Source organism: Rhineura floridana, chromosome 6 (assembly GCF_030035675.1).
Source record: "Rhineura floridana isolate rRhiFlo1 chromosome 6, rRhiFlo1.hap2, whole genome shotgun sequence".
NCBI lineage: Eukaryota > Metazoa > Chordata > Lepidosauria > Squamata > Rhineuridae > Rhineura > Rhineura floridana.
In genome coordinates, this window is record NC_084485.1 from 22,147,068 (window position 1) to 22,219,156 (window position 72,089).

General features: G+C 43.5%; 1 protein-coding gene across 1 annotated transcript; it reads left to right on the forward strand.

The window, feature by feature from the left end:
* The first annotated feature begins 16,561 nt into the window (after window positions 1-16,561).
* On the forward strand, window positions 16,562-53,065 carry CTCFL (CCCTC-binding factor like). The gene is made up of 10 exons (XM_061630165.1): window positions 16,562-17,095; window positions 18,875-19,127; window positions 22,935-23,102; window positions 24,941-25,074; window positions 27,216-27,336; window positions 28,657-28,806; window positions 36,568-36,728; window positions 46,659-46,841; window positions 49,119-49,236; window positions 52,929-53,065. The coding sequence occupies exons 1-10, from the start codon at window positions 16,562-16,564 to the stop codon at window positions 53,063-53,065; spliced, it is 1,959 nt and encodes a 652-aa protein (XP_061486149.1).
* The last annotated feature ends 19,024 nt before the right edge of the window (window positions 53,066-72,089 follow it).

A 72,089-nucleotide genomic window follows, 5' to 3' on the forward strand; every position in this document is an offset into this window, starting at 1 on the left:
CGGTGACTAAATGTGCTTAACAGAAGCACAACAATCTGGGCCAGTTTCTTCCATCCATAAACAAACTTGACATGTGCAGTGTGCATGGTTTGTGCACAGTGGCACCTGTTTCCCAGGTGATAGGGAAGTCCTGCAATTAAAAAATGAGTGGGCCCTTGGATAAGGCCCATCGCTCAGCACTCAACATTTTAACAGGCTTTGAGGGGTAACAATTCACAGCCTCATCTGCCATGGGTATGTGAGTTGGTGTGTGTGTGAGTGAGGTCACAGTACTACTGTCAAAGCATTGAGATTGAAACATAGGGGTACAACATTAATAAAATATAAATATAGTCCTGCTTGGACTAACTGGTTTTTTTTACAAAAAGAATTAGACACATTTATGGACCATAGCTTCATCAATAGCTATAAGCCCTGGCAGCTAAACAATCAAACAAGAAGGGATGTTAAATGGGCACTCAAAGGGCAATTGCAGTTTAATGTAAGTAAGTGCAAAATGATGTGACTGACCTGGCAATGGCTGACCAGGAAATGGAACTTGGGGTTATAGTGGATAGCTCAATGAAAATGCCGATCCAGTGTGTGGCACTATGAAAAAAGCAAACTCTATGCTAAGGAGCATTAGGAAAGGAATTGAAAATAAAATTGCCAATATCATAATGTCATCATAGAAATCTATGGTGTGGCTGCATTTGGAATGCTATGTACAGCTCTGGTCACCGCATCTCAAAAAGAAAATTGTAGAGCTGGAAAAGATCCAGAAAAGAGCAAACAGAATGATCAGGGGGATGGAGCAACTCTCCTATGAGGAAAGGTTGCAACACTGAAAATCTGATTCTTGTGTTATAGTAAGGCAACTTTCTCTATTTTGGTGCCCTCCAGACTTTGGGGGCTACAACTCCATCAAACATGGCTATTGGCCATGCTGGCTGTGGTGGATGGGAAATATAGTTCAATGACATCTAGAGGGCAGCCCTTTGGCAAAGTCTGTATAAAGGAAACCATTACAAAATTTCTTGAGATTGCTGGATATGAAAAATTAGACATGGTATACTAGAGAAATAGAGACTGCTTCTTCTGATATGTTTGGGAAATGCACTCCTTTTATAACATATTGTAATTTACATTGCAGTATTATAAAGTTGGATAAATATATTTCATCTAATGTTATTGAAAATAAAAAGCATAACAGTTCAGACCTCCAGCTTACTGATTTCACAAACAAGTATTCCAGCCTCATTCATACTATTGGGCAAGTTAAAACCCTGGTAATGTTTTTAAAGAAAGATCAGTGCCTTACCCCGTATCTCGGAAGTGTGTTTTTGTCTTCCTTTTAAATCCTTTTATTATATTTTCAAAAGTTAAGGATGAAACAGTGAAGCAATCTGATATGTCCTTCATGACACCAAGGCCAAACATACAAATGCAAGCCACGTAAAGCAGAAAGGGTAAAAGAAATTGCAGGTTGCTCTGTGAGGTTATTTGCATTGAAGAGAGGTCAAAACAAAGGCAATTTAACGTAGGGTGTCAGGTTTCCCACACTTTGGACTAACACACATATTAAAAACAACAGCAGGATGTGAATTAGAATAAACCAATGTTTGCACGATTAGGGGAGTCTTAGAATTCTGGAGAGCTCGTTTTCTGTCCTATAGGAATGGGGGAATCTGTGGTCATCCAGATGTTGCTGGACTCAAATTCCCATCAACCCCGCCAGCATGGCCAGTAGTCAGGAATGATGGGAGTCATAATCCAACAGCATCTGAAGGACCCCTGCTTTAGATTTATAGACCTCTACCACTGAGCCAGTGTGGTGTAGTGGTTAAGGTGTTGGACTACAACCTGGGAGACCAGGGTTCAAATCCCCACACAGCCATGAAGCTCCCTGGGTGACCTTGGGCCAATCACTGCCTCTCAGCCTCAGAGGGAGGCAATGGTACACCCCCACTGAATACTGCTTACCATGAAAACCCTATTTGTAGGGTCGCCATAAGTTGGAATCGACTTGAAGGCAGTCCATTTCATTTTTCACCACTGAGCAACGGCACTACCTCTAACCAGGCAGGTTGGAGGAATCTAGCATGGGGTAGTATATTTGTATCTTCTCTCTGCTCATGGTATGCTCCAGTCAGGATGAGGATTAGTGGGGAAGATAGCATATATTGGGAGGTTAAAGCAAATAGTGGAGATTGCTTAAGGCCTTTACAAACCTTTAGGTATGTTCTAGCCCCATAATTTTAGCTTGATTACTACTATCCAGGCTATCCAAAGCTTGGATATTGCTAAAGTTCTGCACTCTTGACAAGCAATAGCAATCAGCTTTGATCTTTGGCATGCCAGGGTGACTCGATGTAAACAGTCTTCCCGTTTGATTATACCATGTCCCTGGAGATCTCTTCTTATAAATCAGATTGCACAGTAATCCCCCAAAGAAACTGTGGAGCCAGCAGGGTGAATGCAACGCCATAAGCCCTTAGAAGAATCTGACTTGACCTCCTGGATAGCATTGTTTACTACTTTCTGGCTAATAAACTAGCTGGAAAGTAGTACACACTTCAAAAGGGAGCCCTGATCTTTTTACTTGCACCAAAGAGAAAAACACCATGTTTGCTGAGCACAAAGAAATAGAAACTCAAAAGGTTTGTGCAATAGCACCTCATTTGCTTACGGTGTAAAGAGCATTGGGTGGTGTTTACCCAAGTAAGTATCACCTATTTGGATTAAACAGGGCTTCTCCCAAGGAACAACACTAGGAATGGCTGACAACAGGCTTGCTGATAATTGTTTGGTGCTCAGTTTCAGCAATGCTGCATGGGCACACAATAATCCCCACTTTTGGTTCCCTTCCTGTGCACTTTGGTTAATAGGTAGACTGAATTCCTGGCATTTTAATCTGGCAGATGACATCATTAGCATCAGCAAGAGAAGGGCCGTAGCTCTGTGGTAGGCCATCTACCTTGCACCCAGGCAGTCCCAGCTTCAATTCCCTGCAACTCTAGCTAGGGCTGGGAAAGACTCCTACCTGAAACCCTGGAGAGCTGCCTGCCGGTCAGTGTAGACAATATTGAGCTAGATGGATCATTGGTTTGACCCAATATCAGGCAGCTTCCCGTGCTCTCCATGTTCCTATAGAGAAAGGGAGGAGAAACCCAGAGATCTTTCAAATTCAAAAGCATTTTCACTCAAATTTATTCCTAGTTCTAAACTTTGGGAGTATTAATGGGATTATAATGCATTACATTTAACAGCTGAATGCAAATCCTGATTTTTACTTTTTTATCAATTTTGTATGCTCATCTTCTCTGTCTTTCTTTTTGACACTTGAATGTGATGCTCATCAGTGTTTTCTTGGAAGCTGTCAAATTATTTAAATGAGTATGAATCTGACATTTTTCCCCCTCCCTACCTCCAGATAAGAGTGTTCAATAAGCACCTTAAAAGGAAGGTTTTCAGGGTGCCTGCTTTTGATGGACACCATTCAAGCTTTCAAAATAAAGGTTTTGAGCACTTCAGTTTAGGAGCTGATTTGCCGCAGCTCAATACTGGAGACAGGAAAATGCAGATGTGCTTTGTTTCGGGCAGGGTGGGGAAGGGGAAGGAAAGGAACTGTCAAAGAAAAAAAACTTTTAGACTTCATTACCAAAGGAATGAGAACAACAAAGCATCTCATGACATCTGAAAGTCACTGATGGTGGATAATGACTTATTTCTTACAGGCTGTTCTCCATTGTTCTTTGTGGTTCTAAATGTTCCAGGCATCATCACACGAAACAAAACAGCCAGTTTTGTGACACCACTTTGTTTTCAAAGAAAAAATGTCTTTAAACAAAAAAATATTTTGGGGATTAAGCTCTAGCTACATATTATTTTTCTCACAACATCTTTTTGTTGTTATTTACTGAGTGGAGATTGGAAGCTCCAGTGTCAGTTTGGCAGTGAATCCACTCCAGGGTTTAATCTGAATTTCAAGCAGCTGCCCAGTGTATTTACCATTATGGCAGTTGGTGGCCCATTAACCTATCAACCCCACAGACAGAGCTGGCCATTTATGCATTGTCAAAAGAGAGAGAGAGAGAGGAGGGACAAAAGAAGACATGGATCTGCATAACTTTGGCACATGCTAATTTATGAAATGGAAATGGACTGCCTTCAAGTCGATCCCAACTTATGGCAACCCTACAAATAGGGTTTTCATGGTAAGCAGTGTTCAGAGGGGGTTTACCATTGCCTTCCTCTGAGGCTGAGAGGCAGTGACTGGCCCAAGGTCACCAAGTGAGCTTCATGGCTGTGTGGGGATTCGAACCCTGGTCTCCCTGGTCGTAGTCCAACACTCAACCATTACACCACACTGGCTCAGATAAAAATGTAGACATATTTAGTACAATTTGAATGGAAATACATCTCGCCATAATGGGAAAGAGTGCGACCAGGTGACCTGTGTGCCTGTTCGGTCTGCTGTCCAGGTGCTAAGTGCCGATGGGTAACTTCAAGGTCGTAGCACAGTGCTTTGCATGCAGAAGGTCCCAGGTTCAATCCCCGGCCTCTCCAGGTAGGGCTGGGAGACACTCCCTGTCTGAAACCTCCAGGAGCCACTGCCAGTCAGTGTAGACTATACTGAGCTAGATGGGCCAATGGGTCTGACTCAGTAAAAGGCATCTTCCTGTGTTCCCAGAATTCCCTTCTGATGGTGTTTCGTGTTTAACTGGACTTGGGATGGAAAACCTTTCAAAAAGAAGCTGTCGTTTGACAGCCCTTCAAACAGGCTGCCCTTTGTCAAACAAGGCCCACAGCCACCCTACCCATAAATCTGACTCTTGTACAGGCCTGGTGGCAACATCCGGCATCCTTGGGAAGCTGACAGGAGCTGGTCCCTCCAGCCCTCCAGTGGTCCAGTCTTTATCAGCAGTATCTGTTATGGATATGCAGAGTAACTCAGCATTCCGAACTACGTGTCCCAGTGTGTTTATTCCCTAAGAAGCAGGCTTTTACCCTGCATTTAAATCACTGAGACTTAAGACTTAGTAAAATAAGAAAATGCTACTTTTTTTGGCAGAAATACATAATAGATAGGAAAGGCATACCTAGTTCTAACTACAGAACTAAGTTGGAGCCACAATGCCCAGACTTGGCTATTGCCCTCATGGCTCAGGAGAGAGAGCAAAGAGAAAGATGTCTCCTCTCTCCTCACATAGTCAAGAAAAAGACAAAGGAAGGAGGAGCAGGTCGGCTTCCCTGAGCATAACAGTTTACAACGGAAGGAAGTTAAGTAGAGAAGAGCACAGGTAAAAGTAGGCAAGTCTAGCCAGCTGGAGGACCCTAACTCTATCTTCCTTCTGGCATTCAAACAAAAGAACCCAAACAAGAGTTGCTCTTGCCCCACTTCCAACAGTCTCAGCTATGAAGCTGCCTTTTAAAAATGCCCACAATACCTTGGAGTAACACTCCATCAGGGTATTGTAGTTAAAATAGTGGGTGGCTCACAGCTGCCCAGTACTGTACAGGTAGCAGCACTGCTCTCTACATACTTGAGGAAAGGCTGGAGCTCAGTGGCAGAGCATCTTCTTTGCATGTAGAAGGTCCTACATTCAATCCCAGCATTTCCAGATAAAGATGGAAGAGATCCCTGCCTGAAATGTAGCGTCACCAATGGTGAGCTAGATGGACCAATGCTCTGACATGGGATTAGGCAACTTCCTATGTTCTTGTGCTGGCACCAATAAGCTTGCTGGGGAGGGAGATGGGCACTGATGCCAGAGGGAAGCCAGGAGGGCTCTGCAAAGAACACTTTCCAGGGGGCTTCTCACACCTGGAGTCACCTCTAGTGCTGTAGAAAAGGCTCAGAAGAGAACGTTTCTGCCCTACAAACGTGTACCATCTGAGGGGATGTAGGCATTATGGTTGCCAAGCAACCAGTATTTTACAAGTCTAACTAGTGAAATCATTTTCCAGGATTGCGAGCTGAAGAGTCTCTTCCCCTTCCACCCTATCAGCTTCTACTCCACCCATTTCTTCTGGCTCTTCCCTGGCTTGCACAGCTCTGTCAGGTGGACATAGGAAGCTGCCTTATCCTGAATCACCTCGTCCAGCATTGCCCACTCTGAGTGATGGTGGCTCTCTAGGATCTCTTGCAGACACCTTTCCCATCACCTGCTACTTGAGATCCTTTCAAGTGGGACCTTCTTTTTGCAAAACATGGACTTTACCACTGGGCTATGGCCCTTTCTCTAGCCCTAGCTCTGCTCCCCTGGTCTCAAGTAGGGGGCTACAATTTTAAAATAAAAAACTGGAAACCCAACCAATCTGTGGGAGCATCACTATGCTCCCTCTCCGTGGAGGCCGGGGCACGGAGGGCAGATTTGGCCTGCAGTTCAGCTATGTCCCAAGTGCAGCTTTTAATTTTGTTCCATAGGAGTGAACGGCCGGCATGCACCTGTACGGGAGGAAATGTACTCAGATATTGGTGGCGGAACCTTCCTTCTTGCTCTGACCCCAGCATCATATTTTCTATTTGCTAGGATAAGCAAGCTTGCATGGTTTTAATAGGGAGATGTCCCTTCTAGCCAGTATTTGGGGATACCTCTATGCTTTACTGTGATGTAACTTCCTGTTGACCAGGTAGATTTTTTCATTCTCTTCCTCTTTCTTTGTTAAAAGAGTTATTGTTCTCTTTTGCGTATCTTCCATTAAGCCACAGGCAGGAGTGTAGTGGTCCAGGATCTCAGGGGGTCTTAGACCCCTTACTTTTTTTGGAGCAGGGTCCCAATGTCTCCAGCATCCTATCAGCATGAAAGGGGAGTATATTAACATGCTTCCTTGTCCTTTCCTGCTGATTGGAACCAATCAGAGTGAAAGGAAGTGAGTTAGCCACTGAGAAGACTCTTTTCAGTAGCTAACACTCTCTCCTTTCATACTTACTGGTTCCTAGGGACATCTGTTATTGTGGGAGAAGGCATTAACAAGGATCTCATTCTCAACTCAGTAGCCAAAAAGGGTGTGTGTAGCTGTGACTATCATGAAGGGACCCTGCACTTCTGAATTTGCCATTACACTACTGGCCACAGGAGAAGCCTCCACAGGTTTCTCTCCCAAACGATCCCAATCATGGGCTAAAATCTACTACCTACTTCTATCTTTTCTCTCCAAGCTAGAGCCTATGTTTCCTGAACATATGAAAGGTTATGAGTAAACATTCTTACTACTTTTTACCAAAGACTGTCTGTGTTGCTTTTCTTCGGCTAGTCTGTATGAGGGGAAGGTGGGCTGGCTAATGCTCATTCCACTTTGCAAAATATACACTGCTAAGAGATAGTACTACCCAACTGTTTCTACCTCATTTAAACACAATACTATTCCCCACAGATCTTTAGAGGAGTCACTAAAAACTAAACCTGCTGTTATCTCCACAGCCCTTACTAGAACTAGGGTGGGGAGTCGTTTTCAGCCCAAGGGCAGCACTGCCTTCTGAAACTACAGAACTGGCCACTGGATTGGGCTGATGGGAGTTATAGTTCAAAAAAGTAACTTTGCCAAGCTCAGCTTCTAATCAACCTTCCGAGGGCCACTCATCAGTGGTGGGCGGAGCCAGAGGCAAAAATGGACAAAGCACTCTCTATCCTCCACCTGGACTAAGATGTATTATGAGAGTTCAAATACACATTCCACCTTAGCAAAAGCACCCAGGGGTGCAAAGCAAGACCAATGAGGAATGTGGGGTGGGAAAAGTTCAAAGGACCAGACAGAGATGTCTGAAGGGCCAAATTCAACTCTATGGCTTGAGGTTCCCCACCTCTGTGTCAGAATGTGACAAAGAGAATAAATCTGGGGACTGACTTTGTGTATGCCAGCTTTCGTTGTCATTTAGTGCAAATTTTAAGTCATTTTTGCCTGGTGTATGCAGTTGTCTCCAGCAAGTATGTAAAGCACATCTAGAGTGTCCAATACAAACAGCAGCGATGAACACTTGAGTTCCTTTTGGCAGGTAAGAAAGAGACACTGACTGGACTAAAATGGAAGCAAAGCAAATCTATAAAAGGGAAAGCAAACACTTTCACTGAGCAGCCTCTCTTGCCTCTGAGTGTTTGAACCTGACTGAGCAAGGCCAGCATCGGGAAACGCAGTTTGCTTGCCAACCCAATGTCCATTTGTTACAGCACCATCCCCGTGCATTAGCCATCCACTTCAAATGCACCCCCAACAAGGAGGGAGTAAGGAATGCCAACATTATAAAGGAAGACATAAGTAGCTTCCGTGATCCAAACTTGACAAAAGTCCTAGTTATGCAAATGTAAAGTGAGACAATGAGATCCTCAAGGCAAAACTCTGTGATTGACAGGACAAGCCTATGCATGTCTACTCAAAAGTAAGTCCCACTGATTTTAATAGGGCTTACTCCCAGATACGGGTGTATGGAGTTGAAGCCTTTTAGAGCAGGGGGTCCCAAACTGTGATCCATAAGCTTCATTCTGGTGGTCCACAATATGTCTGCAATAAATATCCATACAGACGTACCCCGCTATATGGACCTTCACTTTACGGACACTCTCGAGTACGGACATATTTTCCGTAAACCATTCTCATTTACGTACACTCGCTTCACAAGAATGGACACTTAACGGCATGACACCACTGCCCGATCAACGCCACCGCCAAACTACAAACTTGCGTCCTGTACAGTACGTACGCTTTTGCTGCCGTCAGCTTCTCTTCAAACACGTTTCGCTTCGCATCGCTTCATTTTGATTAAGTGATTGATTAACTTATATTTTACTGTTTTCATGTGATTTAATAACAGTAGATACTAAAAGTCTTAAGGCTGTTAGTTTACATTAGCGTGATTAGCTCTGTGATTAACCTAGGCCTAAGTGAATACGTACGTAGTATAGGCCTAACTTCTACGTAGTTTATGCACTGGTTTTGTTGTGATTAAAATAGAAAACTATTTAATACAGTACAGTACACTGTAGTACATAATGGCAGATAAAAGAAAAGAAGTAAATCTATTACCTTAGATATGAAGCTTAAAATAATTAAACTGTCTGATGAAGGTGTTTCTCAAGCTGAGATAGGCCGAAGGCTAGGCTTCACTCGGACTACAGTTAACACGGTCATGAAGAGTAAAGAAAAAATTCTTGCGGAAGTTAAAGAGTGCTATGCCAGTTAACACAACAACAATTAGAAAAAGGGATGGCGTTGTTGCAGACATGGAGAGACTCTTAATACTTTGGATAGAAAATCAGACTACATGCCATGTTCCTGTAAACCAGGCAATTATTCAAAATAAAGCCTTAAGCCTATTCAATGACCTGAAGGCTAAGAAAGGTAAGGCAGCGAAGGATGCCAAATTTGTTGCAAGCCGTGGATGGTTTGATAGGTTCAAGAAGAGGTCTAACCTACAGAACATCAAAGTGCAAGGAGAGGCAGCTGCTGCAGATACTGAGGCTGCAGAAAGCTATCCACGTGACCTTGCCAAAATTGTTGAAGACGGAGCCTACTCCAAGGATCAAATTTTTAATGTGGATGAGACTGGGCTGTTCTGGAGAAAGATGCCTGCAAGAACCTTCATCGCAAGAGAGGAGAAAACAATGCCAGGCTACAAGGCAGCTAAAGAAAGAATAACCCTTCTGTTAGGTGGCAATGCTTCTGGTACCTTAAAGCTAAAGCCTATGCTAATTTATCGTTGGGAAAACCCTAGAGCTTTGAAGAACTACGTTAAAACTAGACTTCCAGTGCATTGGAGGTCTAACAGAAAAGCATGGGTGACTGCAGCCCTTTTCGAAGAATTGTTTGACACCTGCTTTGTACCAGAGGTGAAAGCTTATGGAATTCTCGAAAGGCTACATCTTGGATTGCATCAAAACTATAAGAGATGCTTGGAATGACATAAAGGAAACAACAATGAAAGGGGCCTGGAAAAAATTATGCCCACAGTTAGTTGATGATTTTGAAGGCTTTGAAGATCCTGTAGCTAATGTTACTGAAAATATTGTAGAGATAGCAAGGCAGTTAGAGCTGGAAGTGGAGCCAGAACATGTTGCTGAACTTCTGGCGTCCCATACTGAGCCACTCAGCAATGAAGATCTTCTGGAACTTGAAGAGGAGACAGAAGAAGAAAATGTGCAGGATGAGGTTCAGACCACCAAACAGCCTGAAGGCCTAACTTCAAAAATTCTCTTGGAAGCTTTCCGTCGTCTTGATAGCGCCACGGCTCTTTTTGAAAAGCATGATAGGGACTTTGAAAGAAGTTCCAAAGTCAATGCTATCATTTCGGGGTGTTATGCCTGTTACAAAGAAATCGACAGGAAAAAGAAAAGAGCTACAGTTCAAACCTCCTTCGACACCTACTTTCGTAAAAGGCCAGCAGCACCCAGTCAATCTCCCAGACCATCAACATACACTGAAAGTCCATCTCTAACATCGAAATCAGCCCCAAGCCCTACTCCTATTATTGCTACTTCAAGTAGTCCATCCAAATCACCAGCAAGAAAGCATCTAGCCCTTGATGACTCAACTTACAAAACAGAAGATATGCCCTCTCCTTCATCCTTCCTACAATAAATTTTCTGCCAGCCCTAGTAAGAAAAATCAGTCGACATTAAAGGTAAGCTTACCCTTTTCTTAAAATAAGGCCTACTGTGTTTAAGTGGGGAATAAGGTAGTGCTTCACTTTAAGTACATTTTCAGTTTACATACTCGCTCTGGACCCATTGCATACGTTAATGCGGGGTATGCCTGTACTGAATTTTAATTGTATTTGTATTGCTTCTTTTGTTTCTCTTGTATTTTATCAGATTGCAATTTGGATTCTGTGGAATGCAAATTGTAATACAATAAAAAAAAAAGAATACAAACACCATTAAAAATCATACAGCATCTAGCACAGCGCATGACAATTGCTACAACAGGCAGAAAAATCATTTCAAGTGGTCCACCAAGCCCATCAGCAATTTTCAAGAGGCCCACAGGGACAAAAGTTTGGGACCTCCTGCCACAGAGCAATTCTGTGCAAGTGTATTCAGAAGATCCATTCTGAGTTCAATGAGACTTACTCCTAGGTGTGTCCAGGAGTGCGGCCTTATTTTCCTGTTTTCTATCATAGACACATAGGAAGTTGCTGTATAGCAAGTCAGACCTTTGGTCCATCTAGCTCAGTGGTGTCCGCACTGACTGGCAGCAGCTCTCTAGGATTCCAGATTACGGTCTCTCAAAGCCCTTAGAGACTGAATTGGGACCTTCTGCATGCAAAGCAGATGCCCATTCCCCTTCCTCATTTTCTTATTAATTACATTCCCATGCAACACTTTCAACCTGGCTCTGTCCCATTTGAATCAACGTGTAGGGAAAATACTTGCCTGTTCTTCACTCACTTCTAAGGAAAGTAATGAGTGTCATGCCCTGGTCCATGCAGCAGGTCTACCACGGCTTTACTGTATCCGCACCCAACCTGCATTTCCCTTGCCACCAGGTGAATTGTCATATCATTCAGCTCCTTGGTATTCACCAGATGGTACAGTTAGGTAGGAACAAAGGATGCTACCTTATACTGAGTCAGACCAGTAGTCCATCTAGCTCAGTTCTGCGTACACCAGAGTCATCCAACGTTGGTCCCCGGATGTTGTTGTTGGAATACTACTCCCATCATCCGCAACCAGCTTCCGCATTGGCGAGGGATGACTAGCACTGACTAGGAGTGGCTCTGCAGGGTTTCAGACAGGGAACATTCCCAGCCCTACTTGCAGATCCCGGGAATTGAACCTAGGACCTTTTGCATGAAAAGCACAGCCTCTGCCACTGAGGCATGGCTCTTCCCGTGACCTTTGGCCCTGGCCCTGGCCTTTGAATTCAACAAAACTTACTCACGGGTAAAACGTGTCTAAGATGGCATCCGAAAACAGGGGTGGCCACCTTCTCTGTTTTCGGGGCCCACACTTCTCCAGGTAGCTGCGTTCAAGTAAAGAAAAAGTTGTCGGGAAGTCCATTTATGGAGCTCTAGCATTATGCATAGTTTGACTCTCAGTGCAGACAGGCAAAGAGAGGAAAGAAGTCAGGGAGGGCAGAAAAGCAGATTAGAACGTGTGATAATTAGGGATAGGGAATAAATTGGATTCAGTGTCCATTTAAAATCAAATCTATCAAATTCACGCTTTCCAAAACAACATGAGAGCCTTCCTTCAAAATGCACACATATCTGAATGTTGTGATGCAGTTGTCCAATGAAACAATGTTTACAAAAATGTATATATTAGGGGATAGATAGTTAGTTAGTTAGTTAGTTAGTTAGTTAGATAGATAGATAGATAGATAGATAGATAGATAGATAGATAGATAGATAGATAGATAGATAGATAGATAGATAGATAGATAGATAGATAGATAGATAGCATAAAACATTCATTTTATCAGGGCCGGCTCCAAAAGGGTTGCCAGGATTGCTGCCACTGATAGCAGAGCGAGAGCTCTGGAGCCCCCGCCATTCCCTTGCTTCTTCAACCTACCTTTCTCAGCTGTTGTGTGGTTGCGCGCACAGCACTGCCCTTAACCAAGATGGCAGCCAAGTTTCCCTAAGGGGCTGAAGCCTCTGCCGCCATCTTGGCTGATGGCACGCAAGTATGCTACATGCATGCATCTCTGGGGATTTGGTAGGGCCCAAAGATCTCCAGTAAGCCACTTAGGTTGCATTTATTTCATTGTTACTGGATGCACATGAATTATGAAAAACTATTGGTTATTTAAATAACTACTGAATAATTATTGCTTAAAGGTGTGTTTTTAGAGAAAGGGCTCATCTACATGGGAACATTTCTTCATAGCAAATACACTTGTTTTACCTTCATAATAGATTTGCACCGTCCACAGTTCTGACATTCCACCAACCACTAAGAGTAGCAAGAGAACTGGACTAGTAATGTACTGAGTTGATTCATCCAACATTTTGAGTTACACGTGACTAGGCAATCTCCTAGATGTTTTGGCAGACTGTAAAACAATTCAACTTTAAAAATCAGTAGTGAGTGACAAGACTAGCAGAATATTGGCCAATTAATTTTTCTCTTCTATAAATCTCTCTCTCTCTCTCTCTCTCTCTGGGGAAATCTGCCACTGGGCCATTTCAGCAGGGCAGAAGCAACTTCAAACGGAAACACTTAGAAAACAGAGGCGAAGGTCAAAAAAATTGTGACATATTGGTTATTGCTGCCTCCAAAACATTGACTAATGGAGAATCACTAGGCTTTCACATATAACAGGGAAGAGGTTAGACAGCTCATCTGTTAGGAGTGCTATTAAAACAAGTGGGACTTGCAACAAAATGTTGCTGTTCAGAACGCTCATGTTCAAGGTTCTAGCCAGGATTAACTCCCATCATCCCTGACCATTGGCCATGCTGACTGGGGATGATGGGGGTTGGAGACAACATATGGAGGGCCATAGGTTTTCCCCCATCCCTGCAGTAAAATGAGAAATGGGTCGTTTCATGCAGGCATTCGTTACAAGGTCTTTAGGACACACATCTCCGTACCGCAGTGCAGCAATTCTCACAGTATCTGCCTTCAGAAACTGCCTTTCCCATAGATTTTTCCAATGAATCTCTGTGCGTAACGTTCCAGCTGCCTGGGGCTGATAGGAGATGCAGTCCAAAATTGCTGGAGGGCACCAGGTTGGTGAAGGTTGCTCCAAGTGCTCTTCTCCCCCCCCCCCCCCGCGGCCCCAGCCCTTACCTGCACTTCAAATCACCTATGACTGCCTGGAGCAAAATGAGAAAGGCAGTGCTGCTGAGGTAGCGATGGGCCCTTCTTGCAGCAGCGTGTATACCAGAGATGGGAACCCGTGACTCTCCAGAGGCTGTGGAACCCCAACTCCCATCAGCTCCGGCCAGCACGGTCAATGGTCTGGGACGCTGGGAGTTGCCGTCCAACAACCTCTGGAGGGCACCAAGCCCCCCCCCTCCGCTTTTTCACTGTGAACCTATCAAGGCTTCCTTGGAAGCGAAATCCCATGGATGCGAGATGCAATAAACCCGCGCTATGCATTGCTCAGCAAGCCCCCTTAACATTGCTCGCCGCCCAGTTAAGCTGAAGACTGTGTGTGAGTTGGGGAGTGAGCCTCACTGAAAGGCACCCGCAGAAAAAAAAATTCATAAGTAGGATCGCAGCCAGGCAGCCACGATCCTATGCATATGTTTCCCTCGAGGCCCTTCGTGTTCGCGGGGAGCGGTGAACCCTGCCTTGCGGGTTTGCAGCACGATCGGAGCATGTTTACTCGGAAGCACGCCCTGCAAAATTGAACGAGACGTACGCCTGGAATAGGGTTGCAACAACCCCGGGCTCGCACGTTGCAACGTTTGCTGCAGAAAGCAGCCGGGAGCATCCAGCCCGCTTCCCGCAGCAGACGCGCAGCCCGCCCCACTGGGTGAACGCGGGGAATTCAGGCGCTTCTGGGGGGTGAGAACGGAGCGGCCCTCTGCAGGCCCGAGGGGGGATTCGGGGTCCCATATGTAGAGGGCGATGGTTGATCATTACAAGGGGGAGGCTCGGGAGCGGGGGTGGGGAAGGGATATACAAATAAATTAGAGGAATAGGGCGGGGAGTTTGTGATTCTGCATGGAGGTTTGGGGCGGAGGAGGGAGAGGGAGATTTTTGGAGGGAATCTTGGAATCAGAGAATCACGAATAACAGGGAGGGGAGCCGATCAGGAAGATCTAGGCCGGGGCCCGATCCTCTGCATGCTTACTTGGAAGCAAGTCCCACGGCTTCTACCCAAAAAGGAAATGTGAACAAGGCCGTTAGGTATTTGAACTCGGTGGCATTTACTTCCGAGTAAAAAGCCTCATGCCCGTTTACTCAGAAGTCCCGCTGAGTTCATTGGGACATCCTGTTGGGTAAATGTGCAGAGGATCGCAGCCTGAATGCCCCAGCCTCAGACCTTTTGCTTTTGAGAATGCCCTACTGATTTCCATAGGAATGGATTTTGGAACCCATCGATTTAGAGCTGCTTTCCTACACAGAACAAGGCAGTTATGTGTATGAAGTACAGATGGGCCACTGGCCTGATCCAGCAGGCTCTTCTTATGTTCTTATGTTTATGTTAAGTAATGCAGACGTTCTGTGCATTGTGCTGGTTTATGTACACAGCAAACACAAACATGCGTGTGCAATTATCACTATGGACGACAGATTTTCTTACCGCTTCGGAAGTATATGCCCAGAGAGCATATATTGATGGGAGGCCTATACAAATGTAGTAAATAAATGAACGAATAAGTGGCCCTTGCTTCCAAGGAAAGGTCTTTACAAGCTGGGAGGGAATATTTGGGGGGGGCTTCAAGAGAGAAGTTATTAAAGCAAGGAGATTAGAGCAGCCGACCAAAAATGTACACAAAAGTTAAGCATTATGTTAGGATCTGTAACACTGAAGTGCATGGAATAAGTTTTATAAAATAAAAGAATGAAGGAACTACATTTCTTTTGATACACATTCACACAATTCCTGTCTATTCATCTCTGGGAGAGGTTTTTACTTACTCTAGGCAACCAAACAAGTGGCTTGGATGGATCAGAAAGTGAGCTTGAATCAGAAATCACCTTGCAGTTGAGAAGTTAGGGGCCTGCGTGAGTGAGTAAAAGAGGCTCGGAGTCAGGACTTGCAGTAAGAATGGTTTAGGGATAACTCGGGTTTGAATAAAAGGGTGTAAGTATGGCACATTGTGTTTGATGTGGACTATTAATTGGAATCTGGGCTCTAATTTGATACTAGAAACATTTTGGGTGAATCTGAGACGAAATGGTGAAGGATGAGAGAGATGGCAGAGGAAACTGGGATCTGGGGATTTTGAAAATATCTGAACCCCCTCCCCTTTATTTTTGGGACTGTAGACATATGCCCCAAATGATGTTATGGATTGAAGCTCCTAGGATGAACAAAGGAGGATTGGGGAAGTTTATCCTTTCCAGATATCTGCTTCTGTGTTTGTTTGGGGTGGGGGGAGTGTGCCCATTTAAATGCCTGCATATAGTTTACGATTATAAATACAAGCTGGCATTTTGATTGCATGCCGCAAAAAAAAAAAGATTTATTTATTTATTTTTAATGCTGTGATTTTAAGTTGTTTTTAATTATGTATTTTAAACTGTTATAGTCTGCCCTGGGACCTTAAGATGAAGACTGGGTAATATTATTGTTATTGTTGTTGTTGTTATTATTATTATTATTATTATTATTATTATTATACATTCAAGCCAGTTTTTAGGTTTTACTTTTGAAAGTGCAGGTGCATAAAATAGAGGGTGAAATGGCCTAAAACTGGGGAAGGGGCTAAGCCCCAAGGCTGTACTAGTTTTTGAGCAAAGGACACCTTTTGAAGTGGGTGAAAAATAGTGGGGCGGAGAGCTCCCCCCTGACTTGCACATGACCGGCCAGCCACTCCTTTTATTTCTCCCTCCAAACGCCCCTCTTTATCTCTGGGGTTGGCAGCTGGGGAGGACTGACTGCTTTGGCCCTGTGCATTTAGTGGCACTTCTCTAACCTAGAGACTTTGTTCCCTGGTAGCTGCTCTCTGCTCAACAAAACAATGGATAGCCAGGAGGACACAGAACTTGGTGAGCAATTCACAAAAATCAAAGCTTCCACAAGAGTCCAGAACAAAGCCAGAGAAGAGTACAGTGTTTCCCAGGAGAAAATAGGGAGCTGTGATTATGGCAAGGAGGAGGCCGAAGTCCTATGCCCTGTCTCATTTGATAGACTGCTGGAAGGAGGAGTAGATAGCCAGCTGTCCCCATCTTCAGGAGAGGGAGGAAATCGCCTCATTTTGCTGAAGACAGTGCATTTGAAAATAGAGGAAGATGATTTTGAGGGGGTTTGCCCTTATCAGCAGGGTGAGCTGCATGCCTTGATGCAAAGAGAGGCAAACATCTTGCAACCTTTGGAGGTGGTGCCACAGAGCGTAGGTGTGGAAGACGAAGGCTTGACAATAAGTTTACCAGAAGGTTTTTATACAATCCATGAAATGGAAGTGATGCACATCAAAGGTCTGAAAGAAGCGCAACCGTTAAATAATGAAGACAGAAGGTCAACTGAGAAGGCGCCGGACGTCCTTGGGATTGAGGTAGCTGTGTTTCTTGATTAAGGTAGCTGTGTAATTGGTAAGGCAGCTGTGCTTGAAGGTAGCTGCATGAGAACTTGCATATAAATTACTTCAAACCTTTTTGAAATAAGTGGGATTACATTGGCTTTCTTTTCGGGGTGAGTTGATTTAAATCAAGGCAATTAAAATCAATTCTTTAAATCATGACTGAAATTGGCAAGAAAAAAAGTCAGTTTAAATAATTTAAATCAAGTTCCCCATTGATATTTCCAACATATATTTCTTAAAAACAATGGTGCGGATCTGGCCACTAAACCATGTTCATTACAGCTAAATAGAATATTATTTATACTTATTCATTCTTACTACCACACTTTGCATCTCTTTGTCACACTGTATATACAGTTTGCATACTTACTTAACTTGAGAGGAATACTACAGGTATATGTATGGAGATTAACAGCAGGACAACAAAAGTGGGTTTTGGCAAGCCCTTATGGTTGCTGAGAGACTTATACTTTGAGCCTGGAAGGATAAACACCCACCGTCTATCACACAATGGTCTGAGGACCTCACTGCCCTTTGCTACATTTGAACATATTTTATATAGACATCAATTTTGTGTGGATACTATTTGGACATCTGTATATGTTTAAGATGGATGTACGGATGGTTATGGTATCCTAAATGTGAGCTGATGGTTTTATATATATATATATATGGGCTTACATATATCTCTTTAAAATATTTCCGTATAGCCAATGGAATATGCAACCACAGCCATGACAGTTTGTGAGGTTCACAGTACAATCCTATACGTTTTTATTCAGGAGACAGCCCCTGTTGTTTGGCTAGTTACAAATATGGTTCACGCCATAGATAAAGAAACCTTATTAGATACTCTTAAAATCTCACACTTGACCCTTACAGAGATACTTAGGATTGTTAGGCTTTCCAGATTTGATCGTACGGACTCCTGTTTCAGATCAAATCCCAACGAGTTGTGAAATATGCACAAGAGCAATCAGAACCCCCTTGGTGCTAGGCTGGGAGAAGGTTGGGTTGGGTTGGGTGGAGATGTTCCTCTGCCCAGCCCTGCCAACCTGCACTGGCACGGAGTTCCTCCTTCCACCCACTGATCATTCTAGAGCATGAGAGAGAGGGACTGAGCCATTTCAGGATCTGTTGGATCCCAAGCCAGTTCCCTGCAGCCACCATCCAGGCCCAATCACTGGGCTAACTCCATGCTGGCACAGCAATCCACCTCCACCATCACCACCTTCCTCCCCAGACAGCAGGGCTGCAGATGCAGCAGCGGCCCCCAACTCTCCGTTAAGCCCCTCTGGGCAGCAGCCAGGGTTAGGATTGCAGTCTCATTGAGAAATTACTGGCCCAACAAGAATTCTAATACTGTCTTTAAATTTTTGCCTGGAAGGGTATTATCAGTCTGGAGTGGTGCCCCAAGTGTGTGTCAATGCTGAGATCATAGAATCATGGAATTGCAGAATAGTAGAGTTGGAAGGGGCCCATAAGGCCATCGAGTCCAATCCCCTGTTCAATGCAGAAATCCAACTTAAAGCATTCCCAACAGGTGGCTGTCCAGCTGTGTCTTGAACGCCTCCAGTATTGGAGAACCCACCACTTCCCTAGGTCATTGGTTCCATTGTTGTACTACTCTAACAGTTAGGAAGTTTCTCCTGAAATCTGATTTCCTGTAACTTGAGCCCATTATCCCATGTCCTGCTTGGTTCAGCTCAGTTCAAGTTAGATTTTTTTTCCTCCTTTTTGTTTTAAAAGCAGATTGATAGAAGTAAAGATATAATTGCAGATGATGGCAAGGACCAGCAGCTTTTGGGAGCTGAAGAAGACAGAATCAGCCATTCCCTGGTGGTTGAGGCAGCAAAGTTTCTCAGCAGCAGAATGAAAGGAGATGCCTTCCTGTTCCACAGTTCTACAATTGAAGGCCAAAGCAACGTGGGTACATCACATACTGTCGTAACAAGCACTGACGCTACTTCAAAAGCCCATGAGAACATAGTCCAGAGGAAAGAAGGTATGAAGTCACTGGCACTATTTCGTACTTTCTATGTAAATATAGAATTATTGTAATGGGGGACTTCTTATTCTTTGAAGATGGCTAGGGTTTCGCTGGCTGTTGTTAGGAAATAGGATGCTGGAGTGGGTAGACCTTTGGCCAGATCCAGGCGAACAGTTATTTCGACATTCTCCTGGCACCCTTTTGGGGATATCGGTAACTTGCTATTCTTTTCTCTGTTTACGCATAGTTATTCATTTATGCAGAGTGCTTGGACACATGCTTTTGAGAATTGCTCAAAGCATGCTCATAAGCTAATTGTAGCCTTTGCAGTATGATCCCCAAATGGACAGTACATAGTGTGATCATTTTTGATTATTAAATTTGCATTCCCCCTTACTCAAAAGAGCAGAAGGCTGTGTACCCATTTTTTGCTTTTCCTGCCATCCTCACAACAACCCTGTGAGGTTGTTTAGGCTGAAAGAGATCAACTGTCTGTTATGCTCCAGGGGGTGTCCTCAGGGGCTAGGTTCTCAGTCCAAATGGGATAAAGCCTTTTACCAAAACACCTACCCAAGAGAGCAGGGTTCAAGGTCACATCCGCACTTTACATTTAAAGCACTTTAAACAGTCATGGCTTCTCCCAAAGGATCCTGGGAATTCTAGTTTGTTAAACATGCTGAGAGTTGTTAGGAGACCCCTATTCCCCTCGCAGAGCTGTGATTACCAGAGTGGTTTAATAATAATCAATCACTTTTCCCAGGGAACTCTGGGAACTGTAACTCTTTGGGGGAAGCCATGACTACTTAATGTGGTATAATACTGCTTTAAATGTATAGCACAGATGGGGTCATGGTCTCAACAAGCCAAGGAACAACGATCCAGAAACCTTTGTCAACCCTCTTCGGCCTGGACCCAAAGCTTTTTCCTCTGGTGCACTCAAGGGCTGAGGGGAGGCTCCTCTTCCTCCTCTGACAGTTCCAGGAGTTCTTCATCAGGTGTCAACCCAGGGGGGCCCTGATGGGGTTCCCCATCTTTGGGTTCAGGAGGCCCTGCTTGCTCTCCAAGGTCCTTGACCTGAAGGGTGTCTGGTTCATCTCCAAGGACTCAGCGTCTAGCACCTGGTCTGGGCTGGGCCAGTGAACTTAATTGCTGAGTAGAGATTTGAACCCAAGTCTCCCAAATACAAACCTGACACTCTAACCACTTTACAACATTGGGAGCGTGTGTGGAGGTGGGTACTGTGTTTCTCTCATCTCTATGCTAAGAGAGGTTGAGTGCTCTGCAGATGTTCTGTTTAAATTTGGGTTTATTTTTTCCTCACTTTTTTAATAAAAAGAAAGAAAAAGGCTGAGTGAGTAGGTTTCAGAGAAGGAAAACAGACTACGGGATTGTTCCTGTAGCAGATTAGTTCCTGGGCCTAGAAAATGAGTGATGAAAGATACGAAATTAATAAAGAAAAAATGTCTTTTAAGGACATCTAAAATGGGAAACCATTCAAAGAGACAGTAGGCTGCAGATACCGATAGGTGACAAAAGAGGTAAGGGATACAGCACACCAGAACAGTTGTTTTTTAGACAGTGCTTCTAAAGAACTATGCCAGATAGAGGCAACAAAAGACGAAGGTTTACAAGTGATGGACGACCATTTTTTTAAAAGTCATAAATCACCAGAGCTTGATGGCATTCATCTGAGTATTTGCAAATAATTTGCTTGTGAAATGGTTGGTCTTTCAGATAGAATCTGTTACTTTACTACATAAACTCAGCCTTGTTACCAAAGGATTAGAAGAGTGTTCCTCATTCTGATGCCCTTTAGATATTGTTGAACTCCAACTCCCATCAGCCCTGGCCAGCAAGGCTAAAGGTTAGGGAAGGCTGCACTAGACTGATTGACACAGTACTCACACGTGAGTACTTCCCCAAATCCCATGCCTTCCAGATGTTGGACAAAAACTCCCATCATCCCTGTCTGTTGGCCATGCCAGCTTGGGAAAAGATGGGAGTTTTAGTCCAATGACAGGTTGGGAAAGGCTGGATTAAAAGTGGAGACTAATTTTGCAAGAAGGACCATAGCTCATATCTGCTTTGCATGCAGAAGCCAGCAGGTTCATTCCCCAGAATCTCCAGGTTGAGCTAGGAGCGTCCCGTGCCTGAAACCCTGGAGAATCGTTGCCTGTCAATGTAGACAGTACTGAACTAGATGGACCAATGGCCTGACTTGATGTAAGGCTGCTTCTTGTGGACCCCAGCAACTGATGTTCAGCAATGCTCTTCCTTTGAACTCGGAGGTCCCACGTAGCCGTCATTACTAGTAGTCATTGACAGACTTGCCCTGCATGCATATGCCTAATCTCTGATTATTATTGTTTTATGTTTTTGGTTTTTTTAGAAGTGAAATGTGAATGGAAAGGAAAACAATAGTAATACATTAAAAGAGATACATAATGCAAGGGGACCAGTAATTAGCAGCCATCCCCCATAGGGATGGAAACTAACTTTGGGGCAATTCACCACTAATCCCCCAGCTTTGATGCAGGCCCTGCAAACAGGAAAGTTTTAATTAACATTGAAAAGGACCTTTGCTGAATAAACTTGGGACTTTGCTGAATAAACATTCCAGAACAGTCTAAATACAAGTACTGTATTTGGGATGGAGCATGGAAACACCCTTTTATTATTATTATTGTTGTTGTTGTTGTTATTGTTATTGTTATTAATCTTTGATGCTTACTACTAAAACTAGTCTGAAGGTGACTTACAGTATAAAAGTACTATAAAATATATTATATGTTGTATGCTTTAATTTGGATTCCTGCACTGCGCAGGGGGTTGGACTCAGTGGCCTTACACGTCCCTTCCAACTCTATGATTCTATGTACTTCCCAGTGGGATAAACATTCACAGCAAGGCTACTTATTATATACACTTGAGGTGTGTCTTTCTGGCATCAGCCAAGACACAGGCAAATTGAGCATATATTACCTCCAGGATCAGGACTAGCATGCCTCTGGATATCAGTCACTGGGGAGCATCTGTGGCAGAGGGCTGTTGGCCTCATGTCTTCCTTGGGGGTTTCTCAGAGGCCACTGTGAGAGACAGGAAGAGCTGTAGCTCAGTGGCAGAGCATCTGCTTTGCATGCAGAAGGTCCCAGGCTCAATCCCCACATCTCCAGATAGGGGCTGGGAGTGACCCTGCCAGAAATCCTGGAGAGCAAGTGCCAGTCAACACTGAGCTAGGTGGACCAATGGTCTGGCTCAGTATAAGGGCAGCTTCCTCTGTTCCTAAGATGCTGGACTGAATAGGCCTGTTTTCTGATCCAGCAGGACTCTTCTTATGTTACGAGGAATGCTGCATTCACCCTGAGGGGGAAGGTGGCGCTATTCAAGTGCCTTCGGCCTGTGTCTTGTTGCTGACCCCCCACCCTTGCTCAGTTCATAATATGCCCCCTGCCCACCAGGGTTGTTGTTACTGTTTTCATATTGAATGGTATTAAGGCAAAATGAAGTTAGTGGGGGAGGAAAGTGAAATTGCACTAGTTTTATCCTGTTTGGATGTCACTTTTGTGTTTCCAAATGCAGGAAATGTCCTTGGTCAGTGTAAATTGAAAGCTAGTGAAATATTATTTGTGTGGCTGTGAATCACTGATGAATAAGGCATCAAGAATATTGCAGGAAAGATTTGTAGGCTGAATCATGAAAAGACGGTCACAAAAAGAGGCAACTGCCCTTGCGAGAGCAGAAATAATGATGGTGGAAGACCATCAGGGATGTAGAGAGCCTTTTTATGGCTTATTTGACCTAAAACCAACTGTGTTCTCCTAGGGGATATGCTGCAACATTGCAATTTGTGCAGATTCACCTCTTTCAGCGTGTCAAGCCTAAATCGTCATGTAAAAAAACACTTGGAGGAAAAGCCCCACGTATGCCACATATGCCTTAAGTCTTTCCGGACCGTCTCCCTCTTGCGCAACCATGTGAACACACATACAGGTATGGGCTGGGGTGCATTTGCTTTGCTTGGTGCCTTCCAAATTTATCCAGCAAATCAGAACATTTTTGTCAAGTCGCCTTGAGACTTTTTTATTGTGTAAAGCGACTGATAAATGAAAAAGAAGTAGAAGAAGATCACAGCCATGTTTATGACAACTCTTATAAACGTGAATCTCATAAAATGTGAAATCTCTTAATTTACCATTTCAGGAGATTTGCACATGTTGGTTTTATGAATGTGTTGATATGTGCAGGAGTCCATCATTTTTTGTGTCCCTTGTTAGCCAAGCCAAAAATTGTGGTCTCTAGGATCTGCTTTGGTCCTGCACAGCAATACCGCGTCAACCTTCCCTGTATGACAGTGATTCTCAAATTCTGGGCCGGGACTCACCTGTGGGCCTTGGACCACTTTTGGATGGGCCTCATTGCCACAGACTGCCCAGTGCCTCGTCACATGTCTGTCTCACCTCCAAGCTGTGGCATAGTCATTTGGTTAGACAAATACTAGCACCAGCAATTCCTTGCATGCTGAGTAAAAGTGGCCAGAAGACTGTGGCCGCATCCACTCTATCTATCTATCTATCTATCTATCTATCTATCTATCTATCTATCTATCTATCTATCTATCTATCTATCTATCTATCTATCTAATCTCCCAGTAGGAGCCCAGGGCAGCTCCTACCATGACACCACTTTTAACAGTCATAGCTGCCCCCAAAGAATCCTGGGAACTGTAGTTTGTTAAGGATGCAGAGAGTTGTTGGGAGACCCCAATTCCCCTCACAGAGGTACGGTTCCCAGAGTTCCCTGGAAGAAGGGTTAATTATTAAACCACTGTGGAAATTGTAGCTCTGTGAGGGGAATGGGTTCCCCCCCCCCCAAAAAAAAAAAACCCAACAGAAGAAAACTAGGTGTCACAGAGAAGGACGCTAGGTCAGTGTATGTGAAGGGTAGTTTTTGTATGGAGGAGCATTTAGGCCTGTGGGCTCCCATGTGCCACCTGACATGGTAACCTGGAGACAGGTTTAGTACCTCATTGAAAAGTAGCCTTGAGTGTGTTCCAGCCCTGCCTGCAGTTCTGTATCTTTCTAAACATTTCAAGATGCTGGTTGCTTCTGTGGAAGGGTTGTGGCTGTAATCTTGAAAATGCTTTTTATCAGACTGTATTTTGTCTCTTGCTTTTAATTCAGACATTCATCATGTTTTTTTAAAGTCAGACATAACTCCTGGGCCATCAAACCGAACCATATCAGGCAGTGTCTTGTGGGAACCACATGTATGCTGCCTTGAGTTCCTTGATGAAAGAAAGGCGTGACATAAATGCAAGAAAATAAAAATAAACAGTGTGATTTATTTCTTGGAGTCAAATGAGACATGCCACCTGTGGATGCTTCCTTCCCAATACAAATAGGAAGCTACCCAGAAGGGGGCTTTCATCACGACCACAGCAGCGGGGGAAAGGTTAAAAACTCCCCATGTCTGCAGTCCCAATGCTGCTTCCACCCCACCCCACCCTTGTTGTTTGCAATTTTTATTAAGTGCACATAAAATGCACTCATGCAGTGATGTTTTTGTGCTCCTAAAACAGGTAGATCTAAAACCAGCAGATCCGTCATTAAGAAAATTTAGTTTCTCAGCCTTTTAAATTAACAAGAGCGTCCCTTTAACATGGGAACGGGGAGCCTTTTTCAGCAAAGGGGAACATTTCATCCTTGGCAATCTTACAGGGGCCACATGCCAGTGGTGGGCAGGGCCTGAGGCAAAAGTGATCCCTGGGGCCGAGGTTCCCCATCCCTGCTTTAATGCAACTTGCATTCAAGACAGATTTCTTCTGACAGGGACCAAGCCTTACAAGTGCAGTGAATGCGATATGGCCTTTGTGACTAGTGGTGAGCTTTCACGGCATCGGCGGTACAAGCATACTCTTGAGAAGCCCTTTAAGTGCTCATTCTGTAACTATTGTAGTGTGGAGGTAAGTATGCCGTTCACAGAAGAATCACTTTTAATATTATACTTGTGGGTGGGTGGATAAAGAGGGTATGATATTTTTTTCTCCCAGAGAGATGGATGTTCTCTGAAAGAGGCATTGGTCTTCGCAGTGTGCATGCTCATTTTTATTTATTTATTTGCAGCATTTCCTTTTTATCTGCAGCGTGTAGCTTCATCTGAAGCTCTCAGAGTGGCTTATGTGTAGGGGAACAATAAGATATCTAACAATTAAATTCACTAATAGGCAAAAAACCATGCAATTTAAGAATGTATCTATAGGCAACAGATATTTCTATCAAACTTTAGAAAGCAGGGAAATTGGGCAGCTATAGTGAATGCACCAGGGGAGCAGGAGACTTGACCTCCTCTCTGAGATATTGGACTGCCCTACAAATTTGTCAAAATGCAAACACCATTTGGGTTGGTCTTTCACAGTTCAATCCACTTCCTGTGTATCTTGGAAGAATTTAGTAACATGTGCCTTTGAGCTGGACAAATAAAAAAGGATCTTATCTGTTGCTTAAAAGAAAAGAAAGCTGATGCCAGGTGAACCTCCCTGGGGAGGGAATGCCATAGGCAGGGTGCTACAACTGAACAGATACTGTCTTTGGTGTCCACCCACCTTTCTTCAAATGGTGGAAGTGCTTAGAGCTGGGCCTCAGAGCTGATCTTAAGAACATAACGAAAGAACAAAAAAGAGCCCTATGAAAAAGAGCACTATGCTCCTAGGCCTCGTTCCTGGTCAGTCACCACCAGTTTGGACCCTATCAGTGTCATACCATAGATTTCTATAATGGCGTTATGATGTTGACAATTTTATTTTCAGTCCCTTTCCCAACGATCCCTAGCTTGGCTTTCACAGCTGCCACATACTGGGTCAATGTCTTCTTCAAGCTATCTAGTAAGACTCTAAAGCCTCTTTCCCAGTTGGACAGTCACCACCAATTCAAACTACATGAATATATATTTGAAATTAAGATCCCCCCATGCGTATCACTGACTTGCTTACATTGAGTTTGCCATTTGACCCCTTGTTCACTCAGTTTGGGGAGGTCCTTTTGGAGCTCTTCACAAACTTTTTCTTTTAACGACTATCAACAATTTGGTATCATCAGCACATTTGGCTACCTCTGCTCACCTTTAAAGCAATTTACAAAATTAAAAAGTACAGGTCCCAATACCAATCCTTGGGGGACTCACCTTTCTACACTCCTCCAATGGGAGAACTGACCATTTATTGTGTCCTGTTTCTTAACCAGTTATTGATCCACACAATGACTTCTCTTGTTCCATTATTGCTTAGGGCAAAGGAGGAGAATGGCATACAGGTTTAAGGTTCAATGGCCAGGAATGTTAAATAACTGAACATGTTCCATTTTTCTAACCAGCAATAATATGCAAATTTGAAAATTGATAACAAAAGAAATCAGGTTAACATTTTGTAATCTAAAATGTTACAGTCTGATCCACTTTATTTCCAGCTCAGGGCAAAATTAGGCATGGTGTTAATACTTTGCATTTAAGGTGTAGGTTTTTAAAAATGTAAGTTGCATCAACTCTTTGGGGGGGCGCAGGGGAATTGATAATTAACAGGACAGAGCAGGCATGTGGGGATTTAACCCTTTCCTGCCCTGTTGCAATCTTAAGGAATGTCCCTCTTCTGAAACTTATGTGTTCTTGGTGATGATGATGCATCCCCCAATAAGACTGCAGCAGAGGAGTAAAGAGTTAAATTCATTCTCCAAGCCTATTCTGATCCCATTAATTATTGGTCCCACTCCTGCAGTTAATGCAATTTGCGTTTTTAAAAACCATTTATACTGTGTGTGCTAAACCAGTTCATGACGATAAGTAATTTCTCCCTCCCCCCCCAAGTGTTAGAACCCTTCCAGATACACTCAGCTACTTTCCCTGTTGCTGTGAGATGTGTACTGCATTAACACAGGGGAGCAGGAGAACTGTTTTAGAAGGAAGGAAATTTGGAAGTTGCAACCATTTGTCAGGATAACAAACACTGGGAGTTAACACCACTTGTAGTAGTGAACTTAATTAAAAAAAATGAATTGTTTTAGCAAGATCCCTGGCGCTATTGTAATTTGATTTCTTTTTCATTCATAACTGTAGGCCAGCAAATTGAAGCGCCACATTCGCTCACATACAGGAGAGCGCCCGTACAACTGTACTCTCTGTACCTATGCTAGCAGGGACACCTATAAGCTGAAAAGACATATGGTAACTCACTCAGGTAAGAATTAGAAATGTATCAGTTGCCACTGAAATATTTCACTTAATGAGTGATGTGAGGCCTGCTGCTATGACATTCTTCCAAAGGAGGAAGCATAGATTGTTGGGAAAGAGCAAGAAAGAACCGTTGGTAAACAGTCAGAGGGAAAGTAGACTGAACTAGCATCATTCATCATTCCCTCTAATAGCAAATTCAGTTGGTCAGTGCCAACAAGATTGGAGTCAGTGTAGGGCCACTGAAAAGCAAGAGGGAGGTATCAGTGTGCTCAGTGGAACCCTGAGATTCCTAAAAGTACAAAAACACACCCAATGAGAACTGAGCATGCTCAGTACCCATGGAACATTGAGTGTCAGTTGAAAGAGCAAAAAGGGGGAGTGGAATGCCCTGTTCAGAGGGAATGGCTGGCTGAAACCCTGAATGGGAACACTGCTGCTAGGAAGAAGGATGCGCTGCAACATTTTATTTCAGGTCCTACTTGTTTCAAAACAGGGCCCACCCAAAAAAAGAAGGTAGCATTTTCTTTTTACACACTTGGATGATGCCATAGGGGTACAGAGGTATACATGTTTTTTAATTAAAAGAAAAAGTAAACATAAATGGAAAAAAAACACCCAGTCTAATGAGGGCTGAGCATGTTCAGTGCTCTCCAGGAGTCAGAATGTTGCATGTCAGTTGGAAAAGAGCAATGGAAAATGAGGGTGAGAAGGGGGCAATGGGCCTGCTTGAGATGTGGGGAATGTTTGACCCTCCAGATGTTGCCAAATTACAACTCCCATCAGCCCCAGGAAGCATGGCTAGTGGCCAGGGATGGTAGGAGTTGTAGTTCAGAGACATCTGGAGGGCCACAGGTTCCCCTCCCCTGGCTTATTGTATTCTGGAAGAAGGGGTGGGCATGGCTGGCTGGCACCCGAAGCAGGAACACTATGTGAGTGGTTGAGCAGGATGTACTGCAACATTTTGTTGCAGATCCCACTTGTGCTATATGACTAAGTTGCAGGTCCAGCTCTCCCACATTCCTTTGCCATGAATAAATACAATATGAACGATGCTGAATTTGAAAATGTAGTGGATGGCAAAGTAGCAAGGGCAAACTGCATAGTTTTCTGCCTTACCGTGAGATGAATCATGCAGACAAACCAAAAATAGTGAAATCTCAATGGATTTAATACATGTTGAGAGGAGAAATATGTACCTGACATTTATAACAGCAGGACAATCAGGAATAAAACGAAGAAAAAGATGTGTGCGTCTAAACATCCCTGCAGTTCTCAGCTGTGGTGTTTTGCTTACTAATTTGAATCGTTATCTTTTTACTTCTAGGTGAAAAACCCTTTGAGTGTCTGATTTGTAAGGCCAGGTTCACTCAGGCAGGAACTCTGAAGTTTCATATGTTGCACAAACATGGGAAAAATGTGCCAAAATACCAGTGTCCACACTGCAACACATCTGTCGCCAGAAAGGGTGATTTAAGTAAGTTTCATGATGCCTTTTTAAAAAAGCATTGTGTGAAATCAATGGAGAATTAGGGTTGGCATCATTTATCTAATTTTGCAGTAAGAAACTGCTGTCCCAAATGTATTATAACCTGGCTTGTTCCAAACCAATAACTAGCTTGAAATCTTTGCAGGAAATAAACCATGATTTCTCAGATACGGGTAGCATGAAGGATTGTTAATATGGCCAGCTAGAGCTCTTCCTATGCCCCATACAAATCAGTTGAGTTTGAGATGCTTATGAAATTCTGCCTATCAAAATTTATCCGGAAGTTTGCAGGTTCCAAACTTACCTAGTTTCACTTCTGGAGGAGCACCAACGCCAGTCTTCCATTGCTGATTTCTTGACTGTGTTCAGGCTAGGGATGGAGAAGATATTCAATTCAGTTCACATTTAAAAGTAATCTTTACAAATTCATGCTTTCCAAATCGATATTCAAAGGGAAACACAGCCATCTTTCAAACTTTGCAGTTTCTCCAGATTTTGTAGCGCAGTTCTCTAGCCAAGTAATGTGTACACAAATCCATATACTAGGTTAAAACGTGCATAAAAATATATGTATTAGTGAAAATAACATGCAAAAATGCATTATGTTAGGGGAAAATGCTTTACAAATGAATGTGTATATTAAGCAAAATTGAATACAAAAAGTGTATATTAGAAGAAATTCACACTAAACTGTTGATGAATTTTCATGAGAGAAACCGAAATTGACAGATCCACCCATCCCTAGTTCAGACCACTGTGTTTTGTTCTGTCAATATCTTTTCCCCCTCTTCCTACAGATTACCAATGTGTACCAGTGCATGCACATTGATTGAATCACAGGGCAAAATTTCCAATCACATCAATGAGATTCTTCATTGTGTGTTTAATTTCCCCACTGTGCATATGCCCTGATATGCATCGGTAACAGTTTAAGGAGAGGGGGAAGGAGCAAACTGAGAACCGCAACAAATTGTGTATGCTTCAGTACAGAAACTAATTTTAGAAATCCTCCCAATTAAACTGGAGATCAGACAGGGTGGAACTGGGAGGGGTGAGCTTGCAGAACAGCGACAGAGCGGTATGAAGGAAGGGCCATCGCTCAGTGGCAGAGTGTCTGCTTTGCATACAGACGGTCCCAGGTTCAGCCTCCAGGTGCAGCAGGGAAAGTCTCACTATCTGAAACCTTGGAGAGCCACTGCAAGTCAGTGTAGACAGCACTGAGTTAGATGGACCAATGGTTTGTCTCAGTGTAAAGCAGCTTCCCATGTTCTTAAATCCATGCTAAAGCTGCATGCAGTTGCTCCACTGTCTTGAATGAAACCAGAGAAGACGATGTGGTGAGCAAAATCGGGCAGGGAGGGGGAGCATGGAATTGCTGCTCTGCTCTACACCACTGGCTATCCCAAGGGTCTGGAGTGCAGTGGCAGGTGGCTCCCCCAGTGGTTTTCGTGGTTGGGGTCCATTTAATTGCTGCACACAGTGAAGCAAGTGCACTGCATTGACTTGTGTGGGGCAATTAAGAAACCCGCAAGCAGAAAAAACTACTGCGGGGAGGTAGTTTCATGAGGCTGACAGGCAGTGACTGGCCCAAGGTCACCCAGTGAGCTTCATGGCTGTGTGGGGATTTGAACCCTGGTCTCGTAGTCCAACACTCTAACCACTATGCCACACTGGCCCTCATAAGAGGAGGGTGGGGGGACTGAAATGTCAAGCAACGTCTCTGCAGCCAGACCTGGAGCAGCTTCTAAGGTCCAGCAGAAAGCCACTCTGCGGAAGGGCCCCAGCTCATGGTAGAATACCTGATGCGCATGCAGAAGGTCCCAAATTCAATCCCTGACATCTCCAGGTGGGATTGGGAGAGAATTCTGCCTGGAATCCAGGAGAATCATTGACAGTCAGTGTAGACAACAACAAGCTATGGTCTGACTAGCAACCTATGTTCCATTGGAAGAAATGCTTTAGTTTATTGCAAGAGACAAATTCTTAAAGGCATCACGAGAAGTCCACTGAGCACTGATGCGGTGTAGCTTCCGTTCCTTCCAAGGGAGCTTATGCAGGAGTTAGGAGATCTGTCCGCAAGCTTTTTTGACTGCACTTGCTGCCCTTGGTGAGAATAGGCAACTTTCTCAATTTCTGCTTGTAGCAAAGAGAGAGAGCACCACCTTGTGGCTGTTCTGAATTATGTGAACAGCAGGCCAGTCAATGAAAGCATCCCTTGGTATGAAGCCTGACTACAGGATGAGCAAGAATTTCTATTCAGTTCGTATTTCAAGCTGAATCGATCCGATTCGCACTTTCCGCAACAGTATGAGAACCGAAACCCAGCCGTCTTTCAGAATTCCCTCTCGCCTGAATTTTATGCTGCAGCTCCCCAACAAGAAAATGTTTTCAAAAATGCATATGTCAGGGGAATGTGTGCATAAAAATGAATCTATTCATGAAAATAACATACAAAATGCATTATATTCGGAGAAAGTGCTTGCAAAAATGTGTACATTACTCAAAACTGCCTACAAAACTGTGTTTATTAGGAGAAATCTGCACAAAAATACAAATGAGGATTTTTTAAAAAATCACAGATTGCTGCAGAATTGTGGAGAACTGAATTTGAATCTGGAAGGATGAGAAACCGAGAGTACCAAAATTGACACATCTTTCTATCCCTGAGCCTGACAAATGTTGCTAGTCTTAAAGAAGAACCATACAAAATCTTATTGGTGCTTCCCTCAAAATTACTCAAGTGGAGGAGCCACAGTGCTCTAGGTGATCTCCTATGCCAGCCTAGCAATATATGAAGCCTCTTCCTCTATATCAGTGGTGTCCAACCGTTTTTTCATACTTGCCAAAATTGTGGCAAACATGTTAACATTTTCACCACATGACAAAAAAAATTAACTGTTTTTGAGGGTCAAAAAATACACAACAATGTTTTGAATTGTTTATTGATAGAATTAATGAGAAATCTAACATACCTTTTCATTAAATAGTGCAGGGAAATGAGGCATAAAACTAATTTGACTTCAGTGAGATGTTCAGAAACGATGGCAGTGTGTAGACTCTGCCCACAGCACAAATGCATTTTGCAGCATATAGGATCCAAGGATGAATCTCTGATTGTTATGGGGGAAAGGTAGGCACTTTTTAAAAAACTGGTACATATACTGAGGTTATCCTACATTGGACACATCATGAGAAGACATGATTCACTAGAAAAGGCAATAGTGCTGGGAAAAACAGCAGGGAGTAGAAAAAGAGGAAGGCCAAAGAAGAGATGGATTGATTCCATAAAGGAAGCCACAGACCTGAACTTACAAGATCTGAACAGAGTGGTTTATAACAGATGCTCCTGGAGGTCGCTGATTCATAGGGTCACCATAAGTCAAAATCGACTTGAAGGCACATAACAACAACAACAAAAAAGAAGTAAAGCACCAATTTGCCACAGGCCAACAGCCATTTTGCCACATGTGGTGCACTGGACACTAGGGCTCTATATATATGCCCTCTGAAATGTTTCTAGTTTGAATGTTGTTTGTAGTTGTCTTTTGAAAGTACTTTAAGTTCATATTTTTTAAGGGAATTGTAAGCCACTATGGCAGGATATAATGTTGACACAAGGATCCATATGCATGTTGGAGCAATAATTGCTCCAATAATCCTATGACTCAACTAGGGATGGGTGAGAATTCAGCTGAATTCGTATTTAGCACAAGATTATTCAGTGGTCTGTATATTCTCCATCTTTGCAGAGCAATCCTGGTTGCTCTGAACTTTAGTTTTTTCCCTGACACTGAATTTCCCCCCCTTGAAAATATTGTTCTTTTAATTTTACTCACAACACAGCAGTCCATCTCTCTCTCTCTCTCTCTCTCTCTCTCTCTCACTCTCTCACTCTCACTCTCTCTCTCTGTGCCACCCCACCACTCAAATACTCCAAGCGGGGAGGATGCAAGATGAGCCTATAATAGTCTATAATAGCAGAGGACCAGGAGGACATGAAGCCGCTTTCCTTTCAAAGTATTGATAATTCCTTTCAAAATATTTATAGTTTCTTTCAAACTATCAATATAAATATTGATATTTGGGGAGGAGCAAAAAAATCAGACTGGTAAAAGCAATGGATAAAGGACAAAGAACAAACTTGAATTGATACTGCCTCTCGGGTCAGTGGAAAGCTTTTGAAGCTGCACCAGCCAACGGATCTCATCCCTAGTCTCAACTCTAGGCTTGGACTGGGTTTCAGAACAGCGCAACAGGAGTGGGGGAAACACCCCTAAATGATTTGCAATTTAATTGCATTCCCTGATTGTGTGCCCAAGAAATGGAAGATGATGTTTTACAGCATAGTTGGAGAATCTGTGGCCTCCGATTCCCATCAGCTCCAGCCAGTAAATATGGCCAATGGGTCAGGGATGGTGGTTGTAGTTGGCCAACATCTGAAGGGCCAAAGGTTTCCTATCTCTGCTTTAGAAATTTTGAGGCAGTGGGCAGAATTCAGAAGATACAGAACAAATGACTCCTGCAACAAGATACACTTCCATGAACCTTTGGCTTCCTCCACGTTATCCTCTTGTGTGTGGATGATGCTGTTTTGGCTACATAAATGCAAGAACTCCAAGAATTGTGGTCACTATTAGCATAGAAGGTTTGTATCCAATGTAGTGCTAAGTAACATTAGCACAAGGATTTACTCTTCTGCAATGAAACGCTCCCTTTCTCTGCCTCCCACATGGTCCCTAAATCTGTTCTGGGGGTTACCCCAACTCTCCAGAGCTGATTTGGGGAGGGTGTAGGGGGGAAACTTCTGTTGTACAATACTTGCACTAACAAAATAAGTGCATTGGATACCATTCTATGATTATTCTGTAGGCCTTTTCAGTGTGCAGAAAGGTTTGATTTGCTCAGCTGCAGATTGTATAAACTTGGGTTTCCCAACTGCTGCTTCTGTATTTGTTCTTGAATTTTTTTGGGGGGGGGCGTAGTTTTATTCATTCCTGTTTTTGCATCACTTAACACAAGTCCAGGGGGAGTTCAAAGAGGGCAGCAATCATGATGAAAATCAATTCAAAGAAGCCTTCCTTTGAAGTTATTTGGACTCTCTCCTTGGCCTTTTATTGTAGTGTGGGTCTAGCCCAGAGCGTCCATTAACATCTGAACTCTTGATTATATATTTTTAAGCCTAAGAGAGGCATAGTACATGCTACAGTGAAGGGATCTGTTGCAATAGCCAGGAAGGTTCAGGGAACAAAACACTGTATTTCAGACCCTTTTTTTTCTTTAAAGGTCAACGCTCCTCAAATTGCAAGGATTTTGTTTCTCTGCCATTTCTGCCATTTCAACTCCCACCTGATGAGTGTGCAAGTATTCAATACAATTGTCCACGTTTTGCACAGAAACATAGAATTGTAGAGTTGGAAGGGGCCTATAATGCCATTGAATCCAACCCCTGCTCAGTACAGGAATCTAAATGAAAGCATACCCAACAGGTGGTTGTCCAGCTGCCTCTTGATTGCCTCCAGTGTTGGAGAGCCCACCACCTCCCTACGTAATTGGTTCCATTGTCATGCCACTCTAACAGGAAGTTTTTCCTGATGTTCAGATGAAATCTGGCTTCCTGCAACTTAAGCCCATTATTATGTGTCCTACACTCTGGGACGATTGAGAAGAGATTCTGGCCCTCCTCTGACTTGTAGGACAACCTTTCATGTACTTGAAGAGTGCTATATCTCCCCTCAGTCTTCCCTCCTCAAGGCTAAACATGCACCGTTCTTTCAGTCTCTCCTCATACGGCTTTGTTTCCAGTCCCCTGATCATCCTTGTTCCCCTTCTCTGAACCTATTCCAGTTTGTCTGCATCCTTCTTAAACTGTGATGTCCAGGACTGGACGCAGTACTCAAGATGAGGCCTAACCAGTGCCGAATAGAGGGGAACTAGTACTTCCCGCGATTTGGAGACTATACTTCTGTTAATGCAGCGTAATATAGCGCTTGCCTTTTTTGCAGGCTAAAATAGCATTTGCCTTTTTTGCAGCCACATTACACTGTTCGTTTGTTTATTAACTTTATATCCCACCTTTCCTCTCAGGAGGAACCCAGGGCAGCAAACAGCAACACTAAAAGCACTCTAAAACATCTCAAAAACAAAAGACTTTAAAAACATACTAAAATAAACATCTTAAAAGCAGCTTTAAAAAATCACAAAAAGCAATTCCAACACAAACGCAGACTGGGATAAGGTCTCTACTTAAAAGTCTTGTTGAAAGAGGAAGGTCTTCAATAGGTGCCGAAAACATAACAGAAATTGTGCCTGTCTCATATTTAAGGGGAAGGAATTCCAAAGTGTCGGTGCCACAGTACTAAAGGTCCACTTCCTATGTTGTGCAGAATGGACCTCCTGATAAGATGAAATCTGCAGGAGGCCCTTACCTGCAGAGCACAGTTGTTGACTTGAATATGTAAGGGGTAGTGATCTTTCACTGTTGGCTTATATTCAGCTTGTGATCAAAAACAATTCCAAGATCCTTCTTGCATGTAGTATTGCTGAGCCAAGTATCCCCCATCTTATAACTATGCATTTGGTTTCTTTTTCCTAAGTGCAGAACTTTACACTTAACCCTATTAAATTTTATTCTGTTGTTTTCAGCCCAGTGCTCTAGCCCATCAAGATCACTTTGAATTTTGTTTCTGTCCTCCAGGGTGTTAGCTATCCCTCCCAATTTTGTATCATCTGCAAATTTGATCAGCGTTCCCTGCACCTCCTCATCCAAGTCATTAATAAAAATGTTGAAGAGCACAGGGCCCAGGATGGAGCCCTGCGGTACCTCACTCGTTACCTCCCCCCAGTTTGAGAAGGAACCATTGATAAGAACTCTTTGAGTATGATTCTATAGCCAACTGTGGATCCACCTGACAGTTGCTCAATCCAGCCCACATTTAGAAAAACATAGCCTTAAAAAACATTAGCTTTGCTAATCAGGGGACTTATTTGGGTACATGTAGTACACTAGGAAGGGAGTGGAACCTGTGGCCCTCCAGATGTTGCTGTGCTACATTTTGCACCTTTCTGTTGACCATATTGGCTGGGATGATGGGAGTTGAAGACCAAAAACATCTGGAGGGGCAAATGTTAGCCACCACCATGCATCCGTGGTTGACAATAAGCCCTATTCAGTTGTTCTTTGTGCAATTAACATCTTGTGGAGAAAGAGCGGGGCTATGCGTGCTGGCTCTGCTGTCACATCCCCAGATTGCTGTGTCCCATACTGTTCAAATGTTGGGGGTATGTTTGCAGAAGGGAAGCCTGAAGACTGCCTGTAAACTGTTAGGAACATAGGAAGCTGCCTTGTATTGTTTCATCTAGCTCCATATTGTATTCACTGTCTGGAAGCAGCTCCCCAGTATTTCAGGAAAGGTCATCTCCCAGCCCTCTCTGGAGATGCTGGGGATTGAACGTAGAACCTTCTGCATGCAAAGTAGGTAAATCCAGATTTGCCCCCATGGAATGTGTGGTCATTACAAGAATGGTGGTCGCGTGAATTCTGCATCTTCCTGGATCTGTTCCTGAATTGGAGAACAGGTAAAAAACGCTGGGTTTTGACATCCATATTTCTTCAACTACAATGGACCAATGCAGTGCATCTGCTCAGTACTCAGTGTCTGTAACCTCTTTGGGGAAATCTGTAGAAATACTAAAACATATTTTGCTCTGTGCCATCTTTCAAACAGAAAAATGAGTGTATGCTCTTTTTAGGTATCCACCTGCGAAACCTGCATTCCTATATTGAAGTGCCATTGAAATGTAATTACTGTGAAGGCGCCTTCCATGAACGCTATGCTTTCAGACAGCACAAGAAGACACACACAAATGAAAAGAGATTCAAATGCGATCAGTGCAATTATGCATGCAAGCAGGTATTTAAGATAGTCGAGGTCTGAATGCTGGTTTGATGGGATTAGTTTGGTGGGATGTATTTGCTTTGATCACCATGCAAATATTTATCGCTGCAGTCTGTAGCTAAATTCCTGTTCTTATGCACACACACACATTAAAAAAACAACAAAGGTTTGCTTGGATGATAAGGGAGTCAAAGGTGTACTAAAGAACGATAAGGAGATTGCAGAGAAGCTAAATGAATTCTTTGCATCTGTCTTCACAGTGGAAGATATAGGGCAGATCCCTGAACCTGAACTAACATTTGCAGGAAGGGATTCTGAGGAACTAAGACAAATAGTGGTAACGAGAGAGGAAGTTCTAAGCTTAATGGACAATATAAAAACTGACAAATCACCAGGCCCGGATGGCATCCACCCGAGAGTTCTCAAAGAACTCAAAGGTGAAATTGCTGATCTGCTAACTAAAATATGTAACTTGTCCCTCGGGTCCTCCTCCGTGCCTGAGGACTGGAAAGTGGCAAATGTAACGCCAATCTTCAAAAAGGGATCCAGAGGGGATCCCGGAAATTACAGGCCAGTTAGCTTAACTTCTGTCCCTGGAAAACTGGTAGAAAGTATTATTAAAGCTAGATTAACTAAGCACATAGAAGAACAAGCCTTGCTGAAGCAGAGCCAGCATGGCTTCTGCAAGGGAAAGTCCTGTCTCAGTAACCTATTAGAATTCTTTGAGAGTGTCAACAAGCATATAGATAGAGGTGATCCAGTGGACATAGTGTACTTAGACTTTCAAAAAGCGTTTGACAAGGTACCTCACCAAAGGCTTCTGAGGAAGCTTAGCAGTCATGGAATAAGAGGAGAGGTCCTCTTGTGGATCAGGAATTGGTTAAGAAGCAGAAAGCAGAGAGTAGGAATAAACGGACAGTTCTCCCAATGGAGGGCTGTAGAAAGTGGAGTCCCTCAAGGATCGGTATTGGGACCTGTACTTTTCAACTTGTTCATTAATGACCTAGAATTAGGAGTGAGCAGTGAAGTGGCCAAGTTTGCTGACGACACTAAATTGTTCAGGGTTGTTAAAACAAAAAGGGATTGCAAAGAGCTCCAAAAAGACCTCTCCAAACTGAGTGAATGGGCGGAAAAATGGCAAATGCAATTCAATATAAACAAGTGTAAAATTATGCATATTGGAGCAAAAAATCTTCATTTCACATATACGCTCATGGGGTCTGAACTGGTGGTGACCGACCAGGAGAGAGACCTCGGGGTTGTAGTGGACAGCACGATGAAAATGTCGACCCAGTGTGTGGCAGCTGTGAAAAAGGCAAATTCCATGCTAGCATTAATTAGGAAAGGTATTGAAAATAAAACAGCCGATATCATAATGCCGTTGTATAAATCTATGGTGCGGCCGCATTTGGAATACTGTGTACAGTTCTGGTCGCCTCATCTCAAAAAGGATATTATAGAGTTGGAAAAGGTTCAGAAGAGGGCAACCAGAATGATCAAGGGGATGGAGCGACTCCCTTACGAGGAAAGGTTGCAGCATTTGGGGCTTTTTAGTTTAGAGAAAAGGCGGGTCAGAGGAGACATGATAGAAGTGTATAAAATTATGCATGGCATTGAGAAAGTGGATAGAGAAAAGTTCTTCTCCCTCTCTCATAATACTAGAACTCGTGGACATTCAAAGAAGCTGAATGTTGGAAGATTCAGGACAGACAAAAGGAAGTACTTCTTTACTCAGCGCATAGTTAAACTATGGAATTTGCTCCCACAAGATGCAGTAATGGCCACCAGCTTAGATGGCTTTAAAAGAAGATTAGACAAATTCATGGAGGACAGGGCTATCAATGGCTACTAGCCATGATGGCTGTGCTCTGCCACCCTAGTCAGAGGCAGCATGCTTCTGAAAACCAGTTGCCGGAAGCCTCAGGAGGGGAGAGTGTTCTTGCACTCGGGTCCTGCTTGCGGGCTTCCCCCAGGCACCTGGTTGGCCACTGTGAGAACAGGATGCTGGACTAGATGGGCCACTGGCCTGATCCAGCAGGCTCTTCTTATGTTCTTATGGTACAAATGGCAGAAGTGGGAGAGGAGGAAAATCTATGTTAAGTATTGCAGAATTTGATTTACTTGTAAGAGCAGAGATGCTCACTGCCATTATGGTCGGAGGAGAAATTCTGTACTTGAATTCTGAAGCCACATCTCTCCACCATGTGCCAGAAATAATGCTTGGACCATGTGAATGAAAATGGATAAAATTATATTGGCATGTAATCAAAGCATAATTAATTTATTTCTGCCTTTAGTCAGAAAAAACGTTTTTTAAAAAAGCGTTGTTACTTTAGAAGGAGCTGTACCTCAATGGCAGAGCAAAATACTTGCCATCTGTAATAAATCACTTTGGCAAAGAGCCATAACTCATTGGTAGAACATCTGGTTTGCGTGCATAAGGTCCCAAGTTCAATTCCTGGCATCCACAGGTAAAGCTGGAAAGACTCCTTGTCTGACACCCTGGAGAGCCACTGCCAGTCAGTGTCGACAGTACTGAGCTTGATAGACCAGTGGTCTGACAGAATACAAGGCAGCTTCCTGTGTCCCTTTGAGAAGGGCTGTAGCTCAATGGTAGAGCATCTGCACCTCCAGGTACAGTTGGGAGAGCAGCCTTCCTGAAACCCTGGAGAACTGCTGCTGCTCAGTGTAAACAATAATGAGCTAGAGGGGCCAATGATATGGTTTGGTATAAGACAGTTTTCTGTGTTCTGTTAAAAATGAATTATACAGCCACAAGAGTGTATACTATAACCAGCATGGATTTTTCACATTCCGCAATGTTAAATTGAAAATACCCCCCATGCCATTCTGCTACTTCCCATAAGCGCATTTCAAAACAAAACCTTACAAAACTTATAGCCCTAAACTCAGAAACGCTTGCTTAACAACCCTGTAAGTTTTCACGGCAATACACAAAACACTGAGAGAGAATCAATGGTTCAAAGTGTAAAACTAGAGAGAGAGAGAAATCCAGACCTTTTGGTCTCATAATTTGTTGAAATTAATTAAAAATCAGACACATTCACAGAGTACCTGTAATCCTATTACTGACCTTGCCCTGTACTTTGACCTTCATATTCTGCAGTTTAAACATTTAAAAAAATGCATGGTTGATTTTTAATTAAGAAAATTAACATTAAAGTTTATGATAAGCATGGGCATGCTCAGTAGGAACCAGCTGTCAGTGTTCTAAAAGCCAGACTAACAGCTGTTTGGCTTGGCTAATCGGGGCCACTCGCACACCAGACATTTCATAGAATCATAGAAGTGTAGATTTGGAAGGGGCCTATAAGGCCATTGAGTCCAACCCCTGCTCTATGCAGAAATCCAAATTAAAGCATACCTAACAGGTGGCTGTCCAGCTGCCTCTTGAATCCCCGCAGTGTTAGAGGGCCCACTACCCCCCTAGGTCATTGGTTCCATTGTCGTATGGCTCTAATAGTTAGGATGTTTTTTCTGATGTTCAATTGAAATCTGGCTTCCTGCAACTTAAGACCATTATTCCGTGTCCTGCACTCTGGGATGATTGAGAAGAGATCCTGGCCCTCTGTGTGAGAACTTTTCAAGTACTCGAAGAGTGCTATCATATCTCCCCTCAGTTTTCTCAAGGCTAAACGTGCGCTGTTCTTTCAGTCTCTCCTCATAGGGCTTTGTTTCAAGTCCCCTGATCACCCTTGTTGCCCTCCTCTGAACCTGTTCCAGTTTGTCTGAATCCTTCTTAAATTGCGGTGTCCAAAACTGGATGCAGTGCTCAAGATGAGGTCTAACCAGTGCTGAATAGAGGGGAACTACTACTTCATGTGATTTGGAAACTGTATTTCTGTTAATGCAGCCTAAAATAGCATTTGTGTTTTTTGCAGCCACATTGCACTCTTAGCTTATATTCAGCTTTGATCAGCTACAATCACAAGATCCTTCTCGTGTATAGTATTGCTGATCCACGTATCCCCCATCTTATAACACTGGATTTGGTTTCTTTTTCCTAGGTGTAGAACTTTGCACTTACCCCTGTTAAATCATTCTGCTGTTTTCAGCCAAGTGCTCCATCCTATCCAGATTGCTTTGAATTTTGTTTCTGTCCTCCAGGGTATTACCTGTCCCTCTCAATTTTGTATCATCTGCAAATTTGATAAGATTCCCTGCACCTCCTCATCCAAGTCATTAATAAAAATGTTGAAGAGCACTGGGCCCAGGACCGAGCCCTGCAGTAGTTCACTTTAAACAGTCATGGCTTTCCCCAGAGAATCCTGGGAAGTGTAATTTGTGAAGGGTGCTGAAAGCTTTTAGGAGACTCATATTCCCTTGACAGAGTAGTTTAAGAGTCAGCCCTCTTCCCGGAGATTGGTGATTGTAGCTCTGTGAGGAGGAATAGGGTGTCTCCTAACAACTCTCAGTACTCTTCACAAACTGCACTTCCCAGGATTCTTTGCGGGAAGGCATGACTGTTTAAGGTGGAATAAAGGTTTGGTGTAGATGTGGCCAAGGACAGCTTTGGTTTAAATTTGGGTGGGAAACTACATGTGTTTGCTATAGAATAAAAAATTGGGAGAAACCCCCCAAAATAAGGATACTGTTAATAATGTTTTCCTTTTGGAAAGGAAAGGGGCTTTCCCTCTGCCCAGTGCCCACCCACCCAATCTCCTCTCCCCCTACTCCTCCCCTCCCCTCTCCCTTTCTCCCTCCCTGTCCCTCCCCCAGCTCAGTTTTACCTATTCTAAGCATGATTGCACAGGAGTAAATCCCACTGAACTCAATAAGCATGCAAATTGTCAAACCTGCCCTCTCCTCCTCCCTCCCATTGCCTCCCTCCTTTCCTTCCTCCTCTCTCCCTGTATCCCTTCCCCCTCTCCCTCTCCTCTACCCTCCTCCTCCCTTCCTCTTCCCCTTCCCCCATGCTCAGTTTCACCTATCCTAAGCATGATTGCATGGGAGTAAATCCCACTGAACTCAATAAGCATGCAAATGATCAGATCTGCCCTCCGGCTCTTATCCCCCCTCTCCCCTCCCTCCTCCCCCTCTTGTGGTCAGTTTCACCTATCCTAAGCATGATTACAAGGGAGTAAATCCTATTGAACTCAATAAGCAAATGATCAATCCATTCTCAGCAAACTTGCATAGGATCCCATTTCTTACCTCCCAGATTAAAAAGCAGAGAAATTCACCAATAGGCAAAAAAAACCCGTGTGGTTTGAGAATGTACCTGTAGCCAACAGATATTTATATCAAACTTTATAAAGCAGGGAAGTTGAGCAGCTATAGTGAATGCACCAGGGGAGCAAGAGACCTGACCTCCTGAGGTATTGTAATGCCCTACAGATTTGTAAAAATACAAACAATTTGAGTTGATCTTTCACAGTTCAATCCACTTCCTGTGCAGCTTGGAAGAATTTGGTAGCCTGTGCTTCTGAGCATATGGTGAGTGGTAGTAACACCTGCAATCAGGACTACAACTCCACAGATGAAGAATTACATTTTTTGTATGTTTGTTGGTCTTCTTATTTTGCTTCTTTCCCATGTTACTACTGTTTCTACAGAGAATCTAACCTAGAAAGTTATTCATCCTAGAAATCTGTTATTCATTATTCAATGGTGAGAAGAGTCCTGAACTTTCTTCTGGGAGGAATAAAGGACTCGCCAGAACCCCTCAATAAATTATAGAGGTTTCTGGAGCTCTGAGGGCCCATTGAGCCTAAGCAAAACCCTTATACTGAAAAGAAAACAGCGAGTGATCTTGCAAACACATTCTGGATTGGGGCTTTGTGGCTGCAGCTGTGCGGCTGCATTTTCTTCAAAATAAAAGTGACCCATTTATCCAAGATTTTTTTGAAAACATTAAGAACTCTGAGCTGCAGCCAGAGTGTTAACCGGGGCTGGTTACAGGGACCATACAACTCCCCTGTTACAACAGCTCCACTGGCTGCCAATTTGTTTCCGGTCACAATTCAAAGTGCTGGTTTTCACCTACAAAGCCCTATACGGCTCAGGTCCAGGCTATTTGACAGATCGTATCTCCCTACATGAACCTGTCCGGGATTTGAGATCTTCAGGTGAGGCCCTTCTTGTGCTCCCCACACCTTCGCAAGTACATATGACCCGGACACGAGATAGGGCCTTTTCGGTGGCCACCCCTAGGCTATGGAACTCCCTTCCGAGTGAGGTGCGATTAGCTCCCTCCTTGCCGTCTTTCCAGCGACAAGTAAAGACTGTTTTATTTCAACGGGCATTTGGGATAGAGAACGACCAAGATTAAATGTCATAGGATTGGTGACTACAGTATATGATTTTATTATTTTAAATTGTCTGCTGTTTTTAACGTATGTTTTATGGTTTTTAATTTTTCTCATAGTTTAATTTTATTTTAATTGTATATTTCTGTATGTTTTAATGGTGGTGTTTTTAGTTGTAAGCCGCACTGAGTCCTATTGGAAAAAGGGCGGGGTAGAAATAAAGTTTATTATTATTTATTATTTAACTCGACATGCCATTGGGCCCTCATCTCTGCTCCCATTAGGTTTTCCAGTCATATCTTCTTCAATCTCAATCTCATCCTTTCTTTTTAAAATAAATGAAGGCTGGGGGTGCACTTTTTTTTCCATTTCTTGGCTTAGGCGTATGCAGAAATGAACATTTACACTTCATCCTCTTGGCAGGCCTTTGGAACAGAGTTTGAATTAAAATGCTTACATTTAGTTGGGCCAGTTCTCCACGGTGTATTTATTTGTTTGCTTTGCTGCATTAGTAATCTCAGCATAACTCATTCTATTAAAAACTTATGTCTGTACTCCTGGCAGGCTCTGATAATGAGGTTGTTGTTGTGTATGTGTGTTGTAAGGGTTTATTTTTGAAATGAACTCGAACTAAAGCAGAAGCCTTTCACTCAGGCCCATTCTATTCTTGAGTAGCTGAAAACTGGCATTAAAACAGGGCTAGGCATCTGGGTAGCCAGCCCTGGATTCAGTCGCCAGCAGCTTTTCATCTGCCCCCTTCCTCACCATTGCATCCATGCGTCTAAGGACACTTCCTCGGATAAGGACCGTAACTCAGTCATAGAACATCTGCCTTGCATGCCGAAGGTCCCAGGTTCAATCCCCGCATCTCTAGGTAGAGCTGGGAAAGACTCCCTGTCTAAAACCCAGGAGAGCCACTGCCAGTCAGTGTAGACAGTACTGAGCTAGATGGACCAACGGTCTGACTTGGTATAATGCAGCTTCCTGTGCATTTGTTGTGCACCTCGGCCACTTTCTGCCACATGTGTTTTGACAGAGGCAAAGGCCCCTTCAGCTTTCTCCTGCCCATAGAGAACAGCAACAGAGGCTCTTTTCATTCAGAGGCCTCTCCTTATGCACGTCGGCTGCTCATTCTGACATATATGAAGTAAAACATGGCAAATAGCAGTGAATGGCCAATGTTGGAAGGGGAGACCTTTGCCCAGGCCTGTGCTGCTGTTTGCATAGGTGTTGAGAGGATTTAAACAGCCCTTTACCTGTATCCTTCTTCATGCAAGAATTAGTGGAGGAATTCAGTGTTGCTTGTCCTTCAAAATACAGTCCCTGTTGGCAACTAGTTGTTGATCAGGGCATAAAAGTGTGTTTCACATGAATTCTTTGTAAATGTATATCAGTCAGTCAAGGAAAGACACATTTTTGTGGCCAGACCTGGAACCTGAGGTCTCCTTGGAGGGGAAGCAAAATACCCCCCACCCCAGCCCATCGCCACACTGCCAGTGACCCTGAAGAGCTATAGCCAAAGGCCTGGAGATCCTCACGCCAGGTGCCTGGGTTCCTAGCCAGCTTTCAGGACTACCATCACCCTTTATCTTTCAAGCTCCAGCCTTTCCTGATGTGGGAGAAACAGACAAATATTAAAATGAAAAATAAACTTGTAGATTTTAATAAGAGCCCTTTTCACAAGAGCCACCCTTCTTTTCAGTGAATTGGGGGGAAAGGAGCTGCTCCTTCTGGACCCTTCCCCAGTAACAACATGACTGCTGCCTCTGCTCCTGACCTCCTTGTATTTGGGAGGTCTGAATGGAGAGTCTACGTACATTCAGCTGTGCACACATAGGATAACATCCACTGAACTCACTCCATTAGCTCAATAATGTACGCTTGCACAACAGAACTTTCCCCTCTCTCCTCACCCCACGTGTGCCTCACACTCTCTCCAGATCTGCTCCAAAGGGTTCAGGGAGCCCCCAGAGTGGATTTAGGGGGAGGGAGGTCTGTTGCACAAGTGTAAATCCTTGTGCTAATGGCACAAGTTACTTAGTGCTCCATATAAACCATAGCCTTCTCCATGTTATTGGGAACTCTGCACAACCCGGGTTCCCAATAGTGTGCGGTGGGGCTGCCAAATAGTTTATTTATTTATTTATTTGATTTATATCCCGCCCTTCCAGCAGGAGCCCAGCAGGATAGTTGTGCACATTGGTTCCCCATCAGGTTGGGAACTAGATAAGGGGCTCAGAAGGGCCCCTCACCACCCTGATCCATTTGCACCGCCTTTCCTCCTGGGCTACCAGACACCTGATTTAGTGGTAGGTGGACAGCAGTGCTGCATTTGAGTGGGAGCAGACTCCTATCCACGGTGACCTTCCTCCATCTTTACTTATCCAAAATGCAATGCCCCAGCCTAGATATCTATAGGCATTATATGCTAAGTGAATTAAGATGGTGGCTTGCCACTGCTGCCATGGGCCTCAAGCAGAACCTTTGGCAAGATTGGGAGGATAAAAAGGGGATTACAGATGTTGGGGTAGGGACTAGGAAATCCTGGAGGAGGCACTTCCAGAAGCCTTTGGCAACTCTGAATTTATTGAGGTTAATGTAGCCCATCAGTCCCCCTTGTCTCTGAAAATTGACAAGGTTTCCTTACTGGTATCCAGACCTTGCTTCTGAACACTTAATAAACAACCTGGAGTCTTCTAGAAAGAGGAAATTGAAAGCAGTCTGTCAGAGCCTGAGTTTATGCTTTCACCAAGATGAAGGAGATTAGAAAAGAGACAGCTTCAGAAAATGCTCTCTGCTTCTAGGAAAAGCCCAAGCCTTGCAGCAAAAGCAAGAAAGTACTAGAGAATGCTCAGACAAGTATGTGCCTGCCCACCTCTCTTATATTTAGGATGGGTGGATGAGATTAAGGCATAGCAACAACAGTTTGCCATTGCCTCTGCATACCTAGTTTATATCCGGAGATATGTGGTCTGCTGTTACTTTCACCCGCCTAGTTTGTATCTTGAGATTTGTCTAGCCTGTTTATGAGGGATGCCTAGCCCGCTTCTGAGATATGTCTAGTCTACTCCTCTTATGTATCCTGAATCATGCCTAGAATGCCTGATACTGCATTCCTACACTGATGTCTGGAATAAAGCTTTGTGTAAAACTCAGCCTTTGAGTCCTGAGTCTGCTTCTCTGGTCGGGAGCCAGGACAACTGTGAATGGGAGCTGAGTTTGGCTCCCATTCAAAAGCAGGAGCACTGCTTGTCCACCACTAAAATGCCAACCAGGGAGGGTGGTCAGCGGTGCTGCTGTTCGCATTACAGCAGCAGCAGCAGGAAAAAAAGCCATGCACTGTTGCAGCCATATCAGGGTGGGGGGGGTCATTGGAGGCACAGTGGCAAGGACCACCTCCCTGAGTATGGCGCCAGGCTTGTCCTCCATTCAGTCCCCCTGCCAAACATAGGGGTGTGGCCAGCAGGCACACTAAAGTTGGGAGGCAGGGTCAGTAGTCTTCAGGGAATGCATGGAGGGCTCTTGTGGAAAGCCCTAAGAAGTATGGCGATTTTGCTCCGCCCTCTAACACAAAGGATATTTAACTCTTTAGGGATAGGTCTGTACCTTTCCAGGTTGTTATTGAAATGGTTGGGTTTTATTTTAGTCAGTTCTTCTCCTTTCCCCCCCCCTCCAGGAACGCCATATGATTATGCACAAGCGGACACACACAGGCGAGAAACCCTTTGTTTGCATGTCTTGCAGCAAACGTTTTCGTCAGAAACAGCTTCTGACAGTTCACTTCAAGAAATACCATGACTCCAGTTTTCAGCCAAGAGTCTATGAATGTCCAAAATGCAGCAAGGGCTATTCACGCTGGGTAAGTCGACTTGCTTCATAAAGGAGCCACCTTGAAGGTGTCTGCAGTCAAATATATCCAGAACTGTGGGCTCTCCGTGGGTTCCATGCAAGTATAATAACAAAGATCTGGTACTGGCTGCAGAATTCAGCATTGTGACATTCTCATCCATTGTTGTGTTCTTTGCTTGGCATCAAGGCAGAGAGGGGTGCTCTCTGGAGAGGCATTGCCATTCAGACCAAATAATGCTGTGATAATCCAGGGGTTGCTAGCCTTTTTAGGCCTGTGGGCACATTTGGATTTTTAAGCGAGTGGCTGCTGTGGGCATTGCCCCCTCTGATCAGCACCCTGCCCCCGAGAGAGAGAGAGAGCACACAGACACGCTTAGCTTTTCCGAGGCATCTGGGTAAATGTCAGATCCCGCAGAATCAAACTAAGCCTTGAAAAGCACATAGAGCTGTAAGAGGAAGTGGAAGTGTACTTTTCAGGGGAGGAAAAGGTCACCACCACCACTCCGTAAAGAACCGGGCAGTGAGTTGGGGGCTCAGAGGCTTTGTAGGCCCCACAGGAAGACCTCAAGGGTCCCATTATGCCCACGGGCGTCATGTTGACGACACCCATTCTAAACAGACAAATAGAACTGAGCTGGTACGAGGCTTGCAAAATACCAAGTTTTGGTCCCTGCTTCAATGCCATAGGTGTCACTGCTCCCCTTACTGAAAAATTTCTGAGCCACTAGAATTTGAATTCAGAGTTCTCCCATCTTTTCCAAGGATGCCGCTGTCTGTTCCTAGAGTGCCCGTCCCATCCGCCACACCAGAGCAGCATAATGCCAATGGCAAGCTAGCATAAAACCCATGGCCTGCGGCTCCAAACGTTGACTTGAGACAGATCGACCAACGGCATCAAGAGAGGTGGGACAAGTAATAAGGGCAGATGCTGAAGAGATGGCCAGAGTGAGGCGGTCAGAGGTGAAGGTAGTGCTCAGGGCTGTGGCTCAGAAGGAGAGCAACTTGCATGCAGAAGGTCCTACATTTCATTCCTGGCATCGCTGGAGCTGGGAGACCCTCTGTCCTGAAACCCAGGAGAGCCTCTGACGGTCGGTATAGGCAGTGCTAAGCTAGATGGACCAATGATCTGACCCAATATAAGGCAGGTTCATGTTTCCCTGTGTAGCTGCAACTGCACCCTGCGAACTATAAACATCCTAGGATCTGCAGGAGGAGTGTGGAGCCGCCTTTGGCCTTCCAGAAGGTGCTGGACTATGATTCCTATCATCCCTGACCATTTTAATGCAATAATGCATTATTATCATCAATCATCATCATCTACTCAATATATTTGAAAATGTTTTTAGATGTTCTTCATGTTTTAACTCTTTTTACTTAATTTGTTTTTAATGGTGCTGTTTTTCAGCTTCGTCGTTTGCCACCCTGAGAGGAAGGGTGGGATAGAAACTTAAATAAAATAAAATAAAATATGCACGATCCTAAAGCTGTTTGCATAAAACACAACAAAATAAGAAGCCATTGTTAATTGCTTCATAGAATTTATGTATAACTTAATATGCAAGCTCCATAAGTGGTTTATATTAAAAAAAATTATAAGAAATCTGTGTGACAGCATTGTAACCAAAAAGTCAAAGAAATATATCAATAAAAACAAAAAAAAATCCATCCATAAAACAAGAACAGTGTAATGAATCTTACGATTATATTATGAGTGAATGAATACATGATGTTTATATCTATCACATATTTTTTAAGACATTACGCTGTCATGATGTCACTCAGCGTGATGTCAAGGCATGATTTGTACATTAAATATTAGACAGGCACCATCTCTGTTATCTTTTCGGCACCTACTGAAGACATTCCTCTTTCAGCAAGCCTTTTAAGTGGAGGCCTTATCCCAGTCTGCTTCTGTGTTGGAATTGCTTATTACAATGTTTTTAAAGCTTTTTTAAGAGAGATATTTTGAGAGATGTTTTGTTTAAAGATGTTTTGTTTTAATGTATTTTCAAGTCTGTTTTTATGATGTTTTAGATTGTTTTTAGTTATTTTGTTTGCTGCCCTGGGCTCCTACTGGGAGGAAGGGCGGGATAGAAATTTGATAATCAAATAAATAAATAAATAAATAAATAAATAAATTTCCACCACAAGCCTCAATGAGTTCATGTTGGTCCTAAGTACTATGCTTGCTTGGATTTCTGACTGTAACCTCTATGTCAGACAGATAGATACTGGGCATAATTTACCAGATTAGTAAATCTTGCTTTTGATCCTTTATGCCGGGCAGAATAATATGCGTAAGCATGCCGAAAACTGTGGAGAGTTGAGGACTGTTCAGCCCAGAAAGGGAAGCAAGAGCAAAAAGAAAGAAAACAACGGCTTGACCCATGACACTAAAGGAGAAGGTAAGAACTGAGATGATTTCAGGCGTTCAGGTGCCCCGATTGCACAGAGCTGCTGCTTGTGACCATGGGCTCTCATTGAGCTTTTTGCTCACATAGCCATGCACAACATGTGATTTTGGGGGGGGAGGGGACAGAGATGTGACACCAGGGGAGGGGGCTGAAAGCACGGACTTCCTATATACCCAAGGTGGGGGGGGATACCTTCTTCAGCCCAAGGGCCACATTGTTTCATAAGCAACCTTCCAGGATCTGTGTGCCACTAGTGGGCGGGGCCAAAGGCAAAAGTGGGTGGAGCAACAGCTGTGTCTCTTACCTTTGCACAGTTGGCAACATTCCAGCCATGCACGTGTCAAAGGTCCCTACGTACACTTCTCTCCATCTAGGCATTTTCACAAATGCTTCAAGCCAGGAAAAAGCACTTGAGGGGTGTGTGGAGTGGGGGGAGTCCCAAAGGGTGGACAGAGAGACCTGGAGGGCCACATTTGGCCCCCAGAGCGAGGTTCCCCATCCCTGCTCTATATGTAACCATATATGCAAGTAATTTGTGGCTAGGACTTGTATCTTGAGTTACGCGTCACTTAAAAACAGCATTCAGTAGAGGGGCTTTGGACATCCCCATGAAATAAAAGTAGCAGAACTCACACATTGTTTGCTCATCCACTTTTTTTCACGCTGCTACTGTAGTGTCCAAATTCAGGTTATACATCACCCCCCATCCAGATGGCGCGAGATGTGGGGGCAGTCAATATCACCATGGTGCCGATTCATAACATGTAATAAAGCACATGCTTTGTATTTAGAAGGTCTTGTATTCGGCCCCCTGGCATTTCTAGTTACTGTAAACCGCCCAGAGAGCTTCGGCTATGGGCAGTATACAAATACAATAAATAATAGACCTGGAATGTTTTCCAGTCATTGTTCTGGAAAAGTTCTCTGCCCTAGGACCTGATTAGTTGAAATGTTAAGTGGGTGTATGCACCTAATGTCTTTTGTTTCTATTTTAAAAAGAACTGCTGGTTATTTTTGAACGGAGCTGGTTTAGGACTGTGGTGTGCAAGGGGGAGGGAGATTTAACTCCTTCACCCTGTTCTGCAATCCAGGTGAAAATCTCCCCCCCCCAGGGCTATTTCACCCAAGCTTCCATTGGCACCAATAGCCTAAGTACAGGATACCTAGGGACCATCTCCTCCCTGTAGGAGCCTGTCTGTTCTTTAAAATCTGCTGTAGAGACCCTTTTGCATCCCATCAATGGTGCCTTCTCTGTGGACACTCCCAGGCTCTGAAATGTCTTGCCTGGGGAGGTTCCCCTCTTTTGACCTTCTACTGCCATCTGACAAGCATTTGGCTTACCAGACTGATGAGCTATCTTCCTCCTGAGCCTCTGTTTCTTTCCTGCTGTGCTTGTCTCCCATTTGATTTTTTTGTTTGGTGAAGTTACATTTGTGGGGGAGGGTTTTTTTTTTTAATATGATTTGAGCTGTCCTGGGCAGTTCTTGTTTCCACCCTGCTGGGAGGGTGGGATATACATTTATTTATTTATTATCTTTATTTATACCCCGCCCATTTTCCAGTGGAACTCAGGGCGGCTTACAACAACATAAATACATATGATTAAAACATTCAAAATTCTACATTAAAATAAGATTTATTTATTTATTTATGCGATTTATTTGTCGCCCATCTGGCTGGAGACCCAGCCACTCTGAGCGATGTACAAAGTAAAGGTATATAAACATCACAACATCAAAAACACAAGCAATAACACTAAAACAACCAGGTAAAAGCTACTAAAGTAAGGCTCAATAAGGCTTCTAGCCTGTATAGTCCAAAAGGTGCGTCATTTGCGAAACCGAAAGCGGCACCTCCTCTCACTCTCAGCATCCAGCGTCCAGTGTAGTAAACAGCGAGGGGGCGGCACAAACAGGCCCCACGAAGACGCGACCAACAGGGAAGTTCTCCTTAAGAAGCCAAAGGCAAAGGTGCTGAGAGGCAAACGCGGCTGATACAAGGTGGAACGAACAAAGGTCGACATGGCAGGACAGCGGGGGCTGCAGGGGCGTGCCCCAATCCCAGCAGCCATCGGAAAATTGCCACAGCCACCGAAGATAGGCCGCGGCGTCAGGCCTGCCAAAGGGCCGCAGCCCACCCCCAGCTCCGACCCAGCAAACAAGAAATGGCAGCGGCGGCCTAGCGTAGGTGGGAGTTTCACATCGCATTTCTGATAGCTGGCATCCAGGTCGGGTCCGAGGGTGACGGCATAAGAAGGGGGGAGGCTGCCCCGTATTTTCCAATGCATTGTAACCTCCAACAAGGGAGAAATTACCGTATAAAAGCTGTTCGTTGTGGAGCTCCCTCGCCCGTAGCTGTTGCTCCTACCGCCATGTTTGCTGCTATTAGCAAGATTAAACCATTAGCAAGATTAAAACATTTAACATCCACTTAAAATAAATAAAACAAATTAAAATAGTGCAATTAAGCAATAGACAATGCAGCAACCTCTCAACAAACTGTCCTAACCACCTTTTATTCTAAAAGCCTGTTGGAATAAAAAATAAATACATGTTGTTAATAAACAAGCAAATAAAATACAAAGGACTATATTCAATGCACTAGTTCCATTAGTGCACAATGGAACTTCCCACTTCTCCCTCTGCGTGTGCCCTACACTCTCCCCATATTAGCTCCAGAGGGTTGGGGGAAAACCCCAGAACAAATTTAGGGGGCACATAGGGGGAGGACATTTCGCTGCATACGCATAAATCCTTGTGTTAACAGAATGAGTTACTTAGCGCTACATTCGATGCAAGCTGTGTTGTCTAGTTTCACATCAGCACACTGTTGCCAGTTGGGGTCAATCAACAGTGGAAACCCTCCAACCTGTGGGCCTAATTAGGACCAGCAGGCCATTGTGGCCAAGCCACATCCACCTGCCCTGCATCTGGTGTCATATATGATTGACATCAGGTGTGGGGCAGTAAAGTCTTGACTGGGCCAAAATGGGGATTGCAAGCACTGCTGATCAGTTCATTGTAGACCAAACATGTATTCATTTATTTATTTTATTACACAGATTTATATACTGCTTAACATAAGGATATCAAAGTGGTGGACAACATAATACAATATGGCATAATAATCACAATCATAATAGTCATCATCATCAAGTGCCTGGTTTCCTCGCCTAGCTGTGGCCTCACATGTAAAGAAGCATCATACCACTTTAAACAGTCATGGCTTCCCCAAAGAATCCTGGGAACTGTAGTTTGTTAAGGGTGCTGAGAGTTGTTAAGAGACCTTTCTTCCTCATCACAGAGGTACCATTCCCAGAGCTTCCTGGGAAGAGGGATTGATTGTTAAACCACAATGGGAATTGTAGCTCTGTGAGGGGAACAGAGTTCGCCTAACAACTCTCAGCACCATTAACAAACTACAGTTTCCAGGATTCTGGGGGGAAGCCATGATTGTTTAAAGTGGTATAATACTGGTTTCAATGAATACTGCAGGGTAGCTGAGGCAGTACTCATAGGCCTTAAAGAAGTTGCTATCAAGTGTGGGGAGGAGAATCGGGGGTATGTGGGGGGGGGCTTTGGGTACTTAGCTCCAGCTGCTCTGTACATGCACAGTTGGATCGGGGCAACATATTTATTCTCCACAAATGTCCTTTACTCTCTCTCTCCCTCCCCCCCTCCCAGTGGCTGCGTGTGTGACCTCTCCGTTCTGTGCTTCCCACAGTGTTCCTGTTGGGACATGGGAGAAAAAACAAGTTATTTTGGATGATGAGAAAACAGGGAATACTTGTGAGATGATCTTCAACTTGATGGACAAATGATGGCAGTTGACGCCTCTTATATCTCTGCTTGCAAAGCAGCCGTCTCAGAATACATCGAAGCATTAAACCCACTTGATGTTTCTGTCTAATGTTATTCATTGAAGGTTGCTGAAACTGCCTGTGTTTTGGCATTGTTCTGTTAACAGCATGCAAGAATTCAAAGTAGGTTCTTGGAGGTAAAATGGTTCAATGGAATCATTCCAAATAACTGGCTCCCTTGCCAAGGACAAGCCACCCCTGAATAAGCTGTTGGATTCCAGATTGCTTCCATTGTCTTCAGAGTTGCAAGTTCAGTTAAAAAGCGTTGGAATTATAATGTGACTTGAATTTATTCCTCAGGGGCATTGATCCAGATCTCTTTAGTAAATGTGACAGGAGTCAAAGATAGTTCTTTTTCCAGAGAGTTTAAAGTGGTACGAGATAGGTCTGTGATGTGTACACTCATTCTACCATCCTCTCTTAATTAAACAGTGATTCTGAAACTTGTGAACCTGTTGGATCAGAGGGAATTGTAGCATAAGAAAGAATGTGATATGTTTGTACCCTTTAGGAAAGAGTGCCTCTATCTTGCCATCTTCAGCATTCTTTAAAACCAACAAAAGCCTTCAGGCTATGCCCCTTAAATGCAGAAGTCTATAAACAGCCTGAAAGGAGATTGTATATTTATGTAAGATTGCAATGCATTCTGGGCAATTAATCTCCAGCCATTTTTTAAACAGTGTGTTGCTAATCTGTTTTCCCGTAAGAGTATTAAAAAAAAGAAATTACACAAAACTGTTGTAATCTGTAAACTAGTTTGTGTATTGTGTATTTCCATTTAACTTGCTAGCACAATTATGAAGTGAAGCATTTTCTTCTCTTGTAACTGTTCACAGCCAGCAGTGGCTGTCCTCTGTTTGCATTTTGATAGAGTCCAAGAATCCTCGTTCTCTGTTCATTCAGACTTATTTCGCAAGCTGCTATTTTAATTGCACTCAGGTTATAGGAATTAATATAAGGTTGTATCCAATGCTAGTTCTGCTACTCAGAAAAGACCCATTGAAGCTCATGAACATGAGTAACTTAGGTTCATTAATGTCAATGGGTCTACTTTGAGTGGGACTAGCGTTGGATACAGTATGTCTTTTTGAATATATTAATAATCCTTCTTATACTATGTCTATAGTCATGGACACAACAACTGGAAATGACGTTTCTTCCCCCCCGCCCATGCCCGTGTACTCGGTCCCTTATTTTCTTGTCACACAGAACACACACACAATTTAAAAATGCTTTCATACTTCAGTACCATAGTTTGCTGGCATATAGTTCATTTTACATGACTTCGTACAATCTGTTTTATGGCACTGTTTCCCAGTAATTATTTCACATTCTTCTTGGCGTGTTTCTCTATATCCAACGGGATACCACGGCCTAAGAGATGGATATTGCCATCCATTTTTATCGAGCCAATTAATTGGATATGGAAAGTGGGAGGGAGTAATTCTCGGCACTTGTCCCACCCCTATAAATAGTGATCAACCTCGATCGTTACTTAAGCAGCAGAGACCTTGGGTGCAAGTATAGCACAAGCTGATTGCAGCCATTATTTTTTAACTTTTAAGAATTGCTAACCATTCCAGATTCACTGAGATGTTACCCAAAGGAATCTGAATTGTTTATGCTGTCTATTTCATAATTATCATAAGGTGTGATACGTTATATTTTGTGAAGGTGTGTTTCCTCCTCCTAACTTCTGCTCATTTTTAAAAGCAAGGCGCTGGTGCAGATAACGCTGACGTCTTGCTTTGCCTACAGCCTATGAGAATGTAATACTGTATTACAACCATTTTGAGGCAAGCAATGGAAATGGTTACTGGAATGTTGATGTTTCCTATGAGTAGAAATTGTTGTTGGGGGTGGAGGAGAGAACTTGATTGCCTTTTATTATGTTTAATAAAGATTTTTCTGAACGTTGTCTTCCTGCTGGTCTCTTTAGCATGTGTTGCCTTCAGAAACCAGATCCTCTCAAGTAAAATGTTGGAAAGTTAAGAACATCAGAAGAGCCTGCTGGATCAGGCCAATGGGCCATCTAGTCCAACATCCTGTTTTCACAGTGGCCAACTAGACTGGTATTCAGAAGCATACTGCCTTCAACTGTGAAGACTGTTAAACCACACTGGGAATTGTAGCTCTGTGCGAGGAACAGGGATCTCCTAACAATTCTCAGCACTCTTCACAAATACAGTTCCCTGGGTACTTTAAGGGGGACGCTATGACTGTTTAAAGTGGAATGATACTGCTTTAAATGTATAGTGCAGATGGGGCCCACGTTCCTGGACAAGTGTCCAGTTCACTGCATAAAAAACAGAAATAAGGACACCACTCAAAGTAGGCACTACCTTCAGGATCAACCTGAATTAGAAATATTTTATCAATTCAACAATGTTAGAGTGAGTGCAGTGACAAGAGCTTGCCTCAAGATGGTGATCTAATTTCACTTGTGTGTTGAACAACAAGGTTTTAAAAGTCTGGTCAGAAAAATGTCTGTTGCCTTGTTGATCCCAGGGAAGTGGAGAGACAGAATTGGGGAGGTGATGGCCATTTACAAATTTTCTTCTGCAATGTGTAACTGCAGGAGAGTCTTGGGTGTGTTCTAGCTGGTACCCTCAGTTCATGCAGGGCTATAATAAAGTAGGGATGCAGGGAGAAATCTGATTCAGTTTGCATTTAAAGGGAAACTTTCCTAAATGGCGCTTTCTGCAACAAGAAGCGAACTGAAACACAGCCATCCGTGGAAATTCACACTTCTCCAAATGTTCCTCCAGCCAAGTAATGTGTACAGAAATGCACATGCATGTAAAGTGTGCATAAAAATGTTACGTTACATTTTATTTCTAGGCCGCCTTTCGTCCAAATAGGCCCCCAAGGCAGCTTACACAGAAATACAAAATACAAATAAAAACAATACAATTTACCAAAAAAAAATCGTAACAAAATGCTAACATTTCTAAAAAACAAGAACAGCAAACCAAAAGCATTCATCTTCCTGGTAAAAGGCAGTCCCCAGAAAAATGTCACTAAGAGCAGGGGGGAGGGCAAGGCAGGTGGAAAAGCTTGCCCCTTGATGGTCCCAGCACAGTCTCATCCCTGCAGCAGCCCCTCTCAGCCTGCAGCTCCTCCTCCTAAAAATGCATGTGTTACTGAAAATAACTTACAAAAATGCATTGTATTAGGGGAAACTGTTAAAAAAAAGTACTTTAAGAGAAATTCATAAGAAAATACGAATTCTCATGAGAATTTGTTTTTAAATGCAAACTGATATGGAAATGTAGAGAACTAAACTGATGACTGGAAAACTCAGAGAAACCAAAAGTGACGGATTCACCGCCTAGCTGTTGTTCCGCAGGAGCTGAGTGAGCAAACTAGCACATGAATTCCCTTACCATATGCTGTGGTTCTGTGACAAGACGAGGTGCCAAGGAAAGGGCTCCCTTAAGGCAGAGCCACATTCCATTCTGGACAACCTTTTGAGGGCCACATGCCAGTGGTTGGTGGGGCCAAAGTGGCTGGAGCAACTAATGTAAATTTTACCTTTGTACAGTAGGTTAGTTTCTACGTAAACACCCCTCTCTATCCTTCATCCAGGCAGGCAAGAATCATCACTATCAGAGTTCAAGGACGCATTCCAGTCAGCAGGGAAGATTGGTGCCTCTGACATCAGTGGGGCAGTGAATCTGCTCCAGGTTTTAGTCTGAACTTTCAAGGAGCTATCCGAGGTGCTCAGCATCAGAGCCACCAGCCTCCACTGCCACCTGGGCAAAAACACTTGGGGTGTGATCTGAAGAGTTCCAAGGGCCAGATAGAGATATTGGGGGGCCACGTTCAGTTGCCAGGCCTGAGGTTCCCCACCCCTAGCTTAAAGGTAGAAAATTTGAAAATCACAGTTCTAAACATTACATTTTATCAGATGGTGATACCCATCTTCAATTCCATAGTTGTAGAGCTATGCCCAGGAATCTTGGCATGGAATATAAGTGTTTGGTTCATGGCAGGCTCTGTGATAGATGGTGCTGTAAAACGGCTGCCATTGTCAGGACTAATACAGCCCCCGCAGCCTTCTCTGCTTGAACTGTGTAACTAACATCTTATGGGAGGCTTTGTTGTTGCGTACCAGGCAATCGCACTAACCCTGGAAAGCTGTTCAATGAAGCAGTAATTCCCGCATATGGCACTAGTCCCTTCTGTTTTGGTTTGGTTTTTTTAAATAGCCACTATTGTTTGAGGTCAACCACTGGAACAGTTGAACTTTGTCTAGCACTAAGTTGTGTGACTATCATAAAATGGTAGGGAATGTTAACACGTTCTGGTACAGTATTTTTAATAGGACATTTAACAGTTCAACAGAATTTTGAACTCTTCTTTAATTCTCAGGCATGTGTTTCTCCTTTCTAACAGCTCTTCTGGCTTTTAGCATTCTCCAAGGCTCATGCTCTGCCTTTCTTTTTAGATTTCATACAATTTGGGTTACAGTTAAAAGTACAGCAAGATCTTCCTTGACATTTTTAAGGGCTGGTTCTGATGTAATGCTAAACCAGCCTTCCCTAACTTGGTGCCTTCCAGATATTTTTGGACTACAGTTCCCATCATCCTTGACCATTGGCCATGCTGGTGGGGGCTGATGGGATTTGTAATCCAAAACATCTTGAAGGCCCCAGGTTGAGGAAGGTTGTACTAAACCATAGTTCAGTGGATGCTGGTGTATTGAGACAAATCGAGTGCTGCTCTACCAACCTAAGTCATAAGAACATGAGATGAGACTGCTGGATCAGGCTGATGGGCCATCTAGTCCAGCATCCTGTTCTCACAGTGGCCAACCAGATGCCCAAAAGCAGGACCTGAATGCAAAGAGTACTCTCCTCTCCTGCGGTTTCCAGCAAGTGATATTCAGAAGCATACTGTCCCCAGCGGTGGAGAAAGAACATAGCCATTATGGCTAGTACCCATTGACATATGACCCTCCATGACGCAGAGTGGTAAGCAGCGGTAATGCAGCCGAAGCTCTGCTCACGGCTGGAGTTCGATTCCAACGGGAGGAAGTCAAATCTCCGGTAAAAGGGGTCGAGGTCCACTCAGCCTTCCATCCATCCGTGGTCAGTAAAATGAGTACCCGGCATATGCTGGGGGGTAAAGAAAGGCTGGAGAAGGAACTGGCAATCCCACCCCATATATACGGTCTGCCTAGTAAACGTTGCAAGACATCACCCTAAGAGTCTGGAAAGGACTCGCACTACAAGTGCGGGGACACCTTTACCTTTTAGCCATTGATAGCCTTATTCTCCATGTATTTGTCTAATCCTCTTTTAAAGCCACTGAAGTTGGTGGCCATTACTACTTCATGCGGGAGCAAATTCCATAGTTTAACCATGCACTGTGTGAAGAAGTATTTTCTTTTGTCTGCCCTGAATCTTCTAACATACAGCTTCATTGGATGTCCACGAGTTCTAGTATTATGAGAGCAGGAGAAAAACTTTTCTCTATCCATTTACTTCATGCCATGCATAATTTTGTAGACTTATGTCATGTCACTTCTTACTCACCTTTTCTCTAAACTCAAAGTCCCCAAATGTTGCACTTTCCTCGTAGGGAAGTTGCTCCATCTCTTTGATCATTTTGGCTTTGATACTTGTAAACCACTTAGAAACCTATTTTGGCATTGGGCAATATATAAATAAATAAATAATAAAACAACACTGGTCTCCAGGGTGGCTAACTGGAGGTCGCTTTTTAGCTCCAGAGGCCAGATCTTTGTTGGAAACAGCCTCATGGGCCAAAATTTGACAGGTGGTCAGTCACATGATGTCATTATCTGAGGGTTGAGGAAAAACCCAGAACAGATTAAGGGGGTGTGTGGCGGGAGGAGAGGGGGAGAACATTCCATTGCATTATTCCATTAATCAGAAGAAAACTGATTAATATTACATTGAATACAACCCTCAGTCCACCATTTTGATTCAAAATGGCTTCCAGTCATAGTCATACATGAGGCAAAGGTTATTGATTAGAAGATCCAAACCTGCTCCCCAATTTCAGGAACCATCATGCCAAATTTGGTGATGATATCTTAAGAGGAGTCCAAAAAAGTGCCGTTTTTAAAGGTTCGGTCCACTGTCTTGATTCAAAGTATCATCCAATTGTATTCAAACATAGATCAAAACCTGCTCCTCAATCTTAGGAACCAGCATCCCAAATTTGGTTACAGTATTTCAAGATGTATCCAAATGCATAGAGACAGACAATTTCCAAACTATAGAGACAGATTTTAATTATGGATATTTATAATTTAATGTTTGTATACCTTGCTTTTATACTTTGGAAAACAGCTTAGAAGGTTATTTTGACAAGCTATATATAAATTAATCAACAACAACACCATATTTTAGAAGTATTTCGTTTAGAAAATACTTGTAAAATTACAGCGACAATATTTTATTACAACAGGGCTGAAGTTAGAAAATGTATCTATATAGGCCAGTCACTTATTTTTTTTGGGGGGAAAGGATTTGTGTACTATTTAATAGTATATAACCATAGAATTGGTGACCTAGGCAGAGCTAGGCATCCTCCTAAGGCATAGACCTCATGTGGTCTGAAATACAGGTGGAGCAATTACCCAGCCCTGCCTAAATAGCATCCCCTGCAAGTGTCAAACACCTAATGTCAACCTCAATTTATCCATGGCACTTTTTCTACCCTTTTTCTAGAAACACAGAACATCGTATGTGTTTTTCCTCTCTCCCTTTTATCCACACAACAATCCTGTAAGGTAGGTTAGGCTGGCAAATAATAACTGGCTCAAAGTCACCCAGAAAGCTCTTTGTGACAAAGTAGAGATTTGAACATAGGCCTTCCCAATCCTAGCCTGACACTAACCACTTCTCCACACTGGCAACTTGGACTTACAAAATCAGCCTGTTCTTCAAACTACACTATCTGGCTAAGATGGACGTTTGGTATAAGAAGGGGCTTGTTCTTTCCATCCAGGGCCACAAGGATGGCAAATTCATCCGGAAGCAATGCAGCATTCAAAGTTTGCAGCACTCAAAAGTCTTGGAGAGCTGCAGCTGTGTTTGCCTTGCTTCCTTGTCAGGCAGAGAAGAGCCTTAGTGAGCAGTGAGGAGCTGCTCTGTGTTTGGGGCCTTGCCATCCCATCTGGCAGATGGCTGCTCGCTCCAGGAGGTCATGCATACAGTCGGGCAAACTGTCCTGCCGCGGACGGCTTCTCCCTCTCGACAGCAGCAGGCGAACGAGTTGGAACAATATGTTGCTCTCGCAGGCCGCTGATGAAAGATGACAGGTTGCAGGGAATGAGGCAAAGGTTATTGATGAGAAGATCCCATCTGGGTAATTGCTATAATTATATCCCGAGGATTTTGCACCCATCAGATGCATTTATGCTGTAGCCCTCTGATAATAAACACAGGTCTGCCAGAGAACTTCCATACTTGGCCTTCGAAACTTGCAGCCTTCCCCTTTTATACAAACAGAGAGACTTCCAGTATTTGCTTTTGGTAACAGCCAAGCTTCTTTCTCTTTTAGTCTTCTTCTTCTGTTAACAAATGCAAAAGACCCATTGCACTATCCTGGAAAAAGTGGATGTGTAGGATTGGGTGTAGGCTAACTATCAATCATATGAATGGGGAGGCAGGGAAAATACTTTTGTATCCTCAAGATTATGACACTCGAGCAACCAACTGTAACAAAGATCAAACGTAGCAGGAACTTAAATACAAGGGATGATGAAGGATGCTTCTTCCTGCCAGCCCCGGTTTTATAAGTACCCTACATTGATCTGGTGGGTCAGAGCAAAAACTGGATCACAGCTTGATCTACAGTGGGTAGCACCAGCAGCACTACCACCATAGGCAGATATGGCTGAAGAATTTGCACCAGCACATGAAACCCCGAGTCCTGTCCCGACTCCCCATTTAAAACCAGCATTCTGATCAGTACCAAGCAACTATCATTTTAATTTTTCACAATGCCCCTGATCTAGCATCACTCCAGGAAAGTTGAAATGGTAGCCCCTTCCATTTTGAAGGCCAAGTGCAGGGCTGCCATTGTGATTTCCCACAATGCGCTAGAGTGATGCTACATGGCAGGCACTGTGGGAAATTACAATGGCAGCTGCCCAGTGCTGATCAGAGCACTGTTGTTGCTCCCACTCACCACAACCATCAGGTATGGAAATGGGTGACCACAGGAGGGCATTTTACTGAAAGCCCTCTCAACTCTGGAGCCAGCCTTGGGTCTCAAATAGCAGGTTTGATATAAAGGTTTGAAAAGATTGAAGATGTCTACACTACAGATCAAATGGGAACCCCAGCCTGACCATCCACAGCATGATCAAAAGCTATCCATAACACTTTCAGTCAAAGACAGAAACCTTGTAGCCTCCCAGATGTTGATGGACTACTGTTCCCATAATCCCCTATCATTAGCCATGCTGGTTGGGGTTGATGGGAGTTGGAGTCCAATAACAATAAGAGGGTCATGGGTTGCCAATTCCTGCTTTAAATGTGTGGTGGCATGTTGCTAAAGTGTGCTAGATAGAACATGTTTACTTATGACATTTATATCATAAATAATCATTCTAATCTTTTTAGCTTTTTAATCTTGTATACTAATCCTTTTATTTTCTTATATTTTGTTTAATTGTATTCTGTTTTTTTTCTTTATGTCATATATGTTTTGTGATTTTATTATTACGATGTATGTATTTTATCTTATGCTGTTTACCGCCCTGAGAGCTACTTGCTATGGGCGGTATATAAATGCAACAAAATAAATAAATAAATATCTCACCCTTCCTCTGAGATGGCACACATGACATTTACAATTTTATCTTCACAGAAGCAGGATTCCAAGCAGCCCAGTGACCGTCATGGTTTTGAACCCAGATCACTTCAAATCTAACACTTTTTCTGCTACCCCAGTGCAAATTCTGCTACAGTGCAGTGTATGTGATGGCTTACCAGCAGAAGACACCAAAATCATACACATTATTTGGGTCTTTTCAGATGGCACGACAAGTGCACAGTTATTCCTCGTAAGGAACTCAAAAGCTCACTTCTCTCTAGCCCATGATTCCCAAACATTTCCCCCATGGACCACTTAAAAATTGCCGAAGGTCTTGGTGGATTTTTTCTGCCCGTTGCAACAATCAATGCACTGTGGTAGATGCTGTATGGTTTTTAATTATATTTTTATTGCTTCTTTTATTTCCCATATATTGCACTTTATTGTATTACAGTTTGAATTTAATAGATACAAGATATAAAAAAGCAATGAAAACAATAAAAAATCAACCTAAATATTTAATGATTGATATGCTGTCTCCCGTCTTAAACCACAAATCCACAGACATTCCCCGACCCACTTGAATGAACCTCACGGACCACTGGCAGTCCGTGGACCTCAGTTTGGGAAACCCGGCTCTGGCATACAAGCAATAATATCTGGTCTCTAGAAACAAGTGATAAGGCACAATTCAGCAAATAGTTAGGCTTACTTAAATCCACTGATTTTAAGGAGCTCTCAATGCTCCCCCTTATTATGAACTCAGTCTTGCTCATGCATGCAGGTTTTTTGCCTTGTCCATATGACATCATCATCAAAATGCAATCCCATTATTTAGCATTTCCATGTCTTTTTTTGTTTGTTTTACTTATCAGACTTTCCATGGAAACAGTAAATTCAGAAAAATAATATGGGATGGCATTTTGGTGAGAATTGTGTAAATTTGTATAGATATTATTAGCAGAGATTGTCAATAGTCTGAAGTGTGTGTGTTCCAGTGTGTGCGTTTACCTAAGTAGCAGGCTTTTACCCTACATTGAGATCACTGAGACTTAAGACTTAGTAAAATGAGAAAAGCTACTTTGTTTATAGAAATACATAGTAGATAGGAAGGCATACCTAGTTCTAACTAATTAAGTTGGAGGCACAACGCCCAGGTTTGGGAGTTGCCCTCATGGCTCAGGAGAGAGAGCAAAGACAAAGGTGTCTCCTCTCCGACAGTGGAAGAAGAGAGAAGGGCAGAAGGAGGAGGGGCAGATAAGCTTCCCTAAAGCATATCAGTCTAATGATGGAAGGAAGTCAGTCAGAGCATCACAGTAATGGTAGTCAAGCCTAGGCATCTGGAGGACCCTAACTTTATTTCCCTTCTGGAACATAAACAAAAGAACAAAACAGGAGTAGCTCATGCCCCACTTCCAACAAGAATGTCATGGTGTAGATGCAAAAGAATACCAAGGTACCAAATAAACATCATGTATTTCTATAGCATAGATATGAAAATATTTTAAGACTTTACAAGGAATGAGTCTATGGCCAATAGAACATCTTATACCACCCAAACAACCTTATGTGGCTTCACAACACTGAAATGCAGACACAATGTATAATGCCAGATCAATGTATTTTAAAATATTTAGCTCTGCTGATTGGATATATCTTTCAAATGCTGACTGCACCGCAGCAATGAAATATATAGATGTGGTTGCCCAAAATCCTGATATCCTGAAGATGAACAGTGTTTACAACTGATGCTGTTTCAGAAAACATACATACCAGATGCATTTAGGCTTAAGAAATCTTCAGTGGCATATAGTTGGACAAGACCATCTCCTTGGGCTCAGAGGGCAGATGATTTATATGTTATATTTGGCTGCTGCAGACTTTTGTAGCTTAAGAAAAATAGTCTAAGGTTCTTCTGCAGTACAACTATGTCCAACCCCCAGTGAAAGAACATAGGGATGGAAAGATTTGGCAGTTTAGGTTCTCTTAAGTTCTCATTTTTCCAATCTCAAATTCAGTTCTCCACATTTCTACAGCAATTTGTGTTGCTTTTAAAAAAAACACCTCAAAATTCTTCAGCATTTTAGTACGATTTTCTCCTGCTAAACATATTTTTGTGTGCAGTAATGACTAATGTACACAGTTTTGCAAGAAACTTCTAATATAATGCATTTTATGTTATTTTTACAAATATATTCATTTAATGCATAATATATACATTTTTGCAAACAAATTGTTGGAGAGCTGCACAGCAAAATGTGGATAAGTATGAATTTTGAAGGATGGCTATGTTTCAGCTCTCATATTGTTTCAGAAAGTGCTAATTTGATAGATTCGGCTTTAAATGTGCACTGAATTGAATTTCTTTCGCATCCCAGTCTACAGTATCCAAGACCCGACAATATAGAACAATGAGCAGCAATGTCCAAGCCTCACTTTTGTCATAAAGATACATTTTATGCTGCTCTTGATGCTACACAAAGCTTGAATGAATGAGGAACACCACCGAGTCCACAGTAAACTGCCATGTTGAAGCACTACCTCTCCAGATTGTGGCGTTAATGTAGAAGCTATGATGACCGGCAAGGCAAACTTGCTATTAACCAACTCTTTTTCTTCTGGTGAGATAGAAATGCCTTCCGATTCTGTACAAATTGTTTGCTTTGATTACTGGAGGGTGGCAAAGAAAGCAGGGCTTTGCTTGTGTAACCTGGCGCTGCATTAAACAAGAACTTGTTCCACTCTGATACATGCTGGAATTGTTTGCAAGTCCCAACATGTTTCTCTCCTAGGTTGACAATAACGAAGGTATTAAGAGAACTGTGTATCTCATAAACTCAAGCTTGGGAAATTTAGTTTCTAAATTTTCATCTGCTGGAGAAGACACAAAAAAGAGCAAGAGGCTAAGATCAAAATGTAGGATTCCTTCCCAATGAACGGCTACCAGTCCTGACGACTGTGTTCTACCTCACCTGTTGGAGTCAGTATGAGTGAATTGCAGTTGCTGGAAACCACAGGAGGGGAGAGTGCTCTTGCATTCAGGTCCTGCCTGAGGGCTCCACATAGGCATCTGGCTGCCCATGGTGAAAACAGGATGCTGGACTAGATGGGCCATTGGCCTGATCTGGCAGGCTCATGTCCTTGTGTTTTTATAGTGCCAGAGTGACAGTACCTCAACAAGGCTATTTTGGAGTTGGAAAGCTTCAGAAGTGAGCAACCAAAATGATCAAGAGGCTGGAGCAGCTCCCCTTTGAATAAACGTTATGAAATTTGGAGCTTTTTTATTTAGAAGAAAAGCAAGTATGGGGAGATATGATAGAGGTATATGAAACTACAGTAAACAACAATAGAATAAAAGCAGCAAAAGAAACGGAGCTAAAATATTTTCATAGTGGTTCTCTTGAGCAACTCCTTTTTCATTTCAGTAGAGTTTGCACAACAGAGCTTCCACCTGGATGGGGAGGAGAGTGGCCAAATGCGAAAAGATGACAGGTCTCTTGCACCTTTAACAGTTGTGCAGAAGACACAATTCCAGCAGGCATGGCATGCGTGAAGCTAGCCCTATTGGCATTGGCTCCTCTACACAACAATTAAAGGTGCAGCAGCCCTGTGCTCTTGATCACATGCCTACCCTCTTGTGTGTGGTGGTGGGGATCCACTTGAGTTTTTCACCTTAAGAGAAACTGAAATAGTTGAGGCCTTCAGGACAGAAGGGAGTCGGTGGGATGACTGGAAGCAGGGCACGATGACTGTGGACAAAGAGCTCAAGAAGAAGCTATTCCTTCCTATAACATAAACGCACATGTGACTAGGGATGGGAGAATGGGTCCTTTTCAGTTTTTCTGTTTCTCATTTTTCCAATCTTTAATTCCGTTCTCCACATTTCCACATCAGTTTGTGAATGTTTAAGAATCAAGTCCTCATAAAAACTCATCAACATTTTAGTGTGAGTTTCTCCGAATACACACATATTTGTACACCATTTTGCCTAATACCAGACTGGTTCACATGCCGACTTACTGTGAGATTGGTGCTACATGCATCCCCATTTAATTTGCATGGTTCACATGACGTTGCAGGCAATCAGCAGCTATCACACAGTTTGCCCGTATCAAACCAATCCAATTTTAATGCAAAAAAGAAAGGAAATACTGTCTCAGGTTTGCTGCGCTGCTCCGCGTAGGTGCTTTGCCTCAATATTTTTTAGTGGGCGGGCTCTCTTATGTCCCATCGCCAGCTCCCTCTCTCTCTGCTGCATGCAAAAGCTGCCTTTCACTCACTCCCTGCTCTGTTCAGTTTCATACAATTTTGTGTCAGCAGGGAGAGGCATGCAATTGACAAGAAACAATGAAACTGACCAAAAAAACCCTCCCCTTCTCCATTAGCAATATTGGTACTCCCGGAGGGAGTAAGTATGTAAAATTACGGGTGAGGCCACAAGGAAACAGCGATACTAAATCTCTCCAGAGGAATGCCTACTAGCATGAAAGGAAAACAGCAGATTTGGCAAAAATCTGAATGGCAAAAGTGTCTTAACTGCGAAGTTCAACTCCGGTGTGAATGAGCTCACAGACATTTTTGCAAAGCACTTTTCTCCTGTATAATTCATTTTTATATGCTCTTTTCATGACTATATGCCTTTTCATGTATACTTTACTGTGGTATACACTTTTTTGGGGGTAAACATTACTTGCCTGGAGAACAGCATTGCAGAATTCAGGGAAGGGTGAATTGCGAAGGATGGCTTTGTTTTGGTTCGTGTATTGTTTTGGAAAGTGAAAATTAGGTAGGTTCACCGACAAATGCGAACTGGATCCAATTTATCCCCTATCCCTACAAGTGATTGGACAGCAAGCAGATTTATATGATAAACAAAATAGAATGCTTCAGGGAACAGCTGGAGCTCAGTGGTAATGCACATTTGTTGTATGTAGAAGATCCTGGGTTCAATCCCCAGCATCGCCATATAAAGCTGGAAAAAAGCCCTGCCCAAGATGCTGGAGACAAAGCACTAGCAGTCAATATAAACAATACCAAGCTAGATGGACTAAGCATAAAAGACACTTTCTATTTTTCACACAATGCAAATTTAAAAATAGGAACTCATTGCTATTATGTTCATTAGCACACTTACAAAAAAAAAAGATTGGCTAATTACATATAAGATTGTCACCGGTCAGACACATAGGGCAGGGCACACCCTCAACTTGTTTTTTGCTCCAGATGGAGGAAGGGGTAGTCTGGAGATTGGGGGGGGTAGATGTCACCCCATTGTCATGTTCAGATCACTTCCTGGTGAAGTTTAGACTTATGGCTCCAATCCTCCCCTGCAGGGCTGGTGGACAGATTAAAATGGTCTGCCCCCGAAGACTAATGGAATCCACTGGATTCCTGAATGCCCTGGGGAAGTTCCCAGTAGATAGAGCAGGTGACCCTGTTGAAGCCCTTGTCACGCTGTGGAACAGCAAGGTGCATTGGGGTCTTGACACGGTTGCCCCTGAGCGCCCTCCCACATTGTGGAGCCTGGTTTGCACCTTAGTACACCAGTGAGCTAAAGGCAATGAAACAAGCTGGATGACGGCCAGAGCGCAAATGGCGAAAGACATGCTGTGAGGGTGATCAGGCACAAGCAAAACATCATAACCGTGCCTACTGTGCGGCAGTGAGGGCAGCAAAGAAGGCCCACTTCTCATCCACCATTGCATCCTCAAGTAGCCATCCAGTGGAGCTTTTCCGTATTGTCAGCGGTCTGTTGACATCAACTCCAGGAAATCCAAGTTTTAGACCCTTAGGGGGCCCAGTGTGAATTGTTTGCAAGGCACTTTGAGGGTAAAGTTGCTTGCCTCCATAGCAATCTTAATGCTCCATCCACATCTACTGTAGTCCCCATTGAGGTGTCCAGTGCAATGTCTACTGCAACTCCTTGGGATTGGTCTCAGTTGATGCCGCCTGATGACGTGGACAAGGTGCTTGCAATGATGCGGCCACCAAAGTGTCCTCTCAACCTTTGCCCTTCTTGGCTTATTAAAGCTTCTGGAGGGAGTTTAACCAAGTGGATCCAGGGTGTGGTTAATGCACTGTTGCAGAAAGGAGTGGTTCCAGCTGCCCTGAAAAAGCAGTGATCTGACCAATCCAGAAAAAGCCCACCCTGGACCCACTGGTTTGTGACAACTACCGCCCGGTCTCAAATGCTCCCTACTTAGGGAAGGTGATTGAGAGGGTTGTGGTGCAGCAATTGCAAGTACTCTTGGATGAAACAGATTATTTTGAGCCATTCCAGTCTGGGTTCAGGCCTAGTTATGGGACTGAATTGGCCTTGGTCGCCCTGATGGATGGTCAACCTTTATTGAGAGGACAGGGGGAGTGTAACCCTGTTATTTGTTGGAATATGTGGTTCAACTCCAACTTGTGGGTTGAGGCTGCATGGGGTTAAAAAGGGTAGCTAGATAGGAGCCCTCCTGATTGCTACGCTAATACCTATCCTTTGATCTCCTGCTGACTCTCCCTTCCTGCTAGACTGATATGCATAGGATGTTGACCACATCTCCTTCCTCCTTCCTTCTTCTTCTTTCTCTTGAGAGGGAGAGCAGACATATTCTCTTTGTCTCTCCCTCTTCTCCAAGCATGAGGGCAAACACTAGGCTTAGTGTTTGCATCTCCAACTTAGCTAGTTAGCTAGATGTAGAACTCTTTCCTATCAAATATGCACTTCCAGAATAAAGTAGTTATTTCTTATTTTAAAGCTTAAAGTCTCTGTATGACTAATTCCAGGGAAGGTGTAATCTTTAGCAAAGATTCAAACACACAAAGTCTCACTCAAGACACTCCATTCCCAATTTCGCTACTCTGCAACATTATTCTTACTTGATCTGTCGGCAGCTTTTGATACCATTGACCATGGTATTCTTCTTGGCTGACTTGGCAAGATGGGTATTGGAGGCACTGTTTTACAGTGGTTCCGATCCTATCTCCTGGATCATTTTCAGAGAATAGCATTGTGCGATTTTATTTTGGCCTCCTGGCAGTTGTGCTGTAGGGTTCCACAGGGTACCATGTTGTCCCCTATGCTATTTAACATATATATGAAGCCCTTAGGAGTGGTCATCAGGAGATTTGGGGTGAGGTGTCAGCAGTACACTGACGATACCCAGCTCTATTTCTCTGTCACATCTGAATCAGGAGAGGCCGTGCAAGCCCTGGACCACAGCCTGGACTTGGTGGTGGGCTGGGTAAGAGCCAATAAACTGAGTCTAAATCCTAGCAAGATGGAGACACTGTGGGTTGGTGGCTCCTGAGTTCAGATAATTGGTCAGTTGCCTGCTTTGGATGAGGTTGTACTCCCTCTGAAAGAGCAGGTCCGTAGTCTGGGGGTGCTCCTGGATCCATCTTTGTTCCTGGAGGCCCAGGTGACCTCGGTGGCTAAGAGTGCCTTTTACCAGTTTCGGCTGGAAGACAGCTGCGGCCATTTCTGGACTGGGATAGCCTGACCACTGTTGTCCATGCACTGGTAACCTCCAGACTGAATTACTATAATGCACTCTATGTGGGGCTACCCTTGAGGTTGGTCCAGAAGCTGCAGCTGGTGCAAAATGCGGCAGAGAGACTGCTCACTGGGGCAGGGTATCACCAACATGTCACCCTGCTGCTGAAAAAATTGCACTGGCTACCTATTAGCTACCAGGCTAAGTTAAAGGTTCTAGTTTTGGTGTTTTTAAAGCGTTTTAAAAAATGTTTTCAAATATGTTTTGTTTTAATATATTTTAAAGTCTGTTTTTATGATGTTTTAAAGTGTTTTTAGTGCTTTTGCTTGCCGTCCTGGGCTCCTACTGGGAGGAAGGGTGGCATATAAACAAACAAACAAACACATAAAGGATAGATAGCACCTGCTAGCTACAGTGGTCAGAAATGAAGCCTCATTTTTATTTTTTTATGTACCCCCAGATGCTGGGGAATTTGCATATTGCCATTCAGAGTAGGCAAACATGAGACAGGGTGAACCCGTTTCATTTACAAACATCTTTATAGAAAAAGTTTTATGAGTGCAGAATATACAATGCAAGCATAAGATGGAAAGCCAATCTTGTTAATTCCTTGAAAAATACTGAATGCAAACAAGAGGGTGGCAATGGTGAGCGAAAGAGAGAAAAAAGCTTCTACGAAGGCAAAAAATGGGAGCATATCCAGTAGACCACAGACAGAGTCAAATTAGCTGGAATATGGAAAGTTCACTCAAGGATACTGACAGAAGGAGTCTGCCTTGGGAGAGATGGTGCTTTCTAATGACAGAAGAAATTCCACAACTCCTATCCCATTAACATTTTTTTTAAAAAAATAATAACCCAAAGCCTGCATGGATTAAATTGTCCTTGCTTGTGTTTTGAAATGGCTTATTCAAATGCTCTGGGATTTTAAATTTATCCTCTAACTATATACCATTGTGGTCCCTCTGGACTTAAGGGGATGTAATCCGGCAAGGGAGCTTGGCAAGCTTATGTCCCCTAGCAGAGCAGTTTGCATTAGGTCCACTTACGGATAGTGTGCATTTGTGGGAAAGGACAGCGATTAAGCAGGGGTAGAGAAGCTTTTCGAGACTGAGGGGCACATTCCCTTCTGGGCAGCCTGCCAGTGGCCACATACCAGTTGTGGGTGGAGCCAGAGGCAAAAGTGGGTGGAGCAAGAAATGTACATTTTTACCTGTGCACTCAAGGAGCGTGCAAAGCAAGGCCAGTGAGAGGTGTAGCTTGGGGGAAGGGGGTGTGGCTGGGGAGGAACTGCAGACCAGGGAGAGTCTCGAGGGTCAGACTGAGAGGCCTGAGAGACCACATTTGGCCCCTGGGCCTGAGTTACCCAACCCCTGCTCTAAGATATCCTTACTGAAAGGTTAGAGGATGGGGACAGAGAGATGAAACCGTTCCACTGATTCCTTCCCTCAGTAGTAGAAATGCTTGTCATCTCCTCAGAAAGCTTGCCAGATTAAGATTTGCCCCTCAACATCACACGACACAGGCAAAGTCAGGAATGGGGGAGAAATTTGATTCAGTTTGCATTTGAAGCCAGATATGTCAAATTCACGCTTTCCGAAACAGCATGAGAACTGAAACAGAGCCATCCTTCGAAATTCGCACTCCAGTGTTTAGGGGGGGAAATGTACACAGCCCTCCAAATAGCGCTGCGCTCTAGTTCCCATCATCTCTGACCACTGGCATGCTGGTTGATAGGAATTGTAGTAACAGATTACTACAGGGTAACAGGCTCCCTATCCTTGGCCTAAATTGACTGGCAGTGGCTATGCAGGGGTCCGGCTGGAAGTCTTCTGGAGATGACAGATATTGGACCTTTTGCATGCAAAGCATGTGCTCTACCAGTGGGTTACAGCCCTCCCAATGTTGCTAGACTTCAACTCCCATCAGCCCCAGCTAGCTAGCCAACGATCAGGGATGACAGGAAGTGTAGTCCAACACATCTGGAGGACCACAGATTCCTCATCCCTGCTCTGTATAAAAACACTGCATTCATAGAGGCTAGCTTTTACAGCGGCTTTCCATTTGCCTTCATTCTTGCGACACATCTGCAGAAGAGGAAAATGGAAACTCAGGGGGGTAGAAGATGCAATCTTACTTGATTATGTGGTATAGCAGTTAAAGTGTTCAACTTTGAGGAGAAAGACTCTGGCTAGATTCCCTGTTTGGCCAGAAAGCTCCCTGAGGGACTTGGACCTTATGTTCTTATGATATCATAAAAGAATTTCAGAGAAGTGGTATCAGGAATGTGGTGGCCCTTAGGATATATGTCTCTGAAGCTGTCCAGTACACCTATTTTGTCCAAGCTCCAAGGCTATTGGGCCTCTGGAGGTTGAAAAGTGTGCCACATTTGTCTATGTATGGTCCCAGGCTATGGTCTGAAGGCACATGAGGCCAGGTCTGGTCAGTGCCTGTATGGGAGACTGCCTGGCTACCATATGTAAGTTACCTTGGGTTTCTATCATGAAAAGAAAGGCGGGGTATAAATGTAAATAAATAAAAAAATATGTATTCATTCTTGGTTTAATCAAAAGCTACTTAAAACTCATATTTGTGAGCTTTTGGCAGATTCCAGGAGATGACAGATGTCAGTGGAGTGAAGTGACAAGAAAGCTTCTCTGACAAAGGGGAGTCAATTCAGCTGCTTCAAGGAAGGAGGAGAAATC

Bases quoted from the DNA above. Each gene is read 5' to 3' on its own strand.
- CTCFL (XM_061630165.1), top strand. From the start codon at position 16,562: ATGGATAGCCAGGAGGACACAGAACTTGGTGAGCAATTCACAAAAATC. The intron at 17,096-18,874 runs GTAGCTGTGTTT...TTTTAAAAGCAG, and splicing joins CGGACGTCCTTGGGATTGAG to ATTGATAGAAGTAAAGATAT. The intron at 46,842-49,118 runs GTAAGTCGACTT...TATGCCGGGCAG, and splicing joins GCAAGGGCTATTCACGCTGG to AATAATATGCGTAAGCATGC.